General features: G+C 34.1%; 2 protein-coding genes across 2 annotated transcripts in view; both read left to right on the plus strand.

Annotated features, from left to right (window-relative positions):
* The first annotated feature begins 11,886 nt into the window (after positions 1-11,886).
* LOC132757204 (checkpoint protein HUS1-like) lies at positions 11,887-29,146 on the plus strand. Its single transcript, XM_060748411.1, has 8 exons — positions 11,887-11,986; positions 14,172-14,299; positions 14,806-14,982; positions 21,698-21,805; positions 23,450-23,524; positions 25,838-25,937; positions 27,276-27,410; positions 28,434-29,146. Exons 1-8 carry the CDS (start codon positions 11,935-11,937, stop codon positions 28,517-28,519), a joined length of 861 nt encoding a protein of 286 aa, XP_060604394.1. The 5' UTR covers positions 11,887-11,934; the 3' UTR covers positions 28,520-29,146.
* Positions 29,147-69,029: 39,883 nt separating this feature from the next.
* The window catches only part of LOC132757202 (uncharacterized), a gene marked incomplete at its 3' end in the record, with an annotated part of 43,544 nt that continues 40,484 nt past the window's right edge, over positions 69,030-72,089 (plus strand). Inside the window, exon 1 of the mRNA XM_060748409.1 lies at positions 69,030-69,338. The remainder of the gene's footprint in view (positions 69,339-72,089) is intronic.

The raw sequence follows: 72,089 nt of genomic DNA on the forward strand, positions 1-72,089 counted from the left end.
GTAATATTTTAAGAAAAAATATAATTTTGGTGATAGAATTTATGATTTTGATGAGTTGCAGGACCCCTAAGGACTGCTAAGAGGCACAAAGGACTGCAAGGGAGGCACAAAGGACATTAAAATACCTCCCAGGCCATTCTTATAACATATTTCAATTTGTTTAGTGATAAAAAAATATATCATTTTAAGAAAAAATATAATTTTGGTGATAGAATTTATTATTTTGATGAGTTGCAGGACCCCTAAGGACTGCAGAGTGCTTGGGAGGCTCAAAGGACATTAAAATACCTCCTAGGGCATTCCTATTGAGTTACTAAGTTGTGGCCATGAGATAGCTAAGTCATGACCAAGAGGTACTATGTCATGGTCATGAGTTACTTAGTCATGGCCATGAGATAGCTAAGTCGTGGCCACAAGATACTATGTTGTGGCCACAAGTTACTAAGTCTTGGTCACAAGTTACTAAGTCGTGGCCACGAGATACTATGTCTTGGCCACAAGTTACTAGGTCATGGCTACGAGATACTTCTGTGGTGGCCATGAGATACTAAGTTTTGGTCACGAGTTACTTATTTTTGGCCACGAGATAGCTAAGCCGTGGCCACGAGATACTATGTCATGGCCATGAGTGACTAAGTCGTGGCCACAAGATAGCTAAGTCGTGGCCATGAGATACTATGTTGTGGCCATAAGTTACTAAGTCGTGGCCATGAAATAGCTAAGTCATGGCCATGAGTTACTAAGTTGTTGCCATGAAATAGCTAAGTTGTGGCCATGAGATAGCTAAGTCGTGGCCACGAGAAACTATGTTGTGGCCTTGAGTTACTAAGTCGTGGACACAAGATAGCTAAGTGGTGGCCATGTGATACTATGTTGTGGCCACAAAATACTAAGTTGTGGCCATGAAATAGCTAAGTCGTGGCCAAGAGTAACTAAGTCGTGGTCACAAATTTCTTATTTGTGGCCACAAGATAGCTAAGTCGTGGCCACAAGATACTATGTCTTGGCCATGAGTTACTTAGTCGTGGCCATGAAATAGCTAAGTCTTGGCCATGACATAGCTAAGTCATGACCTCGAGATACTATGTTGTGGCCAGAGGTTACTTAGTCGTGGTCATGAGTTACTTAGTCGTCGCCACGAGATAGCTGAGTCGTGGCAACAAGATACTATGTTGTGGCCATGAGTTACTAAGTCTTGGCCATGAAATAGCTAAGTAGTGGCCATAAGATAGCTAAGTCATGGCAACGAGAAACTATGTTGTTGCCTCGAGTCACTAAGTCGTGGCCATAAGATAGCTAAGTGGTTGCCATGAGATACTATGTTGTGGCCACTTTTACTAAGTTGTGGCCATGAAATAGCTAAGTCGTGACCACGAGTAACTAAGTCGTTGTCACAAGTTACTTAGTCGTGGCCACAAGATAGCTAAGTCGTGGCCACGAGATTCTATGTTGTGGTCATGAGTTACTAAGTCATGGCCACGAGATAGCTAAGTCGTGACCAATAGTTAAGTCGTGACCACCAGATACTATGTTGTGGCCACAAGCTACTAAGTCCTGGTCAAGAATTACTAAGTCATGGCCATGAAATTGCTAAGTAGTGGCCACAACATACAATGTCGTGGGCACAAGTTACTAAATTGTGCCCACGAGAAAGCTAAGTTGTGGCCATGAGATACTATGTTGTGGCCATGAGTTAGTCGTGGCCGTGAAATAGCTAAGTCATGGCCATGAAATAGCTAAGTCGTGGCCACTTGAAACTATGTCATTGCCACAAGATAGCTAAGTGGTGGCCATGAGATACTAATTCTCGACCACGAGTAACTATGTCAGGGGCCACGAGTTACTTAGTCGAGGTCACAAGTAACTTAGTCGTGGTCAAGAGTTACTATGTCATGGCCACAAGGTAGCTTAGTGGTGGCAATGAGATACTTAGTCGTGGCCATGAGTTACAAAGTTGTGGCCACGAGATAGCTTAGTCTTGGCCAAGAGGTACTATGTTATGGCCACGATTTACAAGTAGTGGCCATGAGATTGCCAAGTAGTGGCCACGAGATACAATTTTGTGGCCACAAGGTACTAAATTAGTAGGTCGTGGCCACGAGATACTATGTCATGGCCATGAGTTACTAATTTGTGGCCATTTATTAGCTAAGTCGTGGCCATGAGATAGCTAAGTATAGCCACGAGATACTATGTCGTGGCCAGAGTTACTTAGTCGAGGTCACGAGTTACTTAGTGATGGTCAAGAGCTACTTAGTAGTGGCCACGAGAATTGCTTAGTAGTGGCCACAAGATACTATGTTGTTGCCACAAGTTTCTAAGTTGTGGCCAAGAGATAGCTCAGTGATGGCCATGAGATACTATTTTGTGGCCATGAGTTACTAAGATGTTGCCATGAAATAGCAAAGTCGTGCCCATGAGATAGCTAAGTTGTGGCCACGAGAAACTATGTTGTCGCCTCGAGTTCCTAAGTCGGGCCATGAAATAGCTAAGTCATGGCCACTTGAAACTATGTCGTGGCCACAAGATAGCTATGTGGTGGCCATGAGATACTATTGGACCACGAGATACAATGTTGTGGCCATGAGTTACTAAGTCATGGTCACTACTTAGCAATCTCTAGCCATGAGATAGCTTAGTTGTGGCCATGAGATACTCTTGTGTGGCCATGAGTTAGTAAGTTGTGGCCGTGAAATAGCCAAGTCGTGGCCATGAGATAGCTCAGTTGTGGCCAAGAGAAACTATGTCGTGGCCACGAGTAACTAAGTTGTGGTCATGAGTTACTTAGTTGTGGCCATGAGATAGCCAAGTCATGGCCACAAGAAACTATGTCGAGGCCACGAGTAACTTAGTCGTGGTCAAGAGTTACTAAGTCGTGGCCACAAGATAGCTAAGTCGTGGCCATGAGATTCTATGTTGTGGCCATGAGTAAGTAAGTTGTGGCAGTGAAATAGCTTAGTCGTGGCCATGAGATAGCTAAGTTGTGGCCACGAGAAACTATGTCTTGGCCACGAGTAGCTAAGTTGTGGTCACAAGTTACTTAGATGTGGCAATGAGATAGCCAAGTCGTGGCCACGAGATACTATGTCATGGCCACAAGTTAATTAGTTGTGGCCATGAAATAGCTAAGTCGTGGCCACGAGATTGCTAAGTCGTGGCCATGAAATAGCTAAGTTGTAGCCACAAGATAGCTAAGTAGTGGCTATGTGATACTATGTCTATGCCATGTGATACTGTGGTGGCCACGAGTTACTTAGTCGTGGCCACGAGATATCTATGTCATGGCCACGTGATATCTATGTCCTGGCCACGAGTAACTAAGTCGTGGTCAAGAATTAGTAACTCATGGCCACAAGTTAATTAGTTGTGGCCATGAAATAGCTAAGTTGTGGCCACGAGATTGCTAAGTAGTGGCCATGAGATACTATGTCATAGCGAAGAGTTACTAAGTCGTGGCCATGAAATAGCTTAGTTGTAGCCACAAGATAGCTAAGTAGTGGCTATGTGATACTATGTCTATGCCATGTGATACTGTGGTGGCCACGAGTTACTTAGTCGTGGCCACGAGATATCTATGTCATGGCCACGTGATATCTATGTCCTGGCCACGAAGTAACTAAGTCGTGGTCAAGAATTAGTAACTCATGGCCACAAGATAGCTAAATCATGGCCACACAAAACTATGTCGTGGCTACGAGATAAATAACCAATCAGATTACACCATTTTTTAGCGTTCACTGTGACCCTGATTTTCACCAGTCAATTACTGGCTGATGTACAGGAACTGTTTGCCATGGCAGTACATTATATAATAACATATAAATCATGGACATACATTGAAAATTGTCAAATTAATATATACAGATGCAAAAAGCGATTAATTGAAGTAAATAAAGTAACTACATGTATAATTATCGGCTCCTATTTTAAAATAATTATTATGAAATATAAAAATTTAATTGAAGACAAAACATAACATTAGGCTACAAATGACATGGATTAATATTTTGTTTAAAAATTATACAAGAAAAGAGAAAATTGAATAAGAAAAAAATAAAATAAAATCAAAAAGTTAAACCAGATAGCTCAGTTGGTAGAAGCAGCCTAGACTTTGTATAGACATGGTTATAGGAAGGTCTCAGGTTCAAATCCTGATCTGGTTTTACTTGTTTATTACTGTTTTAGGCTATTATATTTTGATATATATTTATCAATTTTGTCTTATTATCATTCAGAATGTTTAATAAATTTCTGAAATGTTTTATGTACTGTGGTCATGTGAGACTTTCCTTAGGCTACACTTACTTATATAAAAGGTTAAATGTACTGTGGCGGCGTGGCCATGTGGGAGCCAGTTTTGCTTCCCTTACTTATATTGATATTTCTATATACTGTGGCCAAATGTGACTTTATAAGACTATCCATACTTATATATAATGTTCAAAACACAGTGGCCATGTGTGACTCAAATAGGTTTCTATTACTTACATGGAATGTTCAATACACTGTGGCCATGTGTGACTCAAAAAGGTTTCTTTTACTTATATGGAATGTTTTATATACTGTGGTCATGTGAGACTTTCCTAGGCTACCTTTACGTATATATAATGTTCATTAAACTGTTGCCATGTGTGAATCAGTTATGCTTCCCTTACTTATATAGAATACTCTATATACTGTGGCCATGACTGACTTTAGAAGACTACCCTTACTCATATAAAATTTTCAATACACTGTGGCCTGTTGTGACTCAATTAGGTTTTCCTTACTTACATTTAAATGTTTTTTATTTCGTGCATTAATTTTAACGCTACATTTTCTTATATAAAATGTTCAAAAATATTGTGGCCAAAGTGCGAGTCAGTAATGCTTCCCTTTTCTTAAAATATATACTATATTTTCCCGTGGGAAATTTTTGCCTCAAATAGGGTTTTCCCCCCCCTTAAAATTTGGGAAAGTTTGATAACTTGGCCCAAAAGTTGGGCTATAGTAGAAATACCCTTACTTAATTTAATGGTTTAAAAACATTGCCATGTGTGACTCAATAAATTTTCCCCCCACCTTTTTATAAAGTTCAGATATTAAGGCCATTGGGGGAGTCATTTTGTTTCCCTTAAATTATATTAAAAAATTTATAATACTTGGTCAAATTTTGACTTTATTAGACTACCCTTACTTACATAGAATGTTCAATACACTGTGGCCATGTGTGACTCAATTAGGGTTTCCATACTTATTTATAATGATCAATAGACTGGGCATATGTGAGTCAGTTATGTTCCCTCACTTATATAGAAATTTATATATACTGTGGCCATGTGTGACTTGAGTAGACTACCCTTGATTATAAAAATGTTGAATACACTGTGGCCATGTGTGAGTCTGTTTATGTTACCCTTACTTATATAAATTTCTATATCTTGTGGCCATGTCTGACTTTAGTAGATTACCCATACTTATATTTAATGTTAAATTGTAAACATTTTTTTGTCGCCATGTGTGACTCAATTAGGTTTTCCTTACTTATATGGAATGTAGTATATACTGTAGCCATGTTTTGACTCAATTTGGGTTTCCTTAGTTATATATAATTTCAATATACTGTGGCCATGTGTGAGTCAGTTATGTTTCCCTTACTTTAAATATAGCTATTTCTATATACTGTGGACATGTCTGACTTTAGTAGACTACCGTTACTTATATTTATTGTTAAAATACACTGGCCATGTGTGGTGACACAATTTGGTTTTCCTTACTTATATGGAAATGTTCTATATACTGTGGCCATGTGTGACTCAATTTGGGTTTCCTTATTTATAGATAATGTTCAATTTACTGTGGCCATGTGTGAGGCAGTTACGTTTCCCTTACTTATATATAAATTTCTATATACTGTGGCCATGTCTGACTTAAGTAGACTACCCTTACTTATATATTTAATGTTAAAATGCACTGTGGCCATGTGTGACTCAATTAGGTTTTAATCACTTATATGGAATGTTGTATGTACTGCGGCCATGTGTGACTCAATTTGGGTTTCCTTATTTATAGATAATGTTCAATATACTGTGGCCATGTGTGAGTCAGTTATGTTTCCCTTACTTATATAGATATTTCTATATACTGAGGCCATGTCTGACTTTAGTACTGACTACCCTTACTTATATTTAATGTTAAATACACTGTGGCCATGTGTGACTCAATTAGGTTTTCCTTACTTATATGGAATGTTCTATATACTGTGGCCATGTGTGACTTTAGTAGACTACCCTTACTTTTATTTTAATGTTAAATACACTGTGGCCATGTGTGACTCAATTAGGTTTTTCTTACTTATATGGAATGTTGTATATACTGTGGCCATGTGTGACTCAATCTTGGTTTCCTTATTTATAGATAATGTTCAATATGCTGTGGCCATGTGTGAGTCAGTTTTGTTACCCTTACTTATATAGATATTTCTATAAACTGTGGCGCATGTGTGACTTTGGTAGACTACCCTTACTTATATTTAATGTTAAATACACTGTGGCCATGTGTGACTCAATTAGGTTTCCTTATTATATGGCATGTTCTTTATACTGTGGCCATGTGTGACTTTAGTAGACTACCGTTACTTATATTTAATGTTAAATACACTATGGCCATGTGTGACTCAATAAGGTTTTTTCTTATGTATTTTGAATGTTGTATATACTGTGGCCATGTGTGACCCTATCTTGGTTTCCTTATTTATAGATAATGTTCAATATACTGTGGCCATGTGTGAGTCTGTTTTGTTTCCCTTACTTATATAGATATTTCTATATACTGTGGCCATGTGTGACTTTAGTAGACTACCCTTACTTATATTTAATGTTAAATACACTGTGGCCATGTGTGACTCAATTAGGTTTTCCTTACTTTTATGGAATGTTCTATAGACTATGGCCATGTGTGACTTTAGTAGACTACCCTTACTTATATTTAATGTTAAATACACTGTGGCCATGTGTGACTCAATTAGGTTTTTCTTACTTATATGGAATGTTGTTTATACTGTGGCCATATGTGACCCTATCTTGGTTTCCTTATTTATAGATAATGTTCAATATACTGTGGCCATGTGTGAGTCTGTTTTGTTTCCCTTACTTATAAAGATATTTCTATATACTGTGGCCATGTCTGACTTTAGTAGACTACCCTTACTTATAATTAATGTTAAAGACACTGTGGCCATGTGTGACTCAATAAGGTTTTTCCTTACTTATATGGAATGTTGTATATACTGTAGCCAATGTCTGACTTTAGTAGACTACCCTTACTTATATTTAATGTTAAATACACTGTGGCCATGTGTGACTCAATTAGATTTTTCATTACTTATATATGGAATGTTCTATATACTATGGCCATGTGTGACTTTAGTAGACTACCCTTACTTATATTTAATGTTAAATACACTGTGGCCATGTGTGACTCAATTAGGTTTTTCTTACTTATATGGAATGTTGTTTATACTGTGACCATGTGTGACCCTATCTTGGTTTCCTTATTTATAGATAATGTTCAATATACTGTGGGGCCCTGGGGTTTTTAGTCTGGTTTTTGTTGCCCTTTTCTTAAAATAGATATTTTTAACTGTGGCCCCAATTTTCTGATTTAGTAGACTTTCCCTTAAAATTATAATTAAAGTTTAAAGACACTGTGGGGGAAAGTGGTTTTTTCAATAATTTTTTTCCCCTTAAAAATGGAAAAGTTTTTGTAAAACTGTACCGGTTGACTTTTGTAGATTACCCTTACCCTTTTATTTTAAAGTTAAAATACCCTGGTTTTAAAAGTTTTGGGTTTCAATTAGAAATTTTTTAAAACTTTTATGGAATTTCTAAAAGACAAAAGGGCCCTTGTGACTTTAAATAAAACAAACCCTTAAATTTATTTTAATGTTAAAAACACTGTGGCCCCAAATTTAAACCAATTAAAAGGTTTTTTTATTTTTTAAAGGGAAAGTTTTATTACTGTGGGGCCCTGTGTGACTCAATTTGGGTTTCCTTATTTATAGATAATGTTTAATATACTGTTGCCATGTGTGAGTCTGTTTTGTTTCCCTAACTTATATAGATATTTCTATATACTGTGGCCATGTCTGACTTTAGTAGACTACCCTTACTTATATTTAATGTTAAATACACTGTGGCCATGTGTGACTCAATAAGGTTTTTTCCTTACTTATATGGAATGTTGTATATACTGTAGCCATGTCTGACTTTAGTAGACTACCCTTACTTATATTTAATGTTAAATACACTGTGGCCATGTGTGACTCAATTAGATTTTCATTACTTATATGGAATGTTCTATATACTATGGCCATGTGTGACTTTAGTAGACTACCCTTACTTATATTTAATTGTTAAATACACTGTGGCCATGTGTGACTCAATTAGGTTTTTTCTTACTTATATGGAATGTTGTTTTATACTGTGACCATGTGTGACCCTATCTTGGTTTCCTTATTTATAGATAATGTTCAATATACTGTGGGCATGTGTGAGTCTGTTTTGTTTCCCTTACTTATATAGATATTTCTATATACTGTGGCCATGTCTGACTTTAGTAGACTACCCTTACTTATAATTAATGTTAAAGACACTGTGGCCATGTTGTGACTCAATAAGGTTTTTCCTTACTTATATGGAATGTTGTATATACTGTAGCCATGTCTGACTTTAGTAGACTACCCTTACTTATATTTAATGTTAAATACACTGTGGCCATGTGTGACTCAATTAGATTTTCATTACTTATATGGAATGTTCTATAGACTATGGCCATGTGTGACTTTAGTAGACTACCCTTACTTGTATTTAATGTTAAATACACTGTGGCCATATGTGACTCAATTAGGTTTTTCTTACTTATATGGAATGTTGTATATACTGTGGCCATGTGTGACTCAATTTGGGTTTCCTTATTTATAGATAATGTTTAATATACTGTTGCCATGTGTGAGTCTGTTTTGTTTCCCTAACTTATATAGATATTTCTATATACTGTGGCCATGTCTGACTTTAGTAGACTACCCTTACTTATATTTTAATGTTAAATACACTGTGGCCATGTGTGACTCAATAAAGGTTTTTCCTTACTTATATGGAATGTTCTATATACTGTGGCCATGTCTGACTTTAGTAGACTACCCTTACTTATATTTAATGTTAAATACACTGTGGCCATGTGTGACTCAATTAGGTTTTTCTTACTTTTATGGAATGTTCTATAGACTATGGCCATGTGTGACTTTAGTAGACTACCCTTACTTATATTTAACATTAAATACACTGTGGCCATGTGTGACTCAATTAGGTTTTTCTTACTTTTATGGAATGTTCTATAGACTATGGCCATGTGTGACTTTATTAGACTACCCTTACTTATATTTAATGTTAAATACACTGTGGTCATGTGTGACTCAATTAGGTTTTCCTTGCTTATATGGAATGTTCTATATACTGTGGCCATGTGTGACTCAATTTATAGGTATTCCCTTATTTATAGATAATGTTCAATATACTGTGGCCATGTGTGAGTCACTTATGTTTCCCTTACTTATATAGATATTCTATATACTGTGGCCATGTCTGACTTTAGTAGACTACCCTTACTTATATTTAATGTTAAATACACTGTGGCCATGTGTGACTCAATTAGGTTTTCCTTACTTATATGGAATGTTCTATATACTGTGGTTATGTCTGACTTTAGAAGACTACCCTTACTTATATCTCATGTTAAATACACTGTGGTCATTTGTTAAAAACTCAAAAAAATTAGGTTTTCCTTACTTAAAAGGATTGTTGTATATACTGTGGCCATGTGTGACTCAATTTGGGTTTCTTTATTTATATATAATGTTCAATATACTTTGATCATGTGTGAGTCAGTTATGTTTCCCTTACTTTATATATAAAAATTCTATATCCTGTGGCCATGTCTGACTTAATGTTGTTTATTTTTTCTGGTCCTTCGGGATCAATTGATGCACCACACTATTGAGTGTTGAGAAATTGAATTAGCCGCTCAATGCCGGTGCTAAGGGCGTGGAGGGATGTTGCACGTTTTCATTATCCCTCATGTACAGACTCAATCAAAAACCGAGTCTGCAATTCTCGTGTAATTTTTTGTTGTGATTAATGCTTCCGAGGGATCACTTTGTTTCCAGATTTTTAAGTAGAATACCCTTACTTATATTTTTAATGTTAAATACACTGTGGCCATGTTGTTGACTCAATTTGGTTTCCTTATCTACATATAAATGTTCAATATACTGTAGGCCATGTGTGAGTCAGTTTATGTTTCCCTTACTAATATATAAATTTCTATATCCTGTGGCCATGTCTGACTTAAGGCAGAATACCCTTACTTATATTTAATGTTAAATACACTGTGGCCATGTGTGACTCAATTTGGGTTTCCTTATCTACATATAATGTTCAATATACTGTGGCCATGTGTGAGTCAGTTATGTTTCCCTTACTAATATATAAATTTCTATATCCTGTGGCCATGTCTGACTTAAGCAGAATACCTTCACTTATATTTAATGTTAAATACACTGTGGCCATGTGTGACTAAATTAGGTTTTCCTTGCTTATATGGAACGTTCTATATACTGTGGCCATGTGTGACTCAATTAAGGTTCTTTATTTATAGATAATGTTCAATATACTGTGGCCATGTGTGAGTCAGTTATGCTTCCCTTACTTATATAGATATTTCTATATACTGTGGCCATGTCTGACTTTAGTAGACTACCTTTACTAATATTTAATGTTAAATACACTGTGGCCATGTGTGACTGGATAAGGTTTTCCTTACTTATAGGGAATGTTATATATACTGTGGCCGTGTGTGACTCAATTTGGGTTTCCTTATTTATATATAATGTTCAATACACTGTGGCCATGTGTGACTCAATTAGGTTTTCCTTACTTATATGGAATGTTCTATATTACTGTGGCCATGTGTGACTCAATTTGGGTTTCCTTATATATATAATGTTAAATACACTGTGGCCATGTGTGACTCAATTAGATTTTCCCTACTTGTATGGAATGTTCTATATACTGTGGCCATGTCTGACTTTAGTAGACTACCCTTACTTATTTTTAATGTTAAATACACTGTGGCCAGGTCCGACTATAATATGTTTCTCTTATTTATGTCGAATGTTCTATACACTGTGGCCATGTCCGACTCAAATATGTTTCACTTATTTATGTCGAATGTTCTATATACTGTGGCCATGTGTGACTTTATTAGGGTACCTTACTTATTTATAAGGTTCCATATACTATGTCTATATGTGACTTTAATAGATACCCTTACTTAAATAGAATGTTCTTTATACTGTGGCCATGTGTGACTTTATTAGGCTGCAATTACTTCTATATGATGTTCCGTATACTGTTGCCATATGTGACTCAAATATGTCTCTACGTATAGAGATCGTTCTTAATACTGCAGTCATATGTCACTTTAATAGGCTACCCTTATTCATAATTTATTGTTACATATACTGTGGATGTGTCCATTTGTGACTAATAGGTTACCAAGATATATTTTTAAATTTCATTTACTGTTTCCATGTGTGACTTTAGCAGGCTACCCTTACTTTATTTACTGTGCCCATTATGAATGTAACAGTATAGTTTGGTCATGAATTAACTAAACAAAATACTAATTTTGTTTATAAAATGCCATTCGGCCTGGCAAATTTATTTAAATAAAGTTTTTAAGACCCCGATTATGTTTACAGGGAAGGAAATTGTTTGGGTAATTTAGTGGTCATTAGCCTCGACTATGGATTTATGGATTTAAAGTCACCTATGGAAATTAGTCGCTCCCATAGTATTAGTTCTAATTTTCTTGCGGGCTTTTTAATTTCCTAATGCAATGAGATTCAGGGGAAAATTAGTTGATATTGGATGTATACAACATTTCACTCGTAAGTTTCAATTAAAAAACCAAAAGATATGTTTTATAAGTGCATACAGGCGACTAATTCAAGCAGTTTGCTTTGAAACTTGTGTTGATATAGGTTTTCGCGATACACACTATTCATGAGCCATTTCGGCCCCGGACATACTGGCCTTTGGCAAATCGATCCCATTATTAGTTCAGAATAAGTTTTTATACGTTTTATTACAGAATTTTATCGCATTTCAGTATATTGATGAATAAATGAATGAAAGAGCCAATTGATTGATTAATTTAATCTTATTACGAATACGATTGTGTAATGGAAATTTATGAGGCAAAATTAGTAAAGTAAAAAGAACATAACAAAACTTAAACTTTATTTTAACAAAACGAAGTACACAAACAGACATTTATTATCAACAACTATTTAAAAAAATCTAATTTGAATGATAAAAAAGCAATACACAAAACAATAAATGAAAAACTTTATCAACAACTTTTTAGGAAGTGGCTCGTACGGCTAGCCAAAAGGTCTAGCCGTACGTGAGTCACGTACGACTAGCCAGGAGGCACTGTATTGTCTAGACGTACGGCACTTTTTAAAATTATATGCATATATGTTATTTTGTGTCTTTAAAGGAGGATTTTAATCAAGTCCCTACATTTGTCCTCGTGTGTTCACTTTAATAAAGATGCTCTGTCATTATGTAAAAAAATGAATACAAACAAGCGTTGTATAATCTATCTTGATAAAAGTGTCAAAGTTGCATGTTATAAGTTATGCCGTCGTTGATTTTCATGCTTATCATTTGTTGTTTTATTTGTATGAAAGATGAAGTATTAAATCATTTTTGTTAATTAAGCACATGGATCGAATAAATATTGATCGGAGTGGAATAAATAAATAAATAAAAAGAACATTGAAAAAAGAAAACGATGATAAGCAAAAATATTTCTATAATTATTTTCAAATACAGAAGATAAACGGAACGGAATATGCAAACTTTCCTAAATGATGGACAAACTTCTATACCGTCGGCAATTGACGCAATTATCAGAGCCCAACAACAATTTATTTCGGTGTTTTTTTTCCATTTTAAAGGTGTCGAAAATTATACTAAATGAAACAAAAAAGGATTATTATCAAAACTTTGTAAACTATTTCAATTGTCTTAATGCAACCATGACAAAGATCGATAGCCAACAATGCGATTAATTTCTCAAGAGTAAACATACGAAGACAATTGCTGTTTCTTGGTTAAAATCCTCGCTTAAAGTCATAAAATAACATATACATTTTCGACTTCTATATAATTTTGAAAAGTGCCGTACGGCTAGCCAATACAGTGCGTCCTGGCTAGTCGTACGTGACTCATGTACGGCTAGAACTTTTGGCTAGCCGTACGGGCCCGTACGGCTAGCCACTTCCAACTTTTTAACAGTATCCCCAAACAACCATTTTTGATCATAACCTAAATACGAACACATTTAAACTCTGTAGCACTGTTGTCATGTCATGTATTTACATGTTGTATTGACTTTGATGGCTCCTGAAATGTTCTATTACAAGTTACTCATTGATTATTTATTTAGCAATAAGTTATTAAATCAAAGTATGATCTTTTCCTTAAGAAGATGGACAGAGATGATAAATAATTGCTTTTTTACAGACAAATGCATTGAAAATAAACTAATATTGATTTAAAGTTAGTTATTATTTCAACCATTGAATAATTAGCAGAGTAAAATTCTAATTATTCATCATATCTCAGCATTGGATCAAATAGAATACCCCTTATAACATGAATTTCAATAACTGTTTAAGAAGAAAAAAACAATCACCTTTCTTGAGCCGATACCATTTAAAGTATTTGAGTTTAGCCAGATTCTGTAGAATTCATTCAAATTATCATTTTCTTCAAAATCATAAATCCTTAAGCTTTGTACCCTCAGTCAAATAAAAAAAAAAAAATAATAATAATCTCTCTAGTATTAAAAAGTAATTAATAAATTCTAAATATGACCCCTATTGGTATTGAGGTCAGTAGGTCAAGGTCATTCTGTTCTCAGGTGAGCACTTTGGGGCCAATAGCCCCTTGTTCACACTTAACCCCTGACCTTGCTTTTCATTATAATGTAAAAACAAAGAACACAGAGCGGCATAATAAATCCGAGTAGTAAATACTAAATAAACTTCTTATGTTTTTCAGGTGTTGTAACAACTGTTTCAAAGTTGATTAAAACATGTGTTTTGAGAGTGACCACATCAGCATTGTACTTCATCTTGTCTGAGAAGGTTGTGAATGGAGGTATACAGATCTGGTGTGAACTTCCTCAGGTAGTTTTAATGTTGATACTTAACTTAAAAACAAGACAAGAATGGAATCACATGACAAATTAGATCTTTTTTTTCTAGCCGCCTTACTGAGAGCTTGACATAGTTGTCACAATTGCAGTTTGGTGTATGTATATTCATATGTGTGTCCGGTTTATGCCTTTCCGGATCGTAACTTTGTCATTAGTTGACAGAATTTCATATGCACAAATGTTCATGATAATGAGACTGTGTGTCATGCTCAAGAACTGTGTTTCTAGGTCAACTGTCAAGGTTTTACTTTAAGGTCAAATGCAAAAAATGGTCTCAAACAGCTTGTCCGCGTAATCTATCAGTATTAATAATGTATTAATTGTCTAGTTCTATATATATAAATGTACTAATGTGTTGTGAAACTTAATCTTTTGATGATATTGTATTTCAAAAATGCCCAAACTACAATATGTGGGGTAGTAGCTTTAAAGATTCTTTTTCTTGATGAATTATTTGTTTTGTATACATTATTTTAGGGTCACTTTTTTGATGAATATGCAATGGAAGGTGTTTCAGCGGAGGCCAATGAAATTTATCTAGAGATGTCCCCAGAAAACTTGGTTAAAGCCCTGAAGACAGCACAGATGGCCAAGTGGGTAAAGGTGAAGCTGACAAAAAAGCATGCACCTTGTCTTACGGTGGAGGTAGATCTGGTAAGTTTGATAACAAGAAGTGCAGTGTCCAGGAACATTAACTCTAGTTTGCTTTAATGCTTAATGTTTTAATTATCTCTCTTTACAGTGCTAAAAAATCCCTAATAATGCATGTCCTGGGTATAACTCTTACAATATCCATGATATTAAAACTTTACACAGTTATAGTAAGTGCATTGTTCAAGAACAGTAACTCTACATTACTTAATTTTTAATCTTTTATTATACTTGAACGTAAACAAAAACATGGATTATACTAAGACTGATGCCTTATGTCTTGAAAAAAACTTGCTTTGAATTTAATAACAAATTTTATTAACAGATATGGGAGCAATCATGGGAACCAAATGTGCACCCCAGTTATGCCATTAACTTTATACCATACTTTGAAAATATGAGCCGTGTAAGGACAAAACCAACATAATGGGTTTGTGACCAGCATGGATCCAGATCAGCCTGTGCATTCGTGCAGTCTGATCAGGATCCATGCTGTTCGCTATCAGTTTCTCTACTTGTAATATAGTTGGAAAGCAAACAGCATGGATCCTGATCAGACTGCGCGGATGCGCAGGCTGATCTGGATCCATGCTGGTCGCAAACCCATTATGTTGGTTTTGTCGTGACACGGCTCATATGTTTCTTGCGATGCAAAGATTCAAGCCACTAGTGTTATGGGGGTATATGGATGTCACCTTTATTGTGTAGAGAAATTGTATGATCTACTTAATGAATTGGACAAGTCAATTAAAATCACTTACCAATTAAACAACTGACCGAAATTTTTTTAGACACACAAATGAGAATGCAGATGGAAATATAAACACAAGCTTAAAACATTATTTACAAAAATAATACATGTAGACTCGCATATGTACCTCCACTACACATTATACCACTCTCAACACCAAAATAAAAAGTAATCTTTATAGTCTGGCAGTCAGATTAAGATATGTACATGTAGCAATGATGACCTAAACAACAATTACTGACAATCCTACATGCAAGAGGTTACCCGTCATAACTTATAAAACAAGCTATTTTAAAAGCAAGAAAACATAACCGTTAGAATTACTAAGCAATGAACATAGGTCTGTAAACAACAAACAAATTATACCTAGCTTATTTATTACAATCCTTCCTGCGTATTGTACCATTAATACCCATCTACAAATACTTATGAACAGAAAGGGCAACTCTAGCTTACTTTTATTTTGAATTCTTTCCATTTGTAATACTAGTAATTAATATTTGAGTACAATTCCGTAACTGTTAGTGGTGTTTGAGTCGCACCAAATGAATATCATACGGTGAGAGAAGCTAGAGAGGAAGTGTAGTGTAAGAATTGTCACTCTAATAACATTGTGTTTTTTTCCAATTATCTCCCTTTACTGAGAAGAAGTACTGGGCAATCTTTTACAGCTGTAATACCAGGATGTCAATCTTGTACAGCTGTCATACAAGAAATTCACCCCTGTTATTGTGATTTTAAAAATTCTGGAAAACATTGAAAGGTTAAACAAGAATTTGCCAGGTATTTAGCAATAATAGGGAAAGTTACTTACAAATGTGATTTTTATTTACAATTGACCTGAAAATATGCTTCATAATTAACCTTAACAAAATTGAGCCACGTCATGACAAAACCAATGTAATGTGTCTGATCAGGATCCATGCTCTTCACTTACAAACCCTATAACAAGAAGAGAAACTGATAGCGAACAGCATGGATTCTGATTGCAAACCCATTATGTTGGTTTTGTCATGACGCGGCTCAATTATTAAGTATTACATGTAATTTTGAAGTATTGTTTACTTGCCATTGAGAGGCCATTGATAGTACATGTTATTCACTTTCCTGGACAAACAAATGCATTGCAGCATGTTCTTTGGTTTTGCCAATTTCTTGCTGAGGATAGGAAATGCCCTATCACTTATACTTGTCATCTTGACCAGGGACTGCACTTAGGGCGAGTTTGGGCCAAAATTTGTTGAAATTATTTTCACTTCACCAAATCTCCTTTTGTACCTGTGTCAGACCTGTGGCAGTTCTAGTTTATAAAGTGTTTCTTTGAAAAAAGAATTTCTCTGCAAATTTCTCCCAAGATGAACAAACATGAACTTCTTTGACCATTGTCTGTTAATTCATTTTTCCTGTTTATGCAACATGTTTGTTATAGGTAATAAGAGTTGAAAATATTTATTATCAAATTTTATTAGCTGGATTTTAAAGTTGTAATTGGAAATTAGTGGTTTTACTTAAGTTATTCTATACAGGATGGTTAATGCATTTACACTAAATTTCAAATCTGTTAATAATGATAATCTAACTTGTCAAGAATTATGAAAACTGTTGAATAGTGAATTACCTTAGGAAGGTTTTCTATACTTGATAATGAATAATGCGTAGGCTATGAACGTTAATGAGCAATACATGCTTATAATGAATGATACATAGAAAAATCAGTAAAAAAATGAAAACAATTTATGATATCATTAGATATTTTATATTTTTTCCAAGTTCAAGATAATATTCCCAACAGCAACCAATCCCCTCCCCCCTTCCCCCACAAAAAAAAACCAACAAAGAAAAACCGCACAAAAAAACACAACAAAAAACAAAAAACTAAGCAGATAATTTTCTGGGAAATACTTAACTGTGTTGACTTATTTTTGAAAAAAAAGAGACCGACTATTATTATGATTATATACATAAATAAATCAAAAAGTCATGTATATGTTGTTGGTTTTTTTTTTTCAACTTTTAAAAAATTTCTGTTTTCTTGAATTGCCCTGTACTTTTATCACAATTGAAGAATTAAGGCACCTTTCTCACAGAATAGCTAAAAAAGACCACAGGATTCAACACATAATATTGAATACTTGCTGTAAAGTCATGACAAGGTGCAGTTATAAAATTCTGACAGCTATATTGTTTGAGCTATCTGTATGTCCTTACATTGGTATATAACAATATTGTCAATGTAAAACAGAATGATTTTAAAAGTATGAACATGGAAATAAGACTACTTGCTTTTTACAAAGCAATGTGTAAAACAATGGGAATAATTCTAAAAGCAACATTTTAGGAGTTATGCCCATTTTCAACGTAGAATATTTTGAAAAATTCGTTTATTATTGATATAAAATTTTGAAAACTATCAATTTTGTACTTATTCTTGGCATACTTGTTTATCTACACATAGGTGAGTGATCAGTATTTCTTGAGTTATGCCCCTTTAAACACATGGAAAACAATTAAACCTTTGTATAAATACCAGTATCTTGAATGTTCACAAAGTCATTTTATTGAAAAGTGAAGGGCATGAATTTAGATAGTTAATTGATCAGGGATTTACTGGATGCAAGATGCGTCATATACACAAAATGCCATCCTGTACGCACAAAAAATAAATTCTGCGTACACATGGACGCAGAAAAATTGTCTAAAGTAACTGTCATTTCCACATTTTAAAATAAATTCTTAGTACCGTAGTCACACAAAAATTGTTTAGAGTAACTCTTGTTACAGTATTTTTACAATATCTAAAATGTTTTGGTTAGCGTTGAAGGTCCTTGGAATCACAAATGGGTATTTATAGTAACACATCATTTTATTGGCTAGTTACTGCCCGCATTTAAAATACTGACCAATTATTAGTTTTTAGCTCACCTGTCACAAAGTGACAGGGTGAGCTTTTGTGATCGCTTTTCGTCCGTCGTCCGTCCGTAAACTTTTGCTTTAAATGACATCTCCTCATAAACCACTGAGCCAATTTCATCCAAACTTCACAGGAATGTTCCTTTAGTGGTCACCTTTAAAAATTGTTCAAAGAATTTAATTCCATGCAGAACTCTGGTTGCCATGGCAACCAAAAGAAAAAACTTTAAATATCTTCTTTTAAAAAACCATAAGAGCTAGAGCTTAGATATTTGGCATGAAACATCTTCTAGTGAGTGTCTACCAAGTTTATTCAAATAAAAGCCTTGGGGTCAAAATTGGCCCCGCCCCAGGGGGGCATTGATTTTCCCTATATGCATATAGTAAAAACTTAAAAAATCTTCTTTTAAAGAACCCAAGGAGCTAGAGCTAAGATATTGGGCATGAAACATCTTCTAGTGAGTGTCTACCAAGTTTGTTCAAATAAAAGCCCTTGGGTCAAAATTGGCCCCGCCCCTGGGGGTCATTGATTTTCCCTATATGCATATAGTAAAAACTTAAAAAAATCTTCTTTTAAAGAACTGTAAGAGCTAGAGCTTAGATATTTGGCATGAAACATCTTCTAGTGAATGTCTACCAAGTTTGTTCAAATAAAAGCCCTGGGGTCAAAATTGGCCCCGCCCCAGGGGGTCATTAATTTTACCTATATGCATATAGTAAAAACTTAAAAAATCTTCTTTTAAAGAACCCAAAGAGCTAGAGCTAAGATATTAAGCATGAAACATCTTCTAGTGAATGTCTACCAAGTTTGTTCAAATTAAAGCCTTGGGGTCAAAATTAGCCCCGCCCCGGGGGTCATTGATTTTCCCTATATGCATATAGTAAAAACTTAAAAAATCTTCTTTTAAAGAACCTTAAGAGCTAGAGCTTAGATATTTGGCATGAAACATCTTCTAGTGAATGTCTACCAAGTTTGTTCAAATAAAAGCCCTGGGGTCAAAATTGACCACGCCCCAGGGGGTCATAGATTTTCCCTATATGCATATAGTAAAAACTTAAAAAATCTTCTTTTAAAGAACGCAAAGAGCTAGAGCTAAGATATTTAGCATGAAACATCTTCTAATGAGTGTCTACCAAGTTTGTTCAAATAAAAGCCCTGAGGCAAAAATTGGCCCCGCCCCAGGGGGGCATTGATTTTCCCTATATGCATATAGTAAAAACTTAAAAATCTTCTTTTAAAGAACTCAAAGAGCTAGAGCTAAGATATTTAGTATGAAACATGTTCTAATGGGTGTCTACCAAGTATGTTCAAATAAAAGCCCTGGGGTCAAAACTGGCCCCGCCCGGGGGGGGGGGGGGTCATTGATTTTCCTTATATGTGTATAGCAAAAACTTAAAAATCTTCTTTGGAAAAACCCAAATAGCTAGAGTTTAGATATTAAGCACGAAACATCTTTAAGTAAATATCTACAAAGTTTGTTAAAATAAACGCCCGGGGGTCAAAACTGGCCCTGCCCCAGGGGTGTCATTGTTTTTAACTATATGTGTATAGTAAAAACTTTAAAAATCTTCTTTTAAAAAAGCAAATGAGCTAGAACTTAGATATTTAGCATGAAACATCTTCTTATGGGTGTCTACCAAGTCTGTTCAAATAAACAAATAAAAGCCCTTGGGTAAAAATTGGCCCGGGGGTGGGGGGGGGGCCTATATACAGGTGAGCGACCTCAGTGCCATCATGGCCCTCTTGTATTTGGAGCGCTCGGTTGTTACCGTCATCTATGAAAGTATTTTGCTTTAAACAATGGCAAAACAGGCCGACTTATTAGGGTTTTGGGGTGGGAGTTGTTCGAAACGAAAACGAGATGACAGTTACCAGTAGCCTATCTTGTCAAGTACTGTAACTGAAGCAAGTACATCATTCCAGCAGGCCACAATACCAAAACGTGACAGAACATTCCTGTCTGTCTGGTTAGATAGATACAAATGGTTAGAGTTACTGGACAAACAAATGTTTTGTAACCCTTCCGTTATGGCCAAAAGTTCAACAAACCTGTTATAGCTTCATGGTGCAAACAAACTTTTACTGTTACAGCTTCATAGTGCACTACCGATCACAATAGATTAGATAAGACAACCAGTTGCGCTTATTTTCAAAGCTGTTACTGTAAAAGTTTCTTTGTACTCCTCGGATTAGCTTGGAAAAACTTAAAAATATCTTAATTCCATAGTAAGTCTATTAAACACTATTATAGGTTGTTTTATTTGTATAATGTTGTATATTTCAGCCTGTTTTATTAAGCCCCCGCCATATAATGGCCGGGGCATATAGTGTTACCCTGTTCCGTCATTCCGTCATTCTGTCATTCCTTCATCATCAGTTTCCGTTCATTATCTTAAGAACGGTTGCACATATTCAACTCAAATTTGACATATGGATATGTCATGAGAAAATACAGGTCAAGTTCCAATTTGGTCATGGTTCGATGATTTTTGGCAGAGTTATGCCCCTTTTACTTTGAAAATAATATGAAATTTTCAGTTTCTGTTCATTATCTACCCAACAGTGTTATATATTTAACTCAAATTTGACATATGGATATGTCAAAGGAATGGGCAGGTCAAGTTGGAATTTGGTCATGGTTTGATGATTTTTTTGGCAGAGTTATGTCCCTTTCATTTTGAAAATAATGTAGATACATCTTAGGAATAAGCAGTTTAAGATTGAATTTGGTCGTGGTTCAATGATTTTGGACAAACTTATCTTTCCTGAATGTTGGAAAAATTTTGAACTTTCAGTTTCAGCACTCATACTTTTAGCCATTATTTTGGCTACAAATATGCAATATGCAATATGCTATTTTTAAAAGGTTAAGACTGAATAATTTCAGTGCCTTGAACATTGTATGGAAATGGTTTGTGTTAACATTGAAAAGTTTTAAGGGCTTTGAACTTAAAATGAAAAAAATAATTAATGCACCATCTGAAATTTTGGCTGTATGTGGGGGCATCCGTGGCATGATGACACATTTCTAGTTTGTATAATGTTGTATATTTCAGCCTACGCTAGGTTCCCATTCTAGAGTTGTTGTACATGATATACCAGTGACTGTAGTACCACGTCGATTATGGCAGGAATATCAGGAGCCCGAAGTTCCCCAGTTTGATGTAAGTTATTCAGTCTCCTTGTGATTAGTTCTTTTTGGTAGTTATGAGGAAAGTTCTTTATTGTAGTTATGAGCGCTTTTTGAGTGGTTGTTATAAGGAAAATTCTTTATTGTAGTTATAAAAAATGTTTATGTTGTAGTTATGAGGAAATTTCTTGGTGTAGTTATGAAGAAAATTCTTTCTTGTATTTATGAGGGAAATTCTTGGTGTTGTTATGAGGAAAGTTCTTTGTTTAGTTATGAAAATTCTTTCATTATGGTTGTGAGGAAAGTTTGTGTAGCTATGATAGAAATGCTTAGTTGTATTCATGAGAGAAGTTTCTTGGTGTAGTTATCAGATGTAGTTATGAGGGAAGTGTGTTTGTGTTTTTATGAACTAAGATTTTTTTGTGTGTGAGTAGTTATGAGTGAAGTGCTTTGGAATAGTAATGATGTAAGATCTTTGATGTAGTTGTGAGGTAATATCATTGTAGTTATGAGGGAAGTGCATTGGTGTAATTATGAGGTAAGATCATTAGTGTAGTTATGATTAGACAATTCTGAACTTCTTAATTGTGGAAACTTCCAAAATCTGAACCTTAGGCTAGACCCACAGGTTTTCAGATGTGATACTGTACATCTAAATTTAGTGTTCTTGATATTAAAAAGCAGTTGTTTTGTTTAGTGTTTTTAAACTGAAATAAACATCTCTCCATTTCTATTCAATTTCTCGCTTATGGCTGACGGGTTGCCTTTAAGGATTGAGGCATCAAAATGGCAGCCACCATTTAAATGGGTTTGATTTATGGAGTCTTGCATCTCTTAGCTCAATCAGGTGAGATGGTTGTGTAGTTGCTTAAAGTTTGTAACACTTGAGGTTAACAAAAATCATCTTTCCTGTTTCAGCACCAAATGACCTAAGTTGAGTTGGTGCGCTATAAAACCAAACAAACAAGTCCTTTTTATTGTGTAAGTTAGAAGTAGCTATGAAAAAGTGGGATCAAAAGGTGTGATTTATTCCAATCCTTTGTTAGAATTTTCTCACTTACTTGGGTAAGAAAGTGGCGATCATGTTAATCACTCCTTAACAATAATTAATAAGCTATGACTGCCTCGGTGGTTGAGGAGTAATGAGTCGATGACTTCTAATCCAGTTACTCTCTGGCGTGGGTTTGATCCCCGGGAGATGCTTTGGTAGTTTAGCAGGGAGTAAAATAGTCTAGTACTGGTGTAACTCTTAAGGAATGATGGTTAAGAAACTACCTGCCTATATGACTGAAATACTGTTGGGAAAAGGCGTAAAATGAAACAAACAAACAAACAATGACTATTCACCATAGTGAAACAAAAAGTCAACAAACCCAAATAAATGTAAATAAAAAGTTCACAAGAAATATATTATTATATAGAACCAGTGACATTGAGGAAAGAAGTAATTTTCATGAGGACTGGTTTATTGATGTCCCTTTTTGTATTGTGTTTTAATCATTATCTTCATTATTCATAACATTTTATACATTCTGTGCATTATGTTGTAATTATGCATTTAATGACTGAGTTAGATTCATAAAGAGGTTGAAGTTTGTTAGAAATTTCGATAATGGCTATGAACAAAATTTCTTTTCGATACTTGACAATGTTATGATAATGTTTTGATTTATTCCAGGTAAGTATTATAATGCCACAGATGAAGGTATTGCGGAATATTGTAGACAAGATGAAGAATCTCAGCAATAATTTGGTATGTCTGTTAAATGTGTATGTCTTTAAACTTGGTATTTCTATCAACTTTGGCAAGTCTATAGTAATGGTATGATACCAAGTTGAGAGTAAAAAAAGTATGTCTCACACCATTAACACATAGAAAGCCATGGTTTGGACTGATAAAAGACAAAAGGATAAATAGCTTGAAATAATTTACTAAGCCAAAAAAAAGTACATTTTTGTGACTTTTTATGTCAATTCCCTCATTTCATTGAATAAAATTCTCATTGTCAATCTAAGTTCTTATTAAGTAAAGCTTTGACACAGCAATAAGTTCTTTTACATGATCTGTAAGATGTAAAACTTGATTTTACCAAAAGATAAAAGAAAGATGTAAAAATTAAAGATAAAAGACTGATGTAAAAATCAAAGATAAAAGAAAGATGTAAAAAATCAAACAAAAATCAAAAATCAATCCCTACATGTTTCAACAACTCCTTTATTAGCTCACCAGAGCCGAATGTCTATTGCTACAGAACTAATGGATGGATGATCACCAAACTTTGTCTGTAGCATTCTTGGGTACTCTTTTATCAAGTTTGCTTATATTAATTTGATTAGCCCCTTTTAGGGACCACTAAAGCTAAAAATAGAAAAAACCTTCAAACATCATTTCCTACTGAAATAATTGATAGATGATCACCAAACTTTGTAGCATTCTTAGGTAGTCTTTTATCAAGTTTGCTCATATTAATTTGATTACTCCCATTTAAGCTAAAGCTTAAATGCCCCAGGTCATGGCATTTCTTCAAATTACTGTTTAAACATATTCTATGCTCAAATTTAATATTAGAATATATTGACAGTTGTTTCTTGTGAGCAACTCAGGGCCATCATGGCCCTCTTGTTACATGTTTATTGTAATATTTATACTTTTGTGGATGCATTGACTTGTTGTCTTTTGTTGCTTTTTGTGTCGCCTTGAAAAGGCGACATACAGGGGTTACTTTTGTTGGCGTAGGCGTCATTGTCAGCGTCCCCTAAAGCTTGTCCGGAGCATAACTCAGTCACTATAAGTAGATTGACTTCAAACTTGGTATGCATGCTTCTTTAAATAACCAGAAATGCAGTGCACAAGGACCAGTACTCGGCACTTCTTAATTTTTGAGTAATTGCCCTTTGTTAATTTTCATACTTTAATTTTGTCAGGGCCATTTCTCTTCAACTAAAAAAGCTATGGACTTGAAACTTCATAGGATGATAGATCTCATTAAGTTTAGAATGATAGATCTGTTCTATTAAGTTTAGAATGATAGATCTGTTCTGTTATAATATGAAGTTGATCCCTTCAATAATAGCAAAGTTACAGTCAGTTACCGCCAAAACAATGAAAATTTCAATAATTTGACCTTCAAAGACAATGTCATTAATGAGTGAAGGTCAAGGTCTTTCGGTATATTTTTAACAGTTATCTTTGAAGATTATTATGTTCAAGTTTCAAGACAATCCATTCAAAAATAACAAAGTTACAGCCAATAAAAGCCAAAAAAATGAGTATTTAAAAAATTTGACCTTCAAAGTCAAGGTCATTTATGAATGAAGGTCAAGGTCTGTCTAGATATTTTTTAAGGGATATCCCTGAAGATAATTATGTTCAAGTTTGAAGACAATCCATTCAAAAATAACAAAGTGATTGCCAATAATAGCCAAAAAAATGAAAATTTCAATAATTTGACCTTCAAAGTCAAGGTCATTTATGAGTGAAGGTCAAGGTCTGGCTGGTTATTTTTCAGGGATATCCTTGAAGATTATTATGTTCAAGTTTGAAGACAATCCATTCAAAAATAACAAAGTTACAGCCAATAACAGCATGAACAAGCAAAAATTGGACTTTTAACCTTATTTCAATACACCAAGAAATAAAAAAGTAATGATCTAGGTACAAGTTTGCGGACCTTGTAAACTTTGTTTAGAAAAAGTAAAAAGTCGAGCGTTGCCCCCGCCCGGCGGTGGCTCTTGTTGAGTTATTGCCCTTTGTTAATTTTCATACTTTAATTTTGTCCGGGCCATTTCTTTTCAACTATAAAAGCTATGGACTTGATTATCTTCATAGGTTGATAGATTTTTTTAGTTATTGCCCTTTAGCAGTGTTTATAAATAACCTACATTTAAGAAGAAAATGCTTAAGTGACAACTATACTGTTTACAAGGCGACACATCCGACTCGTGAAGTTCTAGTTTCTCATTGTTTTGTATTACAATACATATGAAAATACTGTACAATGCTGTATTATAAGTCTGCTTTAGAGGTTTTGTGTTTATCTAACAAATTTGTTTGTTTTTGTTTTAGTTATTATCTGCCAACAGACAAGGGGAATTAAAGGTTTCTGTGGAAACAGACATGGTGTCAGTCAGTACACATTTTCAGGACCTCATCAACCCTACTTCAAGTAAGATACAAATTTACAGTAATATTGTGGGCAACTCCTTTAACACTATTTGTGATATGTTTTATTTGTATATGTAATATGGTGATGAGCTTTTTATGCTTAAACCAAGAAATAAAGTTTCTGTTCTGTTCTGTTCTGATAATGACTGCCTATGCTACAAATATATAGAGAATTTTGCATTATTGGGCTATTCTGATGTGTTGTATCACTTTTAGTTGATTGTGTAAAGTTGTTTCTTTAGGAACCCGCTATTTAGTCCATTTGAATAACACATTCATTTTTATATCTTCAATCAAATGCTTACAGTAATTTGATATACATGTACATGTAACTTCAGTAAAATGCATAACCTATTTTGAACAAAATATGTTACGCATTTTTATGAAGGTACAAATTGAATTACTTTTTTGCCTTTAATAGACTATGTACCTATATTGTAGTTTATGTTGTATTGTTATGACGCATGTTTAAATGTCAGCACCTTACAAAGATATGAGGGGGCAAATGGCTGTCACTGAAAAAAGAGGGAAAACATACAGAGGGGCAACTGTTGGTGGGGCAAATGTCCAAACAACCTACCGGCCATTTGAATAAGATAAAACTGTTGCGTTATCGATTTTGACACAAAAAGCATTTCATTCTAAAATTATTGAAACATTTTTTTTCCATTTCATTATGTTATTTTAAATAAAATTTTAGAATTTTCAGTGTATTTACATTGATGCTGTTAAAATATAATTAGTGTTTTCACTGGATGTCTAGCAGATTTCGAATACATGGTTATGTTGGAAAGCAATACACACAAATAGTCTGTCACTATGCTTAACATATAACCCAGTGCACAGATTTTCATATTTCTTCAGTCAAAAATAACTGTATTTTCACTAGAAAACTTATAGTCAAGATTGTCCATCTGATCTGGTTTGTTTATTGATCACCATAGAGACATATGAACCTTCCTTAGTTGTGTCGCAGGAACCACTGAATGCTTGTCACCAATGGTAGGATAGTCCTGGTGGACTTTTAAAATATGTCTGCAGCAAAATCCATGTTTTAAAATCCTTATTCTAACCCTCTAACCCAAAACCTTAACTCCTTACCCTAGAAGTAATCTGAGTGATTTTGTAGAGAAACATTAATATTGAAGAAATAATATTGGGTTAATTTAAAATGTTAAAAATAATTCTAAAGTCTAGCCCAGTGGGTCAATCCTCAGTCCATCTTCAATTTGTCTCAACTGTTAGCTATATAAAATAGAGAAAAGAAGATTTTATATCTTATACTAAGTGATTTAAAATAAAGATTTGTAGAATTACGTTTTATAAACTCTTATTTCAGGGAATGATGCTGGACGCCCAGCACAGCTGTCACCAAATTATGACCCGGAAGAATTTGCTGAAGCTAGGATAGACATTAGAAAATTTGCTCAGTTTCTATCTGGTCAGCAGGTCAGCCCAAGTAGAGTTATATGTAGTAAGTGTCTTTGTGTGTGTATTTGAGGTTATTTATACTCGCCACTGGTTGCCCATATGGGCGAGTCCTCCAGAAGAGTATTTGTCATTTTACATTTAGAGGATAGTGCAATATACAGATACAGAAAGATGCCCCAATTCCAGAAGCTTCTCCTGGTTCTTAATCGTGCCAATTGTTAAAGCACTCACACACGGGACCTCGATTTAAAGTCTCATCCGAAAGACTGATTAGTAATTTTAGTTGGCCCACTCGGGAAACTAACCCACAATGTCAAGATTACAAGTCTCGCACTCTAACCGATTGAGCTATGCGGATTGGCTAGTAAGTGTCCAAAAATATCTTAGATTGATTTCATAGAAAGAGGATTTTGTTTTTTTGTTTAAGGATTTTATCTAATTGTTACTCCTCACTCATTTTGTAATGTTAGTTTTTTCATAGCCTAATGGGAGTTATTTTTACTGTTAATTCATGTGTACCATGTGACTAAAATTTTTGTACAAAGTGACAGTACTTTTTCACAGTAAAAATCTCTGAAAAATAAAAACCTATAGAAACAGTGTCCCGATAAAGTATTTATAGGTGGTAATGAAATAAATGACACATACGTTTGTAACAGTATATAAATAACACATAGGTTTGTCAGTAACAGTATAAATATAATCCTTAGGAAAATACATTAACCCAAGGGGTTAGCCGAGGGATTCATTATTTTTACTAGGGATGATATATTTCATGTGACTCACATGGCAGGAAACCGTACAGACCCTGTTTGTTTGGACCATGCTAGACTTACAGACTTTCCTCTGTGCTGGTCACATAGGCTTCCTGTTTACTATATCCTGCCCTTTAAAAGATTTTTTCTTATGTCTGGTAAACAAGAGTCTCCTGCTAAGAAATGATATTCACAGTTCATTTAGTCTTCATGTTGGTTGACAATGGTGGTATGGGTTACTGCCAGCAAACTAAAAGGTTTAATTAAGTTCAAAGGTTTAGATTGTATTTCTTCGTATTTCTTCTTTTTAGATATAGCGGATAACAGAGTGGTTCATTTTTACCTGATGAATGATGATGTTTCACTGCAATATTTTATGCCAGTTATGATGGTATGATGATGTAAAATAACAAGCCATGGACAGAAGGACTAGGAAATGACTAGGTTGCCACCTCTTTTTTCAAAACATTAGAACTTCAAGTTATTTTACATTAAAAAATTAACACATTGTAAAGATTCAGCTGAAATATCAGAATGAGTTTAAAGTGTTAGTATATGCGTGGACTTATATTATAATCTGTGGCATATGTCACATAACATAAAGTATCTTTATGTTTTTCTTGCTTCAAATTTACTGCAGTAGTGTTAAATATTAATCTTCTGACTAAGATATATTTTGCTGTTTTTAAAAAATAGGAAAACATTGTTTTAGATGGTCTTAGACTCAATGCATGTCAGCCTAATTTTCGAAGGCACATGTACATGGTTTTAAAAATTCTTTTGTGAGAGTTTATGCAAAATAGACTGTCAGAAATTTTCAAATTCAGGCCTTCCCATTGGACTAAAAAAGAAAAAAGAAAAAAGACTTAAATATTTTAGAGGGAAAATTGCATGGTCTAATTAGAGTGCAAAGCATATCAACAATATATCGATATCAGATGACAAATATCAAAGATACACCGATATGATACACCGATATATTGATAATTTGTCTATCATTCACTTTTATACCTGTTTCAATGACTTTAGTTAAATATATGAGCCGCGTCATGACAAAACCAACATAATGGGTTTGAGACCATCATGGATCCAGACCAGCCTGTGCCTCCACGCAGTCTGATCAGGATCCATGCTGTTTGCTATCAGTTTCCCTTCTTGTAATAGGGTTTGTAAGCGAACAGCATGGATCCTGATCATACTGCGCAGAGGCGCAGGCTGGTCTGAATCCATGCTGGTCGCAAACGCATTACGTTGGTTTTGTCATGATGCGGCTCATATGTTTGGTTCAGTGTCTTGTTTATAAAAGCACATTGCATGATTTTTTTCCAGACCACATGTTTTTGTGTTTTTTGTCATCATTGCTGTAAAACATTTCCACTATATAACAAACAGCATAATGTTACACATAGATAACTGCTTCTGTATATGTTTTGGGTGAATTTTCATAATTTCTTGACATTTAATTAATTAGTCAAAATTATCGATTTTTTGAAATGTGTATCAATTATTGATAGACAGAAAAATATCAATGATACATCAATATTATATTGTCTCCATGGGTCTAATAAATGTTACTGACTTGACCTTCTGATTCAATCTTTCTAAGAACGTTTTTTGATAATACAAAGGACATGTTACAATCAAGGTCATTTATATCTCTATACTTTTGAGAATTGTAGTGTAATTTAATTTAGTGTATATATTTTATACTATCAAGTGTTTAAATGTGCAAAAATGATTAGGATTGCCGGGGAACATCTATTGGATAATAAAATCTATTGGATAATAACATTTATTGGACAATAAAAGAACAAAAAATAGAATTTGTAATGTTAGTTCTTATACTGATAGCAAAAGTTACTCATTCAGTCTTGTTTGTAGCCTACGTATTTTAATTATCTGCAAACACTTTTATTCTGAGCTTTAGATTTTTCAAAATCTTTTCTTTATTATATACATATATGAAATATGAAGATAAAATGATCATTAAAAAATCTGCCAACATTCTCTCTGACCAAAGGTCAGATATATCCATTTATTTTTGTCCATACTGTTTAAAAACTTTCAAACTGCTATTCATTTCTGTCTCTTGTGTAACTGAACAGAACTTAATAAAATAATTATTCCAGCTATTATTTAAGACCCCACTTTACACTGAATAGATCACAGGTTCTGCATGTAGTGGATGTTAATATGTTCATTGTGACAGACAATTAAGCATTGTGACGGGCTCCAGAGGCGACAAGTAATTCATGAGATAAAAATCCTTGTTGGAAAAAATGTTGAAAATATCAGATTACAGAAAGTTCTTGTAAAATTTTTTTAAAGAATTTTTTATTTAAAATTTTATACGTATACAATTATTGAAATAAAAAGTTAAGTTATAAAAAATTTTATAATGATAAAATTGTCTTGTTATTTATTGTATTTCTTTACGTTTTACTTTCTTGAAAAGTAGTCTAGTACTGGTGTAACTCTCCAGGAACAATGGATGGGAAACTACCCGCCTATATGACTGAAATACTGTTGGAAAAAGGCGTAAAATGAAACAAACAAACAAACTTTCTTGAATGACAGTTTGTAAGGATCATTTATAAAAGTTGATGGGCTGTATTTTTACATACTAGTGAATTGTAGTCATGACCTACACACTCGTGATCATTGACAGGCAATGGCAATAAAAATGGGCGAGGTTTTATACATTTCGGCCCCACACTGGCGAAAGAAATGTTTTTGTGCCTTTACTTTAGAGGGGCATTTAGATTTACCCTTGTCTGTCCGTTCTCATAATGTGTCGCATGTAGCTGAAAAGTATTTGACCTAGTCATGAAACTTTACAGGAATGTTGATCAGCATGTGTAGTTGTGCACCTAGGTATTTTTGTGTGGATTTATTTAGTATTTTAAGAGTTATTGCCCTTGACTTAGTAAAATTTTGCAATTTTCAACTTGTGTTGCACATAACTCAAAAGTGTTTGACCTAGTGTCATGAAACTTTACAGGAATGTTGATCAGCATGTGAAGTTGTGCCCCTGGGGTTTCGCTTGTGGATTTATTCTGTTTTATTAGAGTTATTGCCCTTGACTAAGTAAAAATTTGCAAAAGTATTTCACCTAGAGTCATGAGACTGAATAGGAATGTTGGTCATCATGTGTAGTTATGCACCTTGGGTTTCGCTTGTGAATTTATCCAGTATTTGTAGAGTTATTGCCCTTGACCTTGTAAAAACAGTTTCATTATGTTGTGTTATTTGTTCCTTCAATTGGAAGCAACCAACTTTACAGGAATAATGATCAACATCACTGTGAAGCTATGCACCTGGTATTTTGTATGTGGAATTTTTTTTAGCTCACTAGAACCAAAGGTTCAGGGTGAGCTATTGGTATCAAAGGGGGATGCTCCGGCGTCTGTCGTCATGCGTCAACAATCGTTTTCTTCTCAGTAATGTCTTGGCAGATTTACTTAAATTAGCATTCTTTGGTAGTTTTTTTTATCAAGTTTGCTGTTATTAATTTGATTGGCCCCTTTTAGGGGCTGCTGAAGCTAAAAATAGAAATACCTTTAAACGTCTATTTCTACAGAACTAAGTGATGGATGATCACCAAACTTTGTCTGTAGCATTCTAAGGAAGTCTAGTATCAAGTTTACTCTTATTAATTTGATTGGCCTCTTCTAGGGGCCACTAAAGCCAAAAATAGAAAAACCTTTGAACATCATTTCCTACTGAAATAATTGATAGATGATCACCAAACTTTGTAGCATTCTTAGGTGGTCTTTTATCAAGTTTACTCATATTAATTTGATTGGCCCTGTTTAAGCTAAAGCTTAATGCCCCAGGTCATGACATTTCTTCAAATTATTGTTTAAACATACTCTTCTCTCAAATTTAATATTAAAAAATATTGTCAATGGATAATTTCCAACACTGAAAAGCAGTTGTTTCTGGTGAGCGACTCAGTGCCATCATGGCCCTCTTGTTCAATTTTGTTAAAGTTATTGCCCTTGACTTGGTATAAATTTGCTATTTCCAACTTTGACCTATAGGCCTGAAAGTTTACTATAATTTTAGGCAGCATGTGTACTTATGCACCTTGGGGTTCACTTGTGGATTTATTCAGTTTTTGTATAATTTTAGCCCTTTACTTAGTTAAAGATTTTTAGCTTTCAACTTGTGGCACATATAGCCCAACAATATTTGACCTAGGGTCATAAGATTGACAAAATGGAGTGTGGGGGCACCCTTGTCCTATGGACACATTTCTAGTTTAGCTCATCTATCGCAAAGTGACAAGGTGAGCTTTTATGATTACTTCTCGTCTGGCGGTCGTCCATTTGTCTGTAAACTTTTAATTTAAAGGACATCTTCTAATAAACCGCTATGCTAATTTCATTTAAACTTCACAGCAATGTTCCTTTTGGTTGTCCCCTTTAAAATTTTTGCTCAAAGAATTTAATTCCATGTAGAACTCTGGTTGCCATGGCAACAAAAAGAAAAAAATCTTAAAAAAAACCCAAAGAGCTAGAGCATAGATGTTTGGCATGAAACATCTTCTAGTGAGTGTCTACCAAGTTTGTTCAAATAAAGCCCTGGGGTCAAAATTGTCCCCACCCTGGGGTCATTGATTTTCCTTAAATGTATATAGTAAAAACTTATTTAAAAATATTCCCAAAGAGCTTAGCATGAAACATATTGTAGTGAGTGTCTTCCAAGTTTGTTCAAATAAAAGCCCTGGGGTCAAAATTGGCACCGCCCCAGAGAGTCATTGATTTTCCTAATATGTACACATCTTTTGGAACTATTGTTTTCCCTTAGCAATGACAACCAGTTATGTTTTTACACATGCACTATTTCAGATACAAATATGAACTTTGTTATATCAGTTTAAGATTTAGATTTTATATCTGCTTTTGTTTATAGTTGACAATATTACTTGTCCCTTTTATATTCAGGTGAGCGATTTCAGGGCCATCATGGCCCTCTTTTTAGCTCACCTGTCACAAAGTGACAGGGTGAGCTTATGTGATCGCTTTTCGTTCGGCGTCTGTCCGTCCGTTGTCCGTCCGTCCATAAACTTTTGCTTTAAATGACATCTCCTCATAAACCACTGAGCCAATTTCATCCAAACTTCACAGGAATGTTCCTTTGGTGGTCACCTTTAAAAATTGTTCAAAGAATTTAATTCCATGCAGAACTCTGGTTGCCATGGCAACCGAAAGAAAAATCTTTAAATATCTTCTTTTAAACAACCCTAAGAGCTAGAGCTTAGATATTTGGCATGAAACATCTTCTAGTGAGTTTCTACCAAGTTTGTTCAAATAAAAGCCCTGGGGTCAAAATTGGCCCCACCCCAGGGGGTCATTGATTTTCCCTATATGCATATAGTAAAAACTTAAAAAATCTTCTTTTAAAGAACCCAAAGAGCTAGAGCTAAGATATTTGGCATGAAACATCTTCTAGTGAGTGTCTACCAAGTTTGTTCAAATAAAAGCCCTGGGGTCAAAATTGGCCCCGCCCCGGGGGGTCATTGATTTTCCCTATATGCATATACTGATATAGTAAAAACTTAAAAAATCTTCTTTTAAAGAACCGAAAGAGCTAGAGCTTAGATATTTGGCATGAAACATCTTCTAGTGAATGTCTACCAAGTTTGTTCAAATAAAAGCCCTGGGGTCAAAATTGACCCCGCCCCAGGGGGTCATTGATTTTCCCTATATGCATATAGTAAAAAATTTAAAAAATCTTCTTTTAAAAAACCCAAAGAGCTAGAGCTAAGATATTAAGCATGAAACATCTTCTAGTGAGTGTCTACCAAGTTTGTTCAAATTAAAGCCCCGGGGGTCAAAATTGGCCCCGCCCCGAGGGGTCATTGATTTTCCCTATATGCATATAGAAAAAAACTTAAAAAATCTTCTTTTAAAGAACCCAAAGAGCTAGAGCTAAGATATTTAGCATGAAACATCTGCTAATGAGTGTCTACCAAGTTTGTTCAAATAAAAGCCCTGGGGTCAAAATTGGCCCCGCCCCAGGGGGTCATTGATTTTCCCTATATGCATATTGTATATGCATATAGTAAAAACTTAAAAAATCTTCTTTTAAAGAACTCAAAGAGCTAGAGCTAAGATATTTAGCATGAAACATGTGTCTACCAAGTATGTTCAAATAAAAGCCCTGGGGTCAAAACTGGCCCCGCCCGGGGTCATTGATTTTCCTTATATGTGTATAGCAAAAACTTAAAAAATCTTCTTTGAAAAAAACCCAAATAGCTAGAGTTTAGATATTAAGCACGAAACATCTTTAAGTAAATATCTACAAAGTTTGTTCAAATAAAAGCCCGGGGGTCAAAACTGGCCCTGCCCCAGGGGTGTCATTGTTTTTAACTATATGTGTATAGTAAAAACTTTAAAAATCTTCTTTTAAAAAACCCAATGAGCTAAAACTCAGATGTTTAGCATGAAACATCTTCTTATTGGTGTCTACCAAGTCTGTTCAAATAAACAAATAAAAGCGCTTGGGTAAAAATTGGCCCGGGGGTGGGGGTGAGGGGCTATATACAGGTGAGCGACCTCAGGGCCATCATGGCCCTCTTGTTTTTATTTTGGCCAAAATTGTTCCCAGATACCCTGCATTTTTCTGTGGGGGTAAGGCATTTACCATGGATATGATCATCTTAAAAGTCAATGTCTGCTGTTCCCAGGGGTGGGAGTTGGCCGTGGTTACAACTGACTTATACATAAGTTTAACATATTTTTGTTTTAGCATGATCATGATTATTGTGGTAAAAGAGTCATGCAAACTTAAAAAAGTCCAGGTAAAACATTGCAGTAACTAGTATGTTGCAAAAGTCCAAATATATATATACGTACATGTAAATGGATTTTCTTTAAAAGTCTTTAAACGACTTTCCAGCTTTATTGTTGGAGGAACCCATCCATGCCCATCTATGAGTGGTGTGAACCTGAGTAGAACCACTGACGTTCCGTAAGCTAGCTGGATAGCTTCCACAAAGCCTCAGGCTAATGAATTTAACCATTTGGCAACGGAGATGTATAAATACATACAAAGTAAATAAGAAGAAAAGGTACATTCCCGGAGCCATCCGGTTAGCTCGGTAGGTAGAGCGTTGGACTGTGAATCTGGCCATCCGGGTTCGATTCCCGGACGTTACCTGTCACTTTCGTTGTGACTGATCATGAAATCCTTTGTACAGTCATTCGCACTGTACATCGGCTCTGGCACGTACAGACGTTTCTGTTCCTTGCCAAAATGGAGGCATCTAGTACAGGTAAACTGCTTGACAGCCTGCCCAGGAACGATGCGGTGGCTAAAATGTGCTCTTGTAAATTCAATGTGGCTTACTGCCATGATTCGGAGTGAAAACTACCACCACCACCACAACCATTTGCAATCCCGAGAGTAAAGAGAGAGAAAACATCATCAAATCACAATAAGATATTTTATACAGCTTTTCTGTTTACCTATAGCTGGAACTTTAAACGAGTATTTCTACCATGCTATAATGGCGAGCTTGTCTTGTCAAAAATGCCTATAATCAAGACTTATCGCTCAATATGCGGATAAAATCCTCTTTAACAATCAATTATCATTCATTGATGATATTTTTTTTCAATTTATCTTAAGGTTCATTAATCATCATCAATATTAATTGACGTGCTAAGAAATGTGAAACAGCTAATAAATTGCTATTTTTGATTGTCCTGCTCTGGCAGCTCAATTTACTCGTTTCGACTACTGAGGTTTTTTGACATGACGGCACTAGAAATAATTTTTCAAGTGTAATAATGTTTCATTTGATGTAGGTTTACAGCAAAATTAAAATCATATTGTAATAGTAAAAAATGATCGAAATTAAAAAAAAAAATCTTAAATATATGTTGCATATCTCTGTTTTAAGTGCCCCGGTAGATATCTTTAATAAATTCAAAATTTTAAGTTTTTAGGCTTTTGGACCTCTGTGGAGTTCCTCTAAGTAATGAATTTTTATACCCTCTAGTATACTAGTTTAGTGTACTATATCGATTAAACAGTACTATTGCTGGAGTCTTTGTATGCCGGGCTCCTTCAGTATAAGTATGATTTAATGACATGCACGTAGAATATATTAGCACATACCGCAAAATGATCCCTAACATTTATCCAAGGTTAATAAAACATCATACATTCCACACGTTTTGTCTCATTATGTGACTTACATAAATTCTATTATTTAAATACATTGCTGTTCAATATATAAATTCGTCTTTATTTTCTGCGTACGTTAAAGTACTCTTTAAATCTTTCATTCCTGTACGTAAAGAAACCAAGTAAGTTATAGCACTTCCAGTTAAACCCCAAATCGTATAAAATAACAATTTTAAGCAAAAACGAAGGGGATAGAATTCATAAAAATATTAAGTTATTATAATGGCCTACATGATATGCTAGGGAAAACGCGAATGTGAAGTAGAGACGTAATAAAAAAATAAAGTATACACAGACTTTAATAAAAAATATCCAGACTTCGATACCTGCTATCGTAAAAATAGAACAATCAATTTTAGTTCACGACAATGGACGCACTATACATATACCCAGAAGCATTATCTTACATACTATCATCTAATTTCTAGTTGTTCCTCTATCGGCGCTTTCCTTTATCTTGTTTAGATAAGAGAGAGGCGAAATTAATTATTTCACGAGCTTATAAAGTTTGTATATGTAATTATTAAGTTCAAATACTAAAAACTTATATTTATTGAGATCAATTATCAAAATGGACCTCAATTTATTTTGATACGATGAAAAAAAACAAACATGATTATAAACGGATACAAAACATGGTCGCTTATACCAATTTTATTCAGAAATATCTTTTTAAATAGTTAAATCCATATATTTCTTCACAATGAAAATATTAAAATTGAAAATCAAATAAAGGCGTTCATTTATTTTTGAATATTTTTATATTTAAGTCATATAGATGATGTAAATGAGTTATTGCCGTATAAATTGTTAGTAATATTCCTGAAGTTAAGTTCTATTTTGATATAAAGCGACTGCATAATCACAGATGTATTTAGTTCAGAAATATATTCAAATCATCGCTTGTCGTCTGCTAGAGCAAGATAACTTTCCTTGATGCGTTCATTGCACGTGGGCTGTACAATTTTGCACACGGCACACAATTCATCATCATCGTATGCCGATTGTATATCAGATCGTTTTCCAAAGAAAAGACTGTTCATATTTGGACTCATTCCACGTCTTCCAAAGAGAAGAGGTTTCTGTTGCACCAGACGACTGTATCCTCGCTCTGCACGTGCTATTAACAACAACGCAAGCACTATGGTAACGAAGATTGATATGCGTTTTGACATCTGAAAATAAAAAAAAATAATTTGGGTAATGGTACAATAAGTAGTTTGCCAAATAAAACGTCTGCGGTATGTTTGATACATCAGCTCACAGGTGGCAGTATCAGTGTTTGGACACCCAACCCCTATCTGCCCCTGGACCCCTACTACAACCCTGAAAAAAAAAATTAACACTCTAAGGCTTACTATAAGGTACCAAATACAAAACCACCGATGAAAACACGGGAAATCGTCGTTTCGGCGACTGAGGCGCATTCCGAAGGCATTTTGCTGCATCATTCATTTACATCAATAAAATGAACTTGAATTCCACAGCTTACTTAATTCAAGTTTAACGAATATCAATATTCTATCGTTTTTTTCTATTTCACGGTAATTTCTGACTTGTCGCTGCCATTTTGGATTCTGATACCTGTGTGTTATACGCGATCTGATTGGACGTCAAATTTGGCTCGTCCAATCAGATCGCGTATTTCAACCCAGGTATCAGACTGCAAAATGGCTACGACAATTAAAAAAATACCGTGAAACAGAAAAAATCGGAATGATAGTGATATTCGTTAGACTTGAATTAGATAAGCTGTGGAATTCTAGTTCTTTTTATTAATGTTAATGAATGATGCAGCGAAATCCTGCCGGAATGCGCCTCAGTCACCGAAACGACGATTTCCCGTGTTCCACATTGTTTGGCAAATGAACATATAGTAGGCTTTACACCTTTCTATAACTATAATTTTGATAGTGGAACATTTTTTTTTATATAATTTCATCGGTGGTTTTGTATTTGGTACCTTATAGTAAGCCTTAGAGTGTTGAATTATTATTTTTTCAGGGTTGTAGTAGGGGTCCAGGGGCAGGTAGGGGTGGGGTGTCCAAACACTGATACTGCCACCTGTGCATCAGCTGCGACACTAATGTGTAATATGAACATGTGTATGATACCTATATTTAATGTTATATTTAAAATATGATATGTTACCATTTATAAAGTTACATTTATGACACAAGTCTAGTAAAATGGTACAGATTGTGTCTCTCCGAGTGTCATATATACATGTTTGCCATTAAGCCTTATCCTGCTAAATTCCTACAATAAAAACTTGCCCGGCAGTTCATTTAATGTTTAAAGAATTTCAATATCAAAATACAAAAATCGAGTTACCAACAAATGAGCAAGCTCAGACTGCACGGAGGCCTGACTCGATACTGGTGGCTATTTCTGTTGATCCCGGCAAGTTAAGGGTTTATTGTCACACTCATTTGAAACACTTAACTTATGAAGATCAAAGATCAATATAGGAGGGCAACATTAAATGAATGCACCCACCTACAGTGATCATTACAACTAGTTTAATATTGTTTATGTTATGTAATAGTTATAACAAGAATGATTTGGAAAAAAACAACACGTATTTACAATATGAAATGGATTTTCACAAAACAATATGTAAGCACTGTAGCATTGTAAAATAAATTACAATTGTTCAAATTATTATGAAGACATCAATGTTCAATATTTCCATACAATAACGTATAAACAATATAAAATAATACTTTTTGTATAATTATATAATGATATTATAAGATAAGTTACACACTTTTTCCTTTTTATATAGAAATGAAATCATTGTACTAATATACAAGTCCATAGACAGCAACATCTTTGAAGTTACTTTTTTACACGTTTCATTGTGATAGGTATGTATTAATTAAAATGGCACACGGCCTCAAAACCATAAAGATTTGATATACGATTGTACATATACAATGGACATATAGGAGTTACACTTTAAGAGTCATTTTTTGTTGTTTGTTTTAGATTTTAACAATTACGCATCAGAAAACAAGTATTAAAAAGACGGATGTGTGGTACTTTAAGAGTTCACAAATTTTCTGTTTCCACCTGCGATACATTGTACACGACAATATGTCGTCTGGTGTTTTGCAATGTAGCGAAATTTCTTCCGGGGAAGAAAAGCTGGATGAGAAATGTTCGTGCTTAGAGCAAATGATTAGTTCAAGATGCATAGAATGGTTTAGAGTTGTTCCTTCCTTTCCCGTCTATTCTCTTCGATTGTCAATTTTTATGTGACAATTTGAAACAGAATGGTTCCAGAGTTATACAGTGAGTTACAATCAAGCTAGCTTCATAGAGCCCGTATGTCTGTTTTATTCATTAATATTTATTAACCTTGTTTTAAACTGCGTCCTCTGAGATCGTTCTGAAACAGTCCTTATTCTTTGTTTTGACACATGCCAAGTTTCATTATTTACATAATAAAAACGAGAAAAAAATTCAATTAGTTTCCAAACTTAAAAAAAAACTGCTCGCTTGATATTTATTTTTACATTTGAGCCGCGCCATGACAAAACCAACATACATGTAATGCGTTTGCGACCAGCATGGATTTAGACCAGCATGCGCATCCGCGCAGTCTGATCAGAATCCATGCTGTTCACTATCAGTTTCTCTACTTGTAATAGGGTTTGTAAGCGAACACCATGGATCCTGATCAGACTTAGCGGTTGCGCAGGCTGGTCTCGCAAACGTACTATGTTGGTTTTGTCACGGCGCGGCTCATTTAATTAAGTTTGTATTATTTACGCATGTACATATTATACAAAAATAAATAAATAAATAAATCTTATATATTTTCAGAGTGTCGGTTGTGCATCATTTGTATAAATAAACGAAATCAACTATAATCATTAAATTGTAGCACTGTTGTACTTAAAATGGTCTACTTGTAAAAGAGTTTTAGGTCTCTGTATTAAAAATGAAAATTCCTATTTATTCTCTTAGAAAGCTGATTTATATAATTGACAAATAAATGAATAAAAATTGTCATAATCATAATCATAAGTTTGTTACAAAAACAAAACAATATCAACTTGAATTATTCGCATACTGACGTGCAAGTTTGCCTAGCTCTTTACTGATAGCAAAGGGCAATAACTCTTGTTTCCAGGAGGATAATGGTTACAGGACAACGTTAATCATAAACGATACTGCAGTATGTGTAGGCAATCCGAATATATGGCAATCCTTATCTGAGGCAACCAGAAATACATTATTTTATTTCTTTATAATATCACAATAAAACAAAATGATATATTCCTAATGTTTGGACAGAAGAACAAATAAGTTTTAAACAAGAACTGTCACGCAAATGTGACGAAAGGTTTCGTAAGTCTTTCAGAAGGTATTATGAATGTAAGTAACTGTTTTAAATTGTTCTTGTGAATTGAGGTACTTAACACCTTTACCAAGGAGGTAGGAACATGGATCTTGGACGCGACACGTCATCTTGATGTGGAAGACATTTATGTCAAGTTATTTTCAAATTCGAATGTGTTACTTCAAACTTTTCTGGTGAGAATGAGTACCTTCAACTTTAAGTTTAACCTTGACCTCGGTAGAAGGGGCATGGGTCTCGGACGCGACCACTTGATGTGGTAGACATATATATCAGGTTATTTAAAAATCATTCCGTGCATGACAAAGTTACAGTCCGACACGAATGTGTGTACCTTGAAACTCTAATTGTGAGAATTTGAACCTTCAAACTGTAATATGTACAAATATTTGCAGTATACATTACTTGACCTATGAGGAAGGGGCGCGAAACATCATCATGATGTGATAGATATTTGTGCCAAGTTAATTTAAAATCCTTCAATGCAGTCAAGACCCGAATGTTGTGTAAGTGGGGACGCACAGACATACATACATACAGACGGACGGACATACAGAAAAACGGACAGTGCGATTTTAACATGCCGCCCTTCATGGGCATAATATCAGTAGTTCTGTATAAGGAATTATCTGTTATCAGCGATTCAGAAGTACTTGCAGGCAAGTTATTCAGATAACCTTTGTTTTAATTGAAAGCTTTATATTTCAAATTATCTTCTTTGTAGTTACTGTATGATGTTTGTCTAATATTGTGAAATTATCAGTTTACATTTCCGTGTTGTTTTCTATATTTTGTTTTCTGCATCAGCATTTAATGTCACAATTTTAAAGAAATTTTGAGTAATCACTGTGACAATATTATGATGATAAGTAAAAGAAATGACATCAAGTACTTTTAGATTGCATCATTTGAAGGCTTCAGACGGATGAACTCAAAATAAACTGCAAATTTTTTCCAAAAGGTGATTCTGATAGCCTTCTGTATACCGTCAACAGATATTTGAATTACTACAGATACGAATTAAACACCATTTGTGGTACAAGCATTTAGTTAAAGTCTTACAGTAAAGTCAGACAGATGCAGTAGTTGCCAAACCATTTACAAGGTACTAATTTCGGATTGTTTCTACATCTTCTTTTGAATATAGAAAAATAAATGATTTATAAAATCCGCTTAAAGGCCCCCCCCCCCCCCCAAAAAAAAAAACTCCAAAATTACTTTATTTCTCAAAAATATTTTATTTTATGTACACTGTCACAGTGACATTATGTTCACACCCCCCCGGTCACGATGGGATAAATAAGAATTATTTTTCAAAAGATTGGCTATTATAATATTGATTGGTCAAAAAATGATAATGGAAAATGATAAATTAATGATACAATGTAAAATCTACATAAATTATAAAAATGACTGCCAACTCATTTTAAGAAATTAGGCCTTACCGCTACATTCTGAACGATATTTATAGAAATGTTCGTGGATCACGTGAATAATTGTGTTTTTTTTCCATAGTAACATAGAAAATTGAACATAATTATAGCAAAATGTTAAGTAAGTTTACAGCAAGTTTCCAAATAGCTACACATTGATTATATACCCATCTTTGGCTTCTGTTGCATGTTAGAATTTAGTGCTATTATAGAAATCAAAATACTACTTTGTTAACATCTTACTACTTTTCTTGACAAAGGATAACAGCACAATCATTGTTGCTGTTAAGTGATGAAAAGCAATATCAAAACCCCTTATCATATATTTCAAGTTAAAAATTCAGTTTCCTTTGAATTTCTTTGAAGTTATGTCTGTTGAAATACATGTAATACTTGTAGATGCAGCGTTTACGAATTTAGTTATAATCTGTACAGATATAAATAAAATCATATTTATTAAATCAACTTTAGAAAGCCTGATATTGTTAACTTCGGATTGATTTCAGTATTTTAGTCTTATTAGTCACGTTGAGAAACTTGTTATATAAATTTAATGTTATTCTAACCTATCTTTATTTTTAAATAATGTCTATATACACTTGCTAATTACACGATATAAGATAAATGTAGATATCAGCCTGTCTCCATATGATATTTGTTCCAATAGAAATGATTGTGTAACACATGCTATTTGTTTTGATATTATGTTTTGTAATTCATTCTAAATATGCCATGCTCTTTTATTGTTCGGTTTTGTAAATGTTTTATTATCTTCAATATTGGAGGAATAAAAGTATTTATCTATCTATGACTATAAGGGTCATTTTTTTACTAAATACCATTAGTTTTTCATCAATTTATTTTAAGAACCTAGGGTTTACAATGTGGCAATTAAATATAAATTCAAGAGAAGGTAAAGTATGAAGATCTAGGCAAACTCTTTACACAATTCAAGATGAGTATAAAAGTCGTAAATTATAATAACATTGAATTGACGGCGAAAATACATCGTGCCTTTTAGAATAATAATAGGCTGTAAAATGGACAGCAAATCTTTAATTATTTATTCACGAAGTTACAATAACTTTTATTAATTATTGCCAAAATGTTGCATAAGTGTAAAAAAAACTAAACGTTTTGAAAAGAAGATATTGTAATAACCTTATATTTTATTCAGAAAGTCTGTTGTATGATCTTTGCTTGTAAGGATGTTATCAATATAAAATTGAATTAATTGAATTGATTTGTTTTATATACCTTGCAATAACAGCATATCAAAATTGAACAACAATTTGATAGATCCCTAATTTTCAATAACAATAGATTGAAACACACAAAAAAGAAAAGAAAGATCATTTAGAGATTAAAGCACGTGTTCATTCGTATCAAAATGTGATTTTTTTTATGGCAGCCGACCAATCTGATCATTCGAAAAAGACCGAGGATCGTGAAGTCCGAAGACTTAATACTGGTGACGTAGCCCTATTTCTAAAGCCTAAAGGATTGGAATTTCACTGTACAAATAGTTCTCATATTATGTATATATGTATTTGAAAAATGTCTTGTTTTAATATTAATCGAAAAGAACAACTTGTATTTAATATGCATGAGTAAATTTTGTCTAATTAACATATTTCTAATTCATATATCTATAAATCTTCATTTCTACAAGCATAAAACCAATTTGTTTCCTTTATTTTCTAACCGACTTATGACGATCTTGATTATTTTTTCTATAATATTTTACCATACGTGTACTTTAAACTGCACTTAAAATGAACAATAAACTGCATTACCACATTTTAAAATATCTATCGTGGTTGAACAAATTAATTTTGACAGCGAATTGTATATATGTATATCTCTCGCCAAGAAAAAAAGTTTGCGAATTGGGATATAACTTCTTAAAAAAATTTTATTTATTGAAATAGTTGAATCATTTCTTATAGTAAAACTCTATGAGACCTGAACTAAATTTGCCATCACTTCCAACATGTTTAATTATTGTCATTCAATGTATAACATTTGTTGAAAATATTTAAAAATATTTGTGAAATAATAGTTTCGTATGAGGAAACAATGTATTGTCCAAACATATTTAAAATAAGTTTTTTTTACCATAAATACATATAATGTTTTAACATATGCGTATTTAAAAAGATTTGAAATAAAGTTAATTAATAAATATTGTGACATATAGTTTGTGTTTTATTCTTAAAAAAATCATAACATCTTACCTTGTGCTCCCAATTCTGAATATGTTGTTACACCAAGAAGCTAGAGAAAGACTTTAATACCTTCGTACTTTTTATACCAAACTGAAATATAATTCTGCACGTAGACATAAACCATATGTTGAAGGGTTAAAGGTCATGGAAAGATGCACGTCACCGATCCGACGGATCTATTCTGGCATCTAATCACTTATAAAAAAAATCCCGAATATTCTTTGCGTATTATTGAGATAGTTGATTTAATGTCATCTATCTCCCAATATTGCGTGGTTAGTGTGGTTTTTGTTGTGTTTAAAACTTAATGAAGGCTATTTCTTGCCGGTAATTATGGAAAATCAGGGCTCTTTTAAGATTCCCGTCAAGCGTTATTTATCGACAAGCATCATCAATACAGATTGATTGGACAAAGCAGTATGGAAACTAATCCAAACGTCATTTGTTTGGTTTATGGGTTTCCTGTCATGGAATTCTTTTGGGATTGTTTGATATCTAAAAGACGACAACGACGCAATTGGCATATTGTCAGAACTTACTAGTTTACCGGAAGGAAGCCTCATTTACGATACGCTGCCTACCATATTGTTACGGAATCAAATATGGCGTGTTTAGAGAATATTTCCGTTGTATTTTTCCACATGGCGGCGCATGAAAATATGTATAGATAATTGATCATGTAATTAAACATGATTAGATGCTATTAAAACGGGTACAGACTTGATATATCTTTTAAGCAAAATGAGTATATGCTGGAAGTGGGATCTCCTTTTCATAAAAAGTTAAAAAAAACCCCAAAATGTTTGAGGCCTTTAACCAATCTTAAAGTGAATATATGGACTATTGTTTAATAATGCAGAACTTTGAGTTGATCATTATTTTATCAATGACAAACGTTTAAAAATATGAACTTTCCAGTACCTTTTGTTTATGTAAAAATCATTATTTCACCGATATCTAACAGTCACTTTGGTTGTTTCAAATTGTTTTCATTCTATTTTTATTGATCTGTGATTTTGTTGTATTCTTCCAGTGTCATTACAAATATGAAAAATCTTATTGTATATGACTTTCTTATCTTTCCCCTTGGTACGTGCGTATGTAAAGAAGGCACAGGACATCGCCACAAGATTAAAAAAACTTGGGACGGCGAAAAAGAACCCACAAACTTGTATTCTGTAGACAGAGTAGGGGTATATGAACCCCAAGTGTGAAGTGACAGCTTGAAAAGCAGGCCATTTATTGGTAGTCTGTACCAATAGCATGCATTGTTTTTTAAGGGATACCTCCTTTTCAGGACTACCTACTTTTCATATTGTCTTTGGTTAAGCTTTATTGTACATTTAGGTTCTCATCAACCGCCGTAAAGTGGCATGCTTTTGACTCAAAAATCATATCTTTGGCTAATACTCCGTAAAAAATTCATGGAGGGAAATCATCACTTTTTGCTTAAAAGTTAATATTTTAAGGATATGACCATGATGACTGGTGACATGTTCGGCGAAAGCTGGTTTTGTGAAGAAGAAGAAGTTTTTGTGCCTTTATGGGCAGATGGTTGCTCATTAAACATACATTACATATAAAGTTTAAAACACATCTGTATTTCCAGCTTTAATGCACCAAGATCTATTAAAAACCAAGGTGTTTGGGTTGGGCGGAAAAGGGGAGGGGCAGTAGAGATAGGACCAGGGAAAGTTTTATCGAATTATTTGGGTTTTTTAATTCAGAAAAAAAAACATGTTTTAGAAATTCTATTTTAGCTCGAACGCTGTATACGAACCGTGAACCTGGCTTTTGTCAAATCTAACTAACCACGCAAAGATGAAAAATAGTCTATCTGTGCTAATATCAGGATGTTTATGACTGTGCTATTATACAAATCAGCCATTACAACAATAACAACAACAACAATAACAACAACAAAATGTGAAATACCTTCGTACGGTTATGAATTATCTTGAAGATGAGTTTGATTAGTTAAATTAAAAGCTTACGATTTTGGTCTTAAATGTTTTACTGCAACTATATATTTAGCTTCTTTAAAAGTAATCACAGATTGGGTTTTAAAATATTTTATAACCAACCAACCAACCAACCAACCAACCAACCAACCAACCAACCAACCAACCAACCAACCAACCAATAACTAACTAAAAACAAAACAAAACAAAAACAATTTAATTGAAACCCTGTGTCAGGTTTTTAATTGAAAGTAGCTTAGTTTATTTGTGTTACTTCTAAAATAGTATTCTTTTTTCATCACTTGCCATTTTGGGATGTTCTCGGTTAAAACATATGTTGTTGTTTTTCCTAAAATCCTTATATTGGCATATCCCAATTTGACATGAAAAGCGCAGAGCAGGCCTGCTGGTAATTGTTCAACCAAAAAAATGTTAAGTATTCAGACATTAAAGCTCTATAAAATTTCGCTGTCTATTATAAAACCAAAGATATCTCTTAGCATAAGATTGATACATTTCATTTAAAAATATTGCTACTTTCAGGGAGAAAATACAACAACAACAACAACAAAAGCACAACTTGATCTAACTTCAAATTTTTATCTAATTGTATACAGCAACCAAACTAGACCTTTGTTAATAATTATATGTATAATTATGCTGCTGATAAAACTACTTCCTTCTATTTAAGTACTACTATATTCTTGATCCGGGCCTCCTTTACATTTCATTACATTTATCATCATCATCATCATCATCATCATCATCATCATGATTATCATCATCATCATCATCACATCATTATCATTATTGTCATCATCATCAACAACAACATCATCATCATTATCGTCGTCATCATCGTCGCCGATGTCGCCATCATTAAAAATGTTTCAAGTATTTCTGATTATATAAATGCTACCATATTATGTAAGTCGTGACTCAATTACCGTGTTTTTATGCATTATAAGTTTTCACATATTTTAATGTCCGTAGGTCCTTTGTCACAGTAGGTGGGTTTCTGTTTTTCTCTGATTTTTTTTATTGACGTATGTGTTGCCGGGGGGGGGGGGTACAAACAGAGGAAGAATTATATTATTAATTATTATCAATATTTTATGATAAAAAGTTTTTTCAAATATTTGAAAGAAATAATGTGTTGCTAAAGGAATTCAGAAATCTGCAGAATGTATAATACAAAAATGTACTTCTAACATGGCGTACACTCGTTATATCGAAACAATATCTATAATATGAATGACCGCTTCTGACAAAAAACTACATGTATCAGTTTATAGTTTAAATTGAAGAAAATCTTACTTTTCACTTTTCAATCAATATTTGTTGGTTTTAAGGACTAAATCTGAAAGAAGAATAAGAAGAAGAAGTAGTGGAAGAAGAAGAAGAAGAGTAAATAAAAAGAAATATTTAATTTAAGGCATGATAGGCATAGGGATAGGCAATTAAAAAGTTCGAACATTGTACTCATTCATTTATTCGATCTTGAAAAATGATTCTCGCATTATAAACAATTAACTCGTTATTAACACAACCATTTTAATTCTCAAATTTGTATCATTTGTATGCAACTTACAAACAATGAACATTTTCATAACGGAAAATGTAGATTTTGCACACAAGTATGTTATTTACATTTTTGGATACTAGTGAATTGTACGAAAACAACAACAATATGTGACTGTTTGCCCATTGAAACACCATTTTAAACAATGTAGGCAATAACAGGACAGTGTTTATTTTATACAGGGCTTACGTGCGGCAACTTGTCAAGTAAATGTACGCTCACAGAGAAATCTGTTTTTATTTGATCAAATCCCAAACTTGTAACATTTCAGGAAATATTTAACATGTCAATATTTACTTTACTCTTAAAGAGTGTTGCCCATTTTGCAGGTGCGTTTATGTTGCGAACATTTTCATTGGCTGATAAAAAACGCTATCTTTTGTTACAATTTTACGCCGTTGTAGTCCGGATTATTATTATTCATTAGCCAATGAAACCAACAGTCTCTAATAGACGCAACTCTCAAAATACAAACAAAAATTATAAGAAAAATCTGTACCACAAGTTAATGATTGCATAATTGATGGTGGTGGGTGATTGGTATTTAATCGATAACATATGATTACACTATCTCAACTATCTCAATCATATGATGCATTTGCATTGGATGTCATTTTTCATGTGTAATTATAAAAACCTAAATATTACGAACATGTGTAAAAATGAAACACGAAATATTGTTTTTATAATAACTTGTCTATGTGTCAAAGTGAGGCATTTTTTGAAATTATCGATTCTTTCGTGAATGCCCAACAATCAAAAGAGGAAAACTGTATACTGCCTCCTATTTAAAGCAATTTTGAGTTGTATCCATTGTTACATTATTTGCATAGTGGGAAAAGAAGCCCATGGCTGTACGCTTATTTTAGTACTAATCAGAGCGCTCTGGAAGCCACTCATTGGGCCCATCGTACGATTTTGGTTACGTGATCAACTGCAGTGAACAAATATGTCACTAACAATCACACAGAGCAGATAACTTCTGCGATGTCAAACTATTTACATATTTAAAGTCTAGATAACGGTTCATATTCAAATGGCATGCACATTTCACAACACATTTACACTATCTCTGACAAAATTGGTTGAAATCACGTATCATCAAAGGCAGCGAAAAAGGTTTTGTTTGAGTTTTGAAGTTCGTCCGATGATTTCAAGTGATGACCACGGAACATGTTCTACACCTAAAAGCCTAACCGCACTTTTAAGGTCTTCTACATATTAAGTCCTGTGTCATTTATACAAAAATATGTTTTTAAATGTATTGTAAATTTTGTAAATTTTCAGGTGATTTTGTTTCGCATTGTCATTGTTTACGCTGGTGATAACACTTTTCAAATACATTTTACTTGCTATTTTTTTTATTCTATTCCCATCTTAGGTTCACATCAAGTAAACGACATAAACATCATTCTATAATAATTACAATTTTGCATAATGGCGGCAAATTAACAAGTGCTACGTAAATAGAGAACGACAAACATATCAAAATAAGACATGTAAATAACAAATAAACATACGTGTATAGCAAATAAACATTTTCCAAGTAAACAAGAAATCCAGACAAAGCAGTGTTACATGTTTTAAGATATAATTTTGATAAAAGTATTAAGTTTATTTAGTAAAATTTTATATTCACTACTTAACAATTCTTCTAATTTAAAAAAATGGTATTAACATAAAATATCGTTTTAAATACTTTTTCTTTAGTTTAAAATATCATTGTTTTCGACGAAGACAAGACAATCATTTCCATTTTCAAGGACATTAGAATACAATTCTTGGAAAAATTCAAAGAAGTTATCTAGACTTTTAGAAGTTATCTAGACTTTTTCGTTTCTGGTGCTTCCACTTAAGAGTTAATAACTTTCGCGTTCATTTTCGGGTTATTTGTTTTAGTGTTTTTATTTCTTTCAATTCTTTTATAAGTATGTCGATGGTGCATTGCTTTTTATAAGTTTTACGTACAGTCTATAGTGCTCCGTATTGTACCTATTGTACGCTTTTTTGTGTTTTAAATAAATATTTATGGCATTCAAACAAAAAGTAAGAATTCTTAACATGTTTCGTTATTTAGACTTATATCTTCATTGTCCCTAAAGACTTTCTTGAGCTTTCATCAAAACGTTTCCCAATATCTGAAACAATTTCGTTCAAATCATTTACTGACACATTTTCATTAAAAACTAAATTGTCCATTCTATTTTCAATTCCTGCAATCTTCAAAATATTAAGGTTTTTTATTAATGCCCCCAGAGTCCCACAGCTTTGTAATATGATCAGTATTTATCTCCATTACATATTTATTTGTATGATAAGTACTACAAGTTCGTACATCTTCATAACATTTGAGTGTTAAGGATAAAGCACAATGAACGTCAGAAAATAATTCACAAAATTCATGCACTTCTAACTCATCGATATACTTAAAAACATATGAGGTCGATAAAAAATAATCCACATCACTTGCACTCGTCCATTCAAAATAAACAAATCATATCCTTTACAAAAATCTAACATTTGATATCCATAGCCACCTACAATCGTATCAGTTGACTTTCTATTTAATGGAACTCAAGATAATGCAAAATTTTGGAAAATTGGTGTTTCATCAATATACAATTTGTCAAATTGGTCAAAATTAGACAAAATATTAACGACTTTTACAAAATCATCCCTATTGCTACATCTCGAATCATTATCTAATGTACTAGAAAATCGATACATTTTTGTGAATGCTTAAATATGACCATATGTAACTAATATCTAATTTGAATTTAATATTTAATTGAAATAGAATATACTAGTGTTGATTGATAAATAAAGTAGTTTCAAAAACAACTTAGAGGCAAAAAGGCATTTATATTATTTAAATAACAAAACAACAACAAAATCATTATTAATCATATCTCAATATCCCAATCGTCCCAATCCAACCCCACCGCCCTTTCAAAATACAACTCAGCCTATTCGTTTAGCGCTTTTCTTCTCCTCTCTTCTTGGTCTATCTGTCTCTGTCTCTTTTTCTGATTTTCTTTCTCTGTCTGCCTTCTTTCCTCCATCAATCTTCTCTCCTCCTGATTTCCTCGTCTCAGCTTTCTTCTTTCGAAGATTGACTTGTAGTGCGAGTTAAAAACTTTAATCTCCTCTGAAAAAATGGAAATTACCAAAGGTATGCCTCTTTGCATCAAATCTCCTCTTACTAATATGGTAGCAGAGGGTGCACTTTTGTTTGTTTGTTTGTTTGTTTCATTTTAAGCCTTTTTCCAACAGTATTTCAGTCATATAGGCGGGTAGTTTCCTAACCATCGTTCCTGGAGAGTTACACCAGTACTAGACAACCTTCCTCCGCGCTAAACTGCCAAAGCATCTCCCGGGGATCGAACCCTTACCAGAGGGTGCACTTGATAATGGTATTGTATGGCTCATTAACCGAAACCCAGTGCTTTTTGAAGGCTGCATATGTGGTATAAAATTCAACACATCCCGGCACGGGGCAAGTGTTTCCCTCACATGGCTATAATGGTCTTTGAGAATCGGGTAGTCTCAATTGTGTTTGTGCCATTTTGCTGTAAAATCAACAACAATTCGTTTCATTAAACAACTTAATTATATTTATTTTGTCAAAGCTTTTTCTCATATTTTTTATAATGACCAGAGATATAGATCATAATAATATACAAATAATAGATAATTTCACATTTTAACTTCAATACAGAAAACCCGGGTACATTTATATCAGTATCATCAAGTTTTGTTTCCAGAAAACCAATAATATCATATTTATTTATAAAATCTAAAGAATCTGGACAACGTTATTTTGTCACTAGACCACAAACATTTAAGGGTTAACACCTTGCAATTACTAGGTAATACAGATATATTTTGAGATCCCCTATTGTTTGGAGAACAAAAGCCATTCTCTGCGTTCTCCGGTAATCTAGTGCACTGTCTTATCTTTGTCCGGCTGCACGGTAACTTTGTTTATTTCGGGTAATGTTCGCATCTTCTGTTTCTTGATATGACTCGTCGTCTGATGGGATAAAGTTAAATCAGTTTTAAAATCGTTATTGTAATGTTTTTTTCACTGTCATTTAGTGTTCGAGCGGAAATCTAATCTCGCGTTCCGTTTGCCAGTATTTGTATTGTTTTGTCTGAATGGTGTTTCTTGTTGTGGAACATTGTTTGTTAGAGGGCCAAATCTATACACTCTTGAGACCTAATTCTACTGCCATGCGTCAAATTGTCATCGCCAATTGTTGTCAGTAGTGACTGTACATTTGTATTCTTTGTCTGAATTAATATATTCTGTTGATGTCTATTTGCATGTTGTGCGTATTGGCTTTATATCTGCGCATTTCATCATGGTTTGTTCACGCTGGTCAGGGTACACGCGTTTGCCATTTATAGATATAGTTTTGTCTCAAAACAATTTTAATGTTTAACTGTCATTTTGTCGCGCTATTTTCATTATTTCGAGAACTGGTTTCCTGGTATTTTTTTTATTTTCCTAGGAAACTGCTCATTTTATCCACTACAAAAGACGCGATGATCTTGAAATTAACGGAACTGAATGCATTTGGATAGAAATTGTCTTTTCAAACAAACATATTTTATTCAGAGTTTTCTTTAGACCCCAAAACATAGACAATGCCCATCATGCCTTGATTTAGACTCTATGCATCTGGCTATTGATACAGGTATAGATAATATCTAAATGATGGGTGACTTTAGCCTAAATGTAGCGCACAGTACTTCTTCTAAGAAAATTAGAGATATATGTTGCCAGTTGTCATTGCATCAGATTATTGACTCACCTACACACTTTACTGAATCTTCTTCGTCAATAATTGACTTAATGTTTACTTCTAGCAACTATCTCATTCATACTATCGGAGCTGGCGATCCTTTTCTCCAGCAGGATGTCAGGTATCACTGTCCTATAAACTGTTTATTAAATTAAAAAAAAAACGGAGCGACTTTCTTTTTATCGAAATGTATGGAAATTTGATAAGGGTAATAACGAGACATTTGGCCTCTGTAAGTGATTGGGATTCACTGAAAAATAAAGATATAAACGAATATACTAATAGCATAACCAGAAACATAATCAATATCTCGAAGCAATGTATCCCAAATAGAAAAGTATTTATCCGAAAAAACTAGTCTCCTTGGTTTAGAAACGACTAAAGATTACTTAATAAAAACGAAAAAGACTGTATTGTAAAGCAAAACAAACTAACTCACCTTATTACTGGGCCCGGTTTCGAACCCTGAGAAATCGTATAACATCAAAAAATTTGCGTAGCAAAGAAACAGCATATCGACAATTTAGCCCAAAAATTCCACAGGAAAATCAAAATTCAAAAAGTTGGTGGTCTCTTCTTAAATCATTTATCAAACCTTCCTATTCTACCTCAATACCACCACTTACCTCTGATGACAACATTATCGTATCTGACAACGTTGAAAAGGCCAATTTTATGAACGACGTTTTTGTCATACAGACACGCATTGATGAAAGTGAAGCTCCCCGTCTCCCGATTTACATAACGTTACTAACCATATGGATGATTTAAGTATAACACCAGGCGAAGAGGATTTGGTATTAAAATCTCTTCCTTTGGGAAAAGCCGCTGGTCCTGACAATATCAACAATCGAATCCTTCGCGAACTCTCCCATGAAATCAGTGGTCCTTTAAGTGCTCTTTTTAACTATGCTATTCAGATTGCTCAAGTTCCAGATGCATGGAAGGAAGCTAACGTTTCTCCTCTCTTTTAATCGGATGATCATTCTTAAGTTAATAACTATAGGCCCATATCCGTAATAAGTACAGTCAACAAAGTTTTTGAAAGAATTATACTTAAACACACGTTTAATTTTCTGAGATCTAACAACATTATCACATCTCTACAATTTGGTTTTGTTTCCGGAGACTCCACTGTCAACCAATTAACATATTTATATAATATTTTTGCACAGGCCATTGATTCTGGTAAAGAGGTCAGAATTGTCTTTTGTGATACAAGTAAAGCGTTTGATCGAGTCTGGCACAAAGGATTTAATTTCAAATTAAATTCGATCGGCATATCTGGTCGTGTTTCTTCTTGGTTTTCTTCTTATCTCAAGAACAGAAGACAGAGAGTCGTTCTCCCCGGTTGTGAATCATCTATTAGTTATATAAACGCTGGTGTGCCGCAAGGGTCTACTCTTGGGCCACTGTTGTTTCTTGTTTATATAAATGATATTGTTATCGATATTAATGCAAATGTAAGACTTTTCGCTGACGATACAAATCTCTTTATTGTTGTAGAAGACCCTATCACTGACCCCACTTTCCTAAACACAGATTTGCAAAAGATAACTTCTTGGGCCGAATGGTGGTTGGTAAAATTCAATCACCTAAAACAGAATCAATATTAATATCGCGTAAAACTAACAGACTGATAAATCATCTTTCTATTATGATGCAAAACACACAAGTAAAAGAATCACTTAGGTATAACTTTTACTCATGATTTACGCTGGTCAACACATATTGAATAGCATGGAAAAGAATATATGTCATGAAAAAACTAAAATTTCAACTCAACAGGAACTCTCTACAAATCATATACCTATCATTTATTAGACCGATTATAAAATATGGAGATGTATTATTTGACAATTGCAATCAAAATGATAAAAAGAGCTCGAACAAATTCACCAAGAAGCAGCTAGAATAATTACCGGAACAACTAAACTTGTGTCTATTGATAAACTCATGAAAGAAGTTGGGTGGGAATTCTTGGGAAAAAGGCGTAACAAACATAAACTGATTCTTTTCTTTAAAATGAAAAATAGTCTTACACCTCAATACCTCTCTGACCTTGTCCCTTCGTCTGTTGGTAGTGAGAATCGGGTACGTACCCACTCCGGAACTCAGAATATTCACACAAATACAGATTATTACTATAAATCATTCTTGCCTTCTGTTACCAGAGATTTTAATTCTCTTCCACCTCAAACGCAAAATGCCTCAACCTTAGCTTCGTTTAAGTGCCATCTTAATAATGATTTGCCAAGAGTGCCTGCTTATTTTCTTTCTGGTGATCGCAAACTTCAAATTTTTCACACAAGATTACCCACTCACTGCAGTTAGCTCTCTGCCGATCTATTTGAAAAGAATATTATCGAATCTCCATTCTGCGAATGTGGTGCGAGAGAAAATGCTTATCACTATTTCTTGGAATGCCCTAAATATACTAACCTTCGACCAGAACTTAAAATGGCTATTTTCTAATTTTGTAATCCTTCTATAAATGCCAATCTTACTGGAAACACTTTCTTATCTTACGAGTCTAATGCATCTATCTTTACGACTGTTCAAAAATACATCCGAAAAACGAGAATCCGAGAATCCAGTCAACATCTATTTCCTTTTTAAGGAAATCACGAATTATCTGTTCACAGTTTTCACCAATCTGACGAAACTCTGCTTTCCGCAATACCACCAAATATCAAGTTTTCATTAAGACTGCGCCATTGCAAATGAATTAAAAGCCCTTTGCTATTAGAAGAATATATAAAGCTATTGCAGTCGGCGTCCACGTCGGTGTCGGCGTCTGCGTTGGTTTAAGTTTTTTGTAAATTCAAATATCTGATTTTTTGCTTGTTGGCGACCGCGCCGAAGCGCGGCGCCTTTTTATGTAATGAAATCAGATTTTGTGAAAGGGCGACAGCAACTTCTCGAGCCTTCTATAGTTGTTCATAATAAAAGCCGACCATTCCGATCGGTATGAGGGTGCTTGATTATTAATTAGTCGCGATATGTATAATGAATAGCGAACTGGAGAATTTCGCAATTCAAACATTTTCAAATTAAATAACCTTTCCCGTCAATAAATAGCGCTATTCGGGGTATTTTTATTTATCATTTTGTAGTACACAGTGGGTAATTATGGAATGTTATTCCGAAAGCTGTAAATAGAATGATGAGTTGATGACCTAAATATTCCGAAAATCTATTTATAGAGAGATGTACTCCTGCCGGTAATTCCCGGTCTCTCCTGGTCTATTTTGTCGACCGGCGAATAGTACTACACGTTTATTGTCCGGTCTCTCCCGGTTTTGGAGTAGATGTTTGACATCGTTACAGAACAGAACAAATTATTAATATTTTACAGATAAATAAGCTTTTTTCAAAATGAATGTTTGTCACTTAGTTTGGTTACAATGATTAATAAACACTGATCAACTCTCAAATTTATTGATTATTATTATTATACATAAACATACAATTCGAAAAATAAAACCAACAACACAAATTGCATGTTTTATTTTATCTATAGGAGATAAAAACAATAATGTGTACAATAATTGAGAAAAATGTACATTTTTATGGCATGACACTATATCAACTTTGAAACAATTTATTTAATTTGTTATTCGTGTTTAGTAAAGATGCCGAGGAATTATTCAAATTAAATTACAAATCAGATTTTATGAATTATTCAATTGATTGATAATTTAAAAAATGATAAAGAAAAATACAAATGTACATGTATATGGTTTAAGAATTAACAATATTATATATTGAAAGATTAACCATAATTTACTGACTTTTTCCAGTTATGTTTTGACTTATAATCGTCGGTCATTATGACAATTGAATTCTTAAAATAATAGTAAACGTAAAAACTCAGTATTAAAATAGTGCATAAAACACAAAAAAGAAAAGAAAACAATATTCATAAAATATGTATTTTTTTTATAAAACTAGAAATGTGTCCATAGGACACGGGTGCCCCCACCGCGCCACTGTTCTGTCAATCATTTTAATAAGTCAAGGGAAATAACTCTACAAATACTGGATAAATCCACAAGCGAAACCCCAGGTGCAAATCTAAAATATGCTGAGCAACCTGCCCATAAGGTTTAATGACTATGTCAAATCCTTTTTGAGAAACTTGCGACTTAAGTTGAAAATTGCAAAAATTTCTAAGTGAAGGGCAATAACTCTAAAAATACTAAATAAATCCAGACGAAAATACCTGGTGCACAACTGCACATGCTGATCAACATTCCTGTAAAGTTTCTGACTCTAGGTCAAATACTGTTTGAGTTACCTGCGACACAAGTTGAAAATTGCAAAATTTTACTAAGTCAAGGGCAGTAACTCTGAAAATACTTAAAATATCCAGACGAAAATACCCAGGTGCACAACTACATATGCTGATCAACATTCCTGTAAAGTTTCACGACTCCAGGTCAAATACTTTTTGAGTTACGTGCGACACAAGTTGAAAATTGCAAAATTTTACTAAGTCAAGGGCAATAACTCTGAAAATACTAAAAATATCCAGAGGAAAATACCCAGGTGCACAACTACACATGCTGATCAACATTCCTGTAAAGTTTCATGACTGTAGGTCAAATACTTTTTGAGTTACGTGCGACACAAGTTGAAAATTGCAAAATTTTACTAAGTCAAGGGCAGTTACTCTGAAAATACTTAAAATATCCAGACGAAAATACCCAGTGCACAACTACACATGCTGATCAACATTCCTGTAAAGTTTCACGACTCTAGGTCAAATACTTTTTGAGTTACGTGCGACACAAGTTGAAAATTGCAAAATTTTACTAAGTCAAGGGCAATAACTCTGAAAATACTAAAAATATCCAGAGGAAAATACCCAGGTGCACAACTACACATGCTGATCAACATTCCTGTAAAGTTTCATGACTGTAGGTCAAATACTTTTTGAGTTACGTGCGACACAAGTTGAAAATTGCAAAATTTTACTAAGTCAAGGGCAGTAACTCTGAAAATACTTAAAATATCCAGACGAAAATACCCAGGTGCACAACTACACATGCTGATCAACATTCCTGTAAAGTTTCATGACTCTAGGTCAAATACTTTTTGAGTTACGTGCGACACAAAAGTGAACGGACGGACGGACGGACGGACGGAAGGACGGACGGAAGGACGGACGGACGGACAAGGGTAAATCTAAATGCCCGCCACTAACGTGGGGGCACAAAAATATATTACAATTAGTGTATAATAAACATTTATGCTCAACATGATCAACATGGTAATATAACTAGTGTCATATTGCTACTAAGTGTGGGGGTCTTCGCTAATAGCGATGATATAATAAGGGACAATTACGCAAGTGTGGTGTTGATTATGCGTTACTCATATGGATTATAAATGATAGTATACATGTATATCCGTTGCTATTAATAACCATGATCATTAAGAAATAACAAGTAATATCTAATTTCTAGCATGCCAATCAAAGTTATAAATAATGAACAATGTCTTTCGTTCGTTCATTTATGAGTGATATACAATTCTGGTAAAAACCAATGAACCATTGAACAGTTTATAAGAATATCTTGTCATCATATATCTACTAGTTCATCTGCACCTGCTGCATTTCTTATTTGGACGCCCTTTGATGCTTTGCATCAATGCTTTTCTTGTATTTTTAGCATACAATTGAAATTTACAATACTTAATCATAGTAACAATGTACATCAGATGACAAGTTGGATAACTCTGTCCACAATATTTATAGAATTTTGCCCCTTTTAACTTAGACATTTTGGTTATTTTTTTGTAAAGTCAAATATCTCAATTATTGCTTGAGATATTCAAATTGAAATTTAAATACTTTTTTTTATAGTAACAATGTACATCAGTTTGCAAAGTTGCATAACTCTTTCTGCAATATTTGCAGAATTATTTGCCCCTTTGAAACTTGGAAATTTTGGTTAAAGGTCTTAAGAACTATAGAAGATATTTACTTGAAACTTTACACATGTACTTAAGATCAAAATTGAAGGTCACATATCAGGATTCATTACTCTGCCATATATTTAAACTGAATTATGCCCCCTTTTGTACTAAAAAAATCTCCTTTTCTTGGTTAAGTTTTACATGCAAGTTTTGCATATCTCTGAAACTATTAAAGATACAAACTTGAAACTTCATATGTATATTTGTGGTCATAAATAATGATCACTGAAAAGTTCTCATATATTTGTCATATATCTAGGCTGATTTATATCCCTCTTTTTGCTTTGACTCTTGGTTAATGTTTACATGTAAGTTTTACATATCTCAATAACTATCAAAGATATTTATTTAAAACTTAACATATGCATTTAGGGTCATAATTGTAGGTCACTGACCAAGATCCATAATTCTATCTTGCATTTAGGCTGACTTTTTCCCCCTTTTAAACTTTATATTAAGATCAACATAAAGGTGCAGAACAATCATTATCAGTTCCAAAGGTATTTTTCTCTCAATACATTTCCTTTTTCTAAATATGATTGTCCATTCAAACTCCAACACGTCCATTTCAAAACTAACTGCCGTCTTGTTCCTTGATTTTAAAAGGATTTTTTTGTTGCATATATTTTTATAAACAGAAATAAGGGTTCCTGATAATTTAATCCTTTTACACATTTTTGTTCACAGGTAGACGCCTTTTTTATCAGATCTTTTGCTATGATAATTATTCACATCTTTACTCATTGCAATTTCAATGTGGCCATACCACGTGACTTTTCGGGTACGGAGAAATAATAACTGTACCTTTCATTTATGCATAAAACTTGTTTACGGTTACAAATAAAGTTTGACAAATTGTTGTGTTTGAAAGTTCTATTTTAAGATCACATCCGTGTTATTTGTGCCGTGTGGCGGCTGTAAAAAGTCTCCCCGTACATTTAATCAATGATGTTATATTTTCGATCCTTGAAGATCGTTCAGCACGACATTATTGTTGTGCTTGTGGTATTTTTAGTTTCAACTTTTCGGCATTTTCTAGTTGGGTGGTTCCAATATTCCTACCTGAATAATGTTGAATCACCCTTAAGATATGTTGCCTGCTTTTTAAATTTGTCTTTTGACGTCTTATCTGTGATACGCAGACTTCATAACATCTGATCCCCTTTCAAAATTCCATTTTATCTAGTTCCGCCCATTGATATTTGTTTAGGGCCGAGCTTTTTATTACTTGGGGACCTTACGCCGCTTTTCATGGAATGGCACGGAAGTGTTACATTGAAGGTTCCATGATGACCGCCGTATGAACACATCTGCGGATGTTTCTAAATTCAAAATTTTACTATTTCATGTTTAAATGTTGAATTCTGCTTAAGCCGGTGCTAGGGGGCTTGGACGGTACTTGCACTTTCCAGTACCGTCCATGAACAGGCTCAATCAAACCGAGCCTGCAATATTTTCAATTTTGCCGTGTTGGGCTTTCTTTAGGGATTCTGTATTTATCTATTTCAACCAAAATTAAATTATTTTCCTCTTTATGTCTTTAAATATATAGATCTTCGATCTGTTTGGTGAATGGTGATATTTCATACATTTTGTTATAAAATTAAGTACACTTATCTTGTCATAAATGGTCGCTCACTAAAATATATATGTTTCTGTGGAGATGAATATAAGCATCAGAACTGCAGCCACTGTTTAAACATGAGTGAGCGTAAGAGGCAACCAAATGGGTTCGAATTATTGGAGTATATGAATATATTAGCTAAAATCATCTTTCCTGTTTCGGCGTCATGTGACCTATTCTATGAATAAATATAGAAGATGATTAAAAATGGATTGCATCATAATTGACCTAGTTACGTGCACAAAATGGACGAACAAAGACCTATTTAAGCCATTAATCGACCAAAGCGGAGTTTATTTTTCTTCCACGTTGCGCACAAACAAAAAAAAACGTACCTATGACATAAGTCCTTGCTAATATTCTATATCTATATGCTCAAACAGTCACGTACCTTACAGGATGTACATTGTCGGAGGTCAGTTGCATTAGCAGGTAGAACACGCAATATCATTTATGGTATTTTAATTAAAAAACAAAAAGAGAGAAAGAGAGAGGAAGAGAGAGAGAGAAAGAAAGAATGAAAGGAGAGAAAGAAATCAATAAAAAATAAACAAGTACAAAACAAACCGTCTACAGTTTTAATATTTTTATACACAGAATCTGATTGATTAATTTGTACGTGTTTAATTAGTACATTTTCTTTCTATAGCATATATATAGTTCATGTAGCAATCATTTCACAGTAGTTTTTATTTGTTTGGATCTTCAGACCAAATAAATAATGGTAGCGAAATTTCAGACCCTGATATGCTTATTTGCAAAATCCGAAAGTCCATCACGAAGTCCTCGATTACTTAAGCGGTTACTTCCCTTTATAACTTCCCTTTATAAGTACATTAACGCCGAAAAATTAAGTGGAGATCACTGCGTAAAGATCGTCAAACCCCTGAGGGAAGAAAAAATAGTTCACGATTGATCGAACATTTCTATTATTGTGTAATACTTTACCATTTCCGCAAATTACCGGTAAAAGATTCAAATATTTTTTTTTACGCCGATGAATATCATTTTACATTGCTGACACTATACAATTATAATCTCACAACCTTCACCTTTCTGACATTTTGAGACCCAAACAAATTCAGAGGTCATGCAGGCGCTTATTTATTCCTTTTATAAGACACAGACAGTGACTAAGTATGCCGAAATTTTACGCGTTAAGCGACGATCACACACACACACGCACCAACGCATGCGAACGCACGCACGCACGCACGCACAATAGATTATCGTTTTAAATTCTTTAATATTAAAACTCTTTTCAGTTGTCTGTAGGGGATCAAAATCAAATTTATTTTTATCTCATAATTGAGTTTCAAGGACTGTGAATATGGTTTATAAGTCCCATCCAGTTGTCAAAATAAACATGGCAAGATAACGTAGTCAACCTCTGTCATATTATGGGTAATCTTACCATTTGATAACAATAAGCCGGATACATTTTTGTCAAATCTTTATTTTTTTTATAAAGGTGACATATTAAAGGCCGATACTTTTTTCTTTTATGCATTGTTTCAGGCATTATTTCAGGCACCTAGAAAGAGCCACAGGCGATCTGAAATCGAGATAGTTCGTTTCCTCACATGAAATAATCCCATTTTCCTAGTTTATCCAACGATGTATGATATTTAGCTGCTGAAATTTATTGTATTGATATCGAAATCATTTTGGCTAATACTGCCCCTTTTCTTATGCAAACAAGCACTAAGTCGTTAAATGAAAGGCGATAGATATGTCAATGATGTCAGATTCATGTCAAGTTATTTTACATTAAAACGATATATAGAGAATAACAGGTTACTGTCTTTTGAGAAAGGGTTTCTCAGACGAGGTTAGATATGGTCCTCGAAGAGGCGAGGCTTGCCGAGCCCCTTCCGGACATATCTAGCCGAGTCTGAGAAATCCCTTTCTCAAAAGACAGTAACCTGTTATTTTTTTATCAAGCCTCGCCCCTTCCAGGACCATATCTAACCTCGTCTGAGAAACCCTTTCTCAAAAGACAGTAACCTGTTAGTCTTTTTATCATGCCTCTATTATGATTTTGCATCTTATTTTTTTAATTCGGGGCGCTAATTTCTGAAAGTACAGTAACCACAAGAGGGTTATACGCCAAAAAAGTAGTCCGAGGGTTTTTACCAATAATTTTATAACACAACACAATTTTTGGTACAATTTGCTTTAACAATTTATTTACTGTGTATTATCATAAATATTCAGCAAAGTCAATTAAACAATACCAACAATAAACATCATCAGTGCTGATCTGGCGTAGGAACATAGTGTTCTCAAGTCACTGACTGAGAAAGGTTGCTGTTCTCAGACAGGCTTTATCAGGCAGTTGTCATAGTAATGGCATGATAAAAAATAATATAAAAGACAATGCTTTAATGACGTAGTTTTGGGAACCTTTTTGTTGAAAATGTGACAGACATATACATGCCCAGAGCGTAAACTGGAGCGCAGGAATTAATTACCTGCATACCATGACAGAGAATTCCCATTGATTGGCCCATTTTTTCTGTGGTCGAAAAAGAAAGGGAAAGCGATAGAAATATCATATTGAGATGCTAGTTCATTGTTTACTTTTTTCTAGAGATTCTTATTGTGACAACAGGAAACATGCTTATGATCAAAACAGTCGGCAATCTGATTTATACTCGGCGGGTACGCCCCCTCTACGAACCAGATAGCCTCATGTTTCGATGCTCTTTTAATTACGTCGTCAATGGTATAAACCAAAGCACCGGTATATTATACAGAACCAGTGGTATAAAGTAAAGGCACTTGTGACACGTCCGGAGTCCGTACTCGACACGTCCGGTGGCCGTACTCGACACGTCCGGAGGCCGTACTCGACACGTCCGGAGGCCGTACTCGACACGTCCGGAGGCCGTCCTCGACAGTGAATGCAAGTTAATTGGCGGATGATCCCCAATTAAACCGTTGACTACTTATATACAACCAAGGCATCATTATGTAAAATTAATGCCGATGGTATTAATCAAGGCGACAGAATATAACGCAATTTCATTTTTTAAAATATAAATCCTATAAAATAATCTAATTTATCGTATTTAATTATAAAAATAGAGCGACATTATATTAAACACTATCAGTTGTATAAATAATACATTGTATCAGGAGGCATTAAAAAAGTGTTTGTATACAAAAACATTGTATTTATATCATAGAATAAATCTATGCGTCAGTATTATAATAAGGGATATTTCGTGAATCTCTCATATTCCGATGGTTGAATTGTTACTATTGTACGAGTTTGCTGCACAATAGTATTGTCACGATACCATAATGAAAGTGTGTATACATCTTCGCAATCAACGAATGATAATACACCATACCTTTACAATCAACGAGTGTGGAGCAACGAGGGTAAATATACAATAACAATCAACGAAGGTGAACGCACCTTCACAATTAACGAGTATTAAAACACTCTCACAATCAACGAGTGTGAATACACCTTCACAGTCAGCGAGTGTGGATATACCTTCACAAGGGTGAATACACCTTAACAAGCAACAAGTGTGAATAGCTTCACAGTTGACGAGTATGAATATATCTTCACAATTACACAATTTACAATCAACGAGCGTGAATACACCTTTACCGCCAACGAGTGTGAAAACACATTCATAATCAACGAGTGTGAATACACCTTTACAATCAACGAGTTTGAATGCACCTTTACAACCAACGTGTGTACGTACACCTTCACCGTCAACGACTGTGAAAACACCGTTACAACTAAAGAGTATGAAAAGACATACACAATCAAAAAGGATGAATATCTTCACGATCAACGAATGTGAATACACTCCTTAATAAACGTGTGTGAATACCCCTAGGGTCCACATTCAACGAAGGTAAAAAGACCTTCACAGTCAACGAGTGTGAGTATCCCTTCGCAGTCAACGAGTGTGAATATCCCTTCGCAGTCAACGAGTGTGAATATCCCTTCGCATTCAACGAGTGTGAATTACCCTTTGCAGTCAACGAGTGTAAATACCCCTTTGCAGTCAACGAGTGTGAATATCCCTCGCAGTCAACGAGTGTGAAAAGCCTTTGCAGTCAACGAGTGTGTATACCCCTTTACAGTCAACGAGTGTGAAACCCCTTCGCAGTCAACGAGTGTGAATAGCCCTTTGCAGTCAACGAGTGTGAATATCCCTTCACATACACGAGTGTATACCCCTTCGCAGTCAACGAGTGTGAATATCCCTTCGCAGTCAACGAGTGTATATACCCCTTTGCAGTCAAAGAGTGTGAATACTCCTTCGCAATCAACGAGTGTGAATACACCATACCATTACAATCAAATAGTTTGGACCAACGAGGGTAAATACACAATAACAATCAACAAAGGTGAACGCACCTTCACAATTAACGAATATTAAAACACTTTCACAATCAACGAATGTGAATACACCTTCACAATCAGCGAGTGTGGATATACCTTCACAAAGGTGAATACACCTTTACAAGCAACAAGTGTAAATTTCTTCACAGTTGACGAGTATGAATATATCTTCACAATTACACAATTTACAATCAACGAGTGTGAATACACCTTTACCGCCAACGAGTGTGAAAACACATTCATAATCAACGAGTGTGAATACACCTTTACAATCAACGAGTTTGAATGCACCTTTACAACAAACGTGTGTACGTTTACCTTCACAGTCAACGACTGTGAAAACACCGTTACAACTAAATAGTATGAAAAGACATACACAATCAAAAAGGATGAATATCTTCACGATCAACGAGTGTGAATACACTTCTTCATAAACGTGTGTGAATACCCCTAGGCTCCGCATTAAACGAAGGTAAAAAGACCTTCACAGTCAACGAGTGTGAATATCCCTTCGCAGTCAACGAGTGTGAATATCCCTTCGCAGTCAACGAGTGTAAATATCCCTTCGCAGTCAACGAGTGTGAATATCCATTCGCATTCAACGAGTGTGAATATCCCTTCGCATTCAACGAGTGTGAATACCCCTTTGCAGTCAACGAGTGTGAATACCCCTTTGCAGTTAACGAGTGTGAATATCCCTTGCCAGTCAACGAGTGTGAATAGCCTTTGCAGTCAACGAGTGTGAATACCCATTTGCAGTCAACGAGTGTGAATACCCCTTCGCAGTCAACGAATGTGAATACTAGTACCCCTTTGCGCATAGTCAACGAGTGTGAATATCCCTTCGCAGTCAACGAGAGTGAATACCCCTTTGCAGTCAACGAGTGTGAATACCCCTTCGCAGTCAACGAGTGTGAATACTACTTTTCAGTCAACGAGTGTGAATACCCCTTTGCAGTCATCTAGTGTGAAAACGCCTTTACAATCAATGAAAGTGAATAGGCCTTAACAAACAACGAGGATGAATTAACACGTTCCATCAAATGGCACACGCGTGAGAGTTTTTTTTTATTCTATTACTATTATATTCATTCCGTGAAACACGCTAAAATATCTCTGAGCAAACCTACTAAATGACGACAATTGACATTTTTGACTTCCCTATTCGAGTAGTTCAATGGCAAAATTAACGGTACTCGTTTGAAAATCACTGTTACAACACAAGAATATGTCACAGATCGTTAATAACCATATTTTAATTAAAGAGAGGAAATGAACCTTTTTAAGACCAATTATTTGCTAGTGACGCACGACTCTTAACGTATGACTATTTATTATCTGTCTATTATCGGTTTCATTTACATGTATATTCTGAATAAAGACAGTTCGATTAGTATTTTACAAATCAAGCATATTTTTATTCGTCCTTTGTTGTTTTTTCTTATTTCGAAAATGTTATTTAAGTTAAAACCATATGATGGCATAATTTCTCTATTTAAATGCGTTATCTTATCTGAAATATTGAAAAAGAACCTCTTCAACCAAACAGGAAATGATAGGACACAAAGAGACATCGTGTAGAACTGATGATGAAACTATGGAAGACTGTTGGTGCCATTTCTTCATTTCGTAGTTTGATATAGTTAAAATGAGCCATGGGTTTGCGACCAGCATGGATCCAGACCAGCCTGCGCATCCGCGCAGTCTGATCAGGATCTATGCTGTTCGCTGACAGACCCTATAACAAGTAGAGAAACTGATAGCGAACAGCATGGATCCTGATCAGACTGAGCAGATGTGCAGGTTGATTTGGATCTATGCTGGTCGCAAACCCATTATGTTGGTTTAGTAAAAATATAGCATTAGTACACCTCTGTTAACATTATACGCTTTCTAATACTTCCTTGGTCCTACATGCGACCATCTCTGATAACAGTCTGTGAAGAAGAAAGGAATGGTGATAAACATAGAAATTCTCTGTTAAATTGACTTTGATCATTTTACGTTGCTGTGTATTGAGCAATAATTTTATTATCTGTTACGGAAAATGACAACAAATTCTGAAGTCTCGTGCTACACCAAGACTTACTTTGTTCAATGATTTGCCATGCTTACATTAAACGTGGATCATATAAAAATGAAATTCAATTTGGTTTGACTTGTTTATCACTGTTATTGGTAGGATTAAGAAAGCTTTAGAATATCATTGTCTTGAAAAATATCTATCTAGATTTACTTCCATTTGACATTGGCAAATATTTATGTAAGTAGAATTACCAATTTAAAAGGGCAGATATTTGGCAAATGATCATAATAATGAACTCTATTCCTTATGTCCGTATCAAGCTATTGATGATGAATTTCACTACTTATTTGAATGTTCGTACTTAAATGACATCAGACGTAATACTCTTTTTCATTCATCCCATTATTTTTAAACTTGACAGATAAATGAATAGTTATGATAAAAAACTCTTCTAAAACTATCTCTTTTTTTTTGTAAAAACATTATGTTAAAATTTAGAATATACTTCTCATTCTCCGTTCCCATTTGTTACAATGTAAAATACATGTAGTACTGAATTCAGTAGTTGAACTGAAGAATATGATCTCCTTTTTTGTTTATTCAGATAGTAATACTTGTATTCTTTTATTGTGATATTAGTGATTTGTGACTTTTATTTTTATGTTCGTCTGTTTCTTACAACCAGTTGCATATTACATGAATCTGAAACTAGTTATTGTCGTTCAGTCTACCCATTTACCTACTCGTATCCGCATTAACTAATGTACTGAAATGTTCATTGCTCAGTGCCGCGGGTAGTTTGTCCGGAGGTTCGTATAATAGCAATGATCTACATTTATCAATAGGGCCCTATTTGGACTCCATAGAAATATTTACGTTCTGTTACTGCACGTTTTGCCGGCTTTCATTGTAACGGGTTAGGCCGAAGTTACACAGAAGGTCGGTCCCCATCGGTCATTTAAATTTACTCGCTGTTATGATCGGTTGTCATGCGTGATTTTATTTCTGGTTTTCTGTGTAAACGGCCATCGGTGACCGAAAGCAAACTCAAACGGTGTTGGATCGGTTATAAAAATGCTGAAAAACTCTCAATTGTTATCGTTTGTAAATCGGAGCTAAATCGGGCGTAACGCTAATAAATCGGTGTTTGATAGCTAGTCATCAGTGGTTAAACACTTTCCGTCAGATATGGCCGGTGATTCATATTTGGTTATCTTTGTCCAATCGGCTATATCGGTGATTAAGGACTTGCATATCTCGTGATATAGGTTGCTGTCGGTTATTTGTAAAATATTTTCACCGATCGAGAATTTTAAACATGTTTAAAAATCCCAATCAGTAATTTTTCACCGATGAAACTTATCTTTCCCCAATAGCAGTTGATAAGTGGAAAACAGGTGACCAATTGTCATCGGTTCATCCCATAATTTGGCTAAAAAAACTACCGATCAATCACCGATGGCTCTGTGTATCTGGGGTGTTATATTACCGTATCTACATGTATATATAGGACTAAACTATTTCAGTTTTCATATCAAAGAAAGCAATTTGAGTGTATAGTGAATTTTTTTATAAAAACTTCTGAGAGGTTACATATCCATGTATGATAGATTCTTTGTTTTACACTAGTAGCCCCAGCAAAGCAGTTCGGGAAATATATGCATACACCCGTTTCTTCTGGGCCTATATTATCAGTAATAAAGATCGTTGACAGGTTATATGGCCCTATATAAACGGCTGTTTGTAAATACCCGAGTCGTTAGGCGAGGGTTATATTGCAAACAGCCGTTTATATACGGCCATATAACCTGTCAACGATCTTTTTAACGAATTTATAATACAGCAAGCATCATTTTTAGAGCAAAAAAGTAAGATTTCTTCATGAATCGGCAGCAGCCGTGTATATAAAACTTTATAATACTGCATGTTTGTAACGTCATTTTTCATTGGATAATCGTGACGTTTATATAGTTTTATATACACGGCTGCTGTCGATTTATAAAGAAATCTTACTTTTTTCTCTAAAAATGATGCTTGCTGTATTATAAATTCGTTAAAAAGATTGTTGACAGGTTATATGGCCGTATATAAACGGCTATTTGCAATATAACCCTCGCCTAACGGCTCGGGTTATATTTACAAATAGCCGTTTATATAGGGCCATATAACCTGTCAACGATCTTTATAACTAATAATATAAAATTCACGATTATCCATTGAAAAATGACGTTACAAACGTGCAGTATTATTAAACCTTTATAACGTTTCAGAAAATACTGTACAAATTATCACCACGGACGTTTATATATAATTTGATAACGGTATAGGCAGAATTAGACGTTGTTTTTGTGATTTTTGTGCTATGAGCAAATGATATGCTAAATGACTGATAAACGAGCATCAAGTACATGTAACATAGGTGATAATGTGGTCCACTTTTTAACAATTGAACAGGAGATACCGATAAATATGTGAGAATACCCGGAACTCATATATAATTATCTAAAGCAAGGATTTATAAAAAAATATATGATTGAATGTGAATAAGATATTCTATTATAGATACATATACACGCACACGTGCTACTTAGCTAAAGTTGGATTAAAAATTCTTAAAGCGGAGGTAGGTGTATAAATTATTTTGATAATATGTTTTTTTTTAACAGACAAGTCGTTGTATGCTTTTAAAATGTTAAATATGCATTTCATTTTGTCCTTTTTTTAATTGTAATTCGGGATTATTTTAATATATATTGTTGTGTAGTAAAAAGGACCGTTGTTAAAAGACAATAGTCTGATATCTAAATATCTATACATGTATATGCGAGGAACTAACACATATCGGAGATTAAAACCACAGTGATATATTTTTAAACAGCGCTGTTGAAAATTGACTTCGTTTCCCATAACCTTGTACTTAAGATAGTACTGACACAAGAGCCTAAGAGCCTAAATGTTTTGAAATAAGTGTAATTAAACTCCCTTTTAATTGTATTTTATTATAAGAGATATTTGTATGAAAGTTGCATGCGCGGCAATTTTCTAATCACATTCAAATGATATATTCTTTGAGCGGCCGGCACTTTTCTAGCATTCTTACAGAGGCCCTAACCTCTCAGTTTGTATATAGGGATTAAAAAACCTTTTAAAAATGTTTTAGGGTGAGAAGTTACATAACCCCCCTAATGCCACGTCATGCGCAGAGGGCCATGACAATCGCATCTTCTCGGCCATTTCCGTCAAACGTCGTATAAGACCCGTATACACAGTCATTACACAGTAGAATGGACTAACCTACGCTAAGAATAACGTACGCTAAGAAACAAATAGTAATTTAATGCAGGGAGTTTTTGACTAACATTAGATTTTTCATAAATATAAACATAACAGTACTTCACTTATATACTTATCATACAGAACCTACAAAATGTCTACCTGTTGACATAAATTCGGAATTGATCTTGAATATACATCAGTGGGCATTTTAAACGATTATTTCTGTCAGGCATATATTACAAACATAATTTTGCCAAAATAAAACTATTTTTCTTTGGATGTCAAATGTATACATTCGTTATACACAATCGAAGAGTACACCCTCTGATTGTGCTTACATCTTAAAACCATGTGGTAAGACTATTTTCAACCTTATCAAGTCCGAGATAACAAGATATGTTTTTAAAACATGTGAGCCCCCTATTGGCAGCCCGTTGGTCATGTGATCAGGTTATTATACATGACTTCTGATCCAGTGAACAAAACACTAATAAGGATTATCTACTGGTCATAGTAATAATTATTATGACTTAGCAAACTAAGTTGTTACTAATCTTACCAAATAATATATGCATAAGTTTTATGAATCATGTAGGCCTCAATAATGACAGCACAGTTGTTAAATTACATACGACCTTCAAATGTGTATACCAAAAGCATTTTTAGTTTAATATAAAAATATCAACCATGGCAATTTGAGTTGTTGAGTTATTGGTCAGAAATCATCATTAAGTACAAGGTCAATTTGTCACTGACTCCTTGACCCCAAAATCAATAGGGGTCATCAGCTGGTCATGAACAATCATCATACCAAGTTTGAAGTTCCTAGGCCTAAGCTTTAGTTATTGATCGGAAATTATTTTAACCAACAAGGTCAATGTGACCTTGACCTTTGACCACTTAACCTCAAAATTAATAGGGGTCATCGACTGGTCATGACCAATCAACATACCAAGTTTGAAGTCCCTAGGCCTAAGGGTTTTTTTAGTTATCACTCGGAAACCATTTGGTCTACAGACCGACGGACCGACAAGTGCAAAGCAATATACCCCCTCTTCTTAGTATAGTAAAGGTGTTCCGATTGGATGGTCCTGACAAGCACGTCCGTTTAACTCACAACGAGTATAAAATGTCTGAATGACATATTAAAACCAGACATCTGTTTTTGGATAGAATGCACAAAACTTCACCAGAATCGACGTTTTCAATGTTTAATTTGGTCTGGACAGAAGTTGTCTCAAGTTTTCCATCTACCCCGAGTGCCTGCTTTGGACGATATTTCCATCAAATTGTCCGCCAACAGGCAATATCTTTACATGTGCATACTCGGAAAACAAATTGCTAGCTAACTGCATACCGATATTTTTATATAAATGTCTGTTATCTTCAAAAATTATGAAAAACTCACCTTGTTTATTGTGTCACACGTCCTAGATTGATGCTCACAGCGAGGAACGGACGTTACTCACAACATTTTTACCGATGGACATTTTACACTCGTTGTGAGTTAAACGGGCGTGACAAATGTGGCAAGAAAGAAGTATTGACCCTGTATACGTGTCTCGTGCATGCACAATATGGTATCTCTTCCCTTTCCTGAATATTAAACTTTTCGAAAATCATTTATATAAATTTCAAACGGCATGTGACACGCAGCTGCACAGAAACATGTGTCCACATTAGAACGCAAACTTTCGTCTTTTAAATGTACAAAGATCTCGATCACGTGACATCCTGTATTATGCCATGTTTATGTTTTCATGTTATAGGGCTACTCAAATTCGGGCCATAGATATGGAATGTAAGGCAGACGAACGGTGTCATCTTTGTGATTACGTTTTACTGCGTATTGAAGGATAGTCACCATTTATGTATTATAATCCCTTGCAGGAATTGTTATATAAAATTGTGCGTTACTCTTCTTCCGACACGATATGTACTTTTCGTTCAAGTTTAATAATACAAGTACATTGTAATTAAAAAAAACATTATTTATTATATAAGCAAGTTCACATACTAAGTACGTGTGTAATTTACTCTTGCTGATTTATGATAAAAAAAAAAAAAAAAAAAAAAAAAAAAAAAAAAATCTGCTTCA

The sequence above is a fragment of the Ruditapes philippinarum genome, unplaced genomic scaffold, assembly GCF_026571515.1.
Source record: "Ruditapes philippinarum isolate M1 unplaced genomic scaffold, ASM2657151v2 ctg4059_1_1_1_1, whole genome shotgun sequence".
In the NCBI taxonomy this organism is placed as follows: domain Eukaryota; kingdom Metazoa; phylum Mollusca; class Bivalvia; order Venerida; family Veneridae; genus Ruditapes; species Ruditapes philippinarum.

What these genes read in the sequence shown, in the direction of transcription:
- LOC132757204 (XM_060748411.1), top strand. Translation starts at nt 11,935, where the DNA reads ATGAGATTCAGGGGAAAATTAGTTGATATTGGATGTATACAACATTTC. An exon ending in TCTGGTGTGAACTTCCTCAG is followed by an intron (nt 14,300 to 14,805) that starts GTAGTTTTAATG and finishes ACATTATTTTAG; the next exon opens with GGTCACTTTTTTGATGAATA. An exon ending in AGAATCTCAGCAATAATTTG is followed by an intron (nt 23,525 to 25,837) that starts GTATGTCTGTTA and finishes TTTTTGTTTTAG; the next exon opens with TTATTATCTGCCAACAGACA.